We start from the raw sequence: 62,346 nt of genomic DNA, 5'->3' as shown, positions 1-62,346 counted from the left end.
TTGGTTGTGTGTAGCGTAGTGTTACCCTAGGGGTGTGATTACTCTATGGCAACCACACCCACCTGTCATGCTTTATTTCTTAACTAATAAATCACTACAAATGATGTGATCTGCTCAGCCATATATCTCAGAGCTCTCCTTGCACACACAAACAGCCCCCTCCAGTGAAGCCAGTGCAGAAAAGTGATGTTCTCTGAATCGATATTTCCCGTCTTGCCCTTTGTGATAAAATTTCTAAAACAGGAGTGTGTTTTAGGCCCTGTCTTCTATCAGGGCATTCAAAAGAGGCACTGACTCCTTCTTTCCACTTGAGATCTTATCAGGTGAGACAACGCCTTCCATCCCAACACCTCAGAGAAGAGCCCAGTCTGGTATTTGGTGGACTCCTACTAGATTTAAACAGGCGCTTTTCCTTGGAATTCTGGTTATTTGTGATCCCAGGGTGACCGGGAGCAGGATTTTTTATCAGGACTTTGCTGGACCAGCACACGTGCTTTTAAAGGTCTTTCAGCATAATCAGTGTCACTCCCATTGCGCTTCTATTCCTCCAGCCTCTCTCTGACCACGTTCCATCTTCCTCAGCGATGCATTCATTTGCTTTAGCTCCACCTAGTCTAATTGACAGGGTCTATTGTTGCTGCCTACAACTTTTGTTCCTCTGGTCTTTATCCCCCGAAATAGGAATGCCATGCCCATCTTTTCTTTCTTTTTTTAAATACGTCTTGGGCTGGTTCCACACAGGGCAGCATTCTACATAAAAGGCAATGATAAGCCCAGGACATAGAAACTTACACATCCCAGAAGTCCTACTGGAGCCGGACACCAACTAGAAAAAAGGGTTCCCCATCGGAGTCCTGGCAAAGGTCAATAAAACACATCTATGAACATGCAGAGTAGAGTGATCTTGTTGGATTTTGCGAAGGGAAAAAAGAACATATTTAAGTAAGGCCCTAACTGTTGCTTTGGACTTCCTGGTGGCTTAGATGGTGAAGAATCTGCCTGAAATGCAGGAGACCCAGGTTTGATCCCTGGGTTGGGAAAATCCCCTGGAGAAGAGAATGGCTTTAGCCACTTGAGATAAATTTTGAGAACTTGAACCAAATCTGGAGGAGGAACTATATTGGGGAAGGGGATTCTGCCTCCAATGTCAACCCTGAAAGGAAGCAATGATCCTCCCCAGGTGAGTGGCCAGGATATCTCAATGATTTCCCTCTTACTATCCAGAATTGTCTTGGCAGTTCTGACCTGGGCTTCCAGTCCCAACCTCTAGGCCATGGTTCTCATCCCATAGCCCATGAGATGCAGTGCTTATTGCATTCGGGCTTGAGGGGTGAGGAGAAGACTCAGTGAATGGTCACTGGAAGGTAATGAAAAGGGACCTTCGTATTTAAAGATTATATAGAGAATCTCCGCTTCTGAAGATGACTTGATATTAGTGAAACATGTCATTTTCTCATTGGTAAGTTTGGAGCTGAGGAATATCCATTAATTTGACCAGTAAAGTGTGTGAGTTAATGGATTCTACTGTGCTGTGCTTAGTCATGTCTGACTCTTTGCAACTTCAGGGACTGTAGCCCACCAGGCTCCTCTGTCCATGGGGATTCTCCAGGCAAGAATACTGCAGTGGGTTGCCATACCCTTCTCCAGAGGGTCTTCCCAACCCAGGGATCGAACCCAGGTCTCCCGCATTGCAGGTGGATTCTTTACCGTCTGAGCCACCAGTGAAGCCCAAGGAAACTGGAGTGGGTAGCCTTTCCCTTCTCCAGGGGACCTTCTTGACCCAGAAATTGAACTGGGGTCACCTGCATTGCAGGCAGATTCTTTACCAGCTGAGCTATGAGGGAAGCCCCCATGGATTCTACTAGACATTCTAGTTTAGACTTATGTTTTATTCTACACCCTTTTAAGTACAAAAAGGTGGGGGAATTCCCTGGCTGTCCAGTGGTTAGGGTTCCACACTGTCACAGCCAAAGTCCTGGGTTCAATCCCTGTTCAGGAAATTAAGACCCAACCAGCTGTGCTGCACGGCACCCCCCCCGAAAAAGCGCAAAATATTAATATTTTCTCAGCATCAGAGCACATATCTCTGTGCAATAGTGATTATCACCAAGGACGTCTTATCTGAGAGCTGCCTATCATGACAATTAGTTTTGTTGCTCAGCTTCCACAGAGAGGCAGTTCAGTCAAGCAGTGCTCCATGGGTCAGTTCTTCTTTTGTGTTCACCCTAGGAGGGTGCTTCATGCTGGCCTGCTTCCACCGTGTCTGAAGAAGTGAGCCAGTGTAATATGCACAGGGATCCCTCTCTAGTTTGACTTCTCCTCAAGTAGCTTGTCTCCTACACTCTACATTTTCCCAACAGTCCATCTCTTTGACTGTCTTCCGTGTTTTAAAGTCTAGTTTTTTGGTGACTGGTGCCCGGTGGTAACTGCAGACTCACTTCTGGAGACTGATGATATTTCCACGTGGCAGCAGAAAGAGCACCGATCCTGGAGACGGAGGGCTCGGCTTTGAGCTCCAGCCTCACGCATCCTCACCGTGGGCAGAGAAGAGAAAGAAATCTGGGCAATATTCTGATTTCATTAGGCCGGTTTGGAATCTGAACCCCAGTACTTTTTACAACTCACTTGGGCGTTCTTACGTGTGTCAAAGATTAAAAGACCCTGCTTGCACCTTAAACTTACACGATGTTATATGTCAATTACACCTAAATAAAGATGGGGGGTGGAGAGGGGAGAACCTCGGCTCCGTACTGAGGCATTGACGGCGCACTTGGGAGTCCGGGAGACGACAAGGCCGGGACCCCAAGGCTGGGAGAGCCAGTCCTGGGGCGTCTGACGTGGGCTCTTACTTTGTTATATTCTTTAAGGAAAACATATCCTCCTTACGATACTGCTCGTGTTCATCATGAATAGTGCCTAGGAGCATGCTCTAGAAGCAGAGAAGACATACCTGAGCTCAAGCCCAGGTTCTAACATGGCAGCTCTGTGACCTTGGACACGTCCCTTTTTTCTCTTGGACCTCACTTTTTCAAAATCTGGCAATGTGGAAGATGCCAGTCTCCAGGGCACAAGTTGGTTGGAAGACCAAACTAGAATAAGTACACCTGCCAATTATCATGTGCTTGCTCTGATGCTCAGGCAACATCCAACGGCTTCACGTGAATACCTCATTTGACTTGCAAAATTTCATCTGAGGAAGGTCTTCTGGGGAGACAGTGCGCTGAAAAGGTGCTTTGTAATTGGGAAGGCTTTATGAATGCATGAGATGCCCACGCTTTACATGGTAGAAAGACAGGTAGATCTAGTTTGACTTTATTTCTTCTTTATGTCTTAAATTATTTGCCCTTTATAGTCTTCCAGAACTCTCTGACATATATATTATCCGAGGCTACATAACTGAAAAGCAAAGATGCTAGAATTCACATTTGACTCTTTTAACACTGAGATCATTGATCTTTCTACTCTACTCAACCAGTTCCTGGTTAATTGAAAGTATAGCACATTTGAACCCAACTGTTAGTTCTCTGATACACAAAGTGTGATCCATGGACTTACAGCATCAGCTTCATCAAATTCTAAAAAAAAGCTCAAAGTTTTAAATGTTTAGCTTCATTATGTCACTTACTATAGTCTCTGTATTCTGGCAGCGGGGCAAGTTTCTTCTAGGCCTAAATATCAATTCTGGGCATGTGAAGTATGACCACTGATTTGGATGTGAAGTCCTTCAGGTTTGCCAAAATGTGCACTAGTAATCCTTATGTATGTACTTGCTGAGAAGCTTACAGCTGTTCTCCTATCAGTCAGCTCAGGCACTCAATCATGTCTGACTCTTTGCAACCCCATGAACCGCAGCACACCAAGCCTCCCTGTGCATCACCAACCCCCAGAGTTTACTCAAACTCATGTCCATCAAGTCAGTGATGCCATCCAACCATTTCATCCTCTGTCATCCCCTTCTCCTCCTGCCCCCAATCCCTCCCAGCATCAGGGTCTTTTCAAATGAGTCAACTCTTCGCATCAGGTGGCCAAAGTATTGGAGTTTCAGCTTCAGCATCAGTCCTTCCAGTGAACACCCAAGACTGATCTCCTTGAGGATGGACTGGTTGGATTTCCTTGCAGTCCAAGGGACTCTCAAGCGTCTTCTCCAACACCACAGTTCAAAAGCATCAATTCTTCGGCACTCAGCTTTCTTTATAGTCCAACTCTCACATCCATACATGACTATTGGAAAAACCATAGCCTTGAGCAGACGAACCTTTGTTGGCAAAGCAATGTCTCTGCTTTTTAATATGCTATCTAGGTTGGTCATGACTTTCCTTCCAAGGAGTAAGCGTCTTTTAATTTCATGGCTGCAATCACCATCTGCAGTGATTTTGGAGCCCAAGAAAATGAAGTCAGCCACTGTTTCCACTGTTTCTCTATCTACTTGCCATGAAGTGATGGGACCGGATGCCATGATCTTAGTTTTCTGAATGCTGAGCTTTAAGCCAACTTTTTCAACTTTCTCTCCTTCTGTAGGCGCTGTATTTCTTACCACATTGGAGAGAAAGCAGGAGACGTAAGACACTCTCTGATGAGCATTATATACTGTGTGCTGCGCTGCGCTTAGTCACCCAGTCCTGTCTGAGTCTTTGCAACCCTGTGGACTGTGGCCCTCGAGGCTCCTCTGTCCACGGGGATTCTCCAGGCAAGAATACTGGAGTGGGTTGCCATGCCCTCTTCCAGAGGTTCTTCCTGACCCAGGGATCGAACCCAGGTCTCTGGCATTGCAGGCAGATTCTTTACCATCTGAGCCACCAGGGAAGCCCAGGAAAACTGGAGTGGGGAGCCTATCCCTTCTTCAGGGGATCTTCTCCACCCAGGAATCAAACCGGGGTTTCCTGCATTGAAGGCGAATTCTTTACCAGCTGAGCTACCAGGGGAGTCCCAGAATATAATATCACTAGTACTTGAAGTATACTTGTCCCACTAATCGTCACTGGTTCTCTTGCATTTAAATCCTGTTCTGTACAGTGAATTCTGCTTTGGTCCATTTCACTCCATAGGGTATGCTAGATTTGAGACTGGATTGCAGATTAGTACCTCCTCTTGCTTTCTTGTCTCTTGATCGGCCATTTACCAGAGGGTTACAACAATGATCAATTCTGCTATGTGACTGTAGGTCTAGTAAAAGATTTATTGAAACTGAAAGATGTGCTAACTTGAGGTGTGCTTTTTTTTTTTAATTACAGATTTTATTGTCCCTCTCTTTGGTTTTAATGAGTGGACTGCCCCCTGCTGGACAAGAACTGTCAGCGCACATGAAATCTAGTGCTTCTGCTGTTTACGATCTGAACTATTTTCTTCCGTGCGTAGGTCAGCCTCTCAGCTGTGTCCCGGTCTTTGCGACCCCGTGGGCTGTATCCCACCGGGCTCCTCTGTCCCTGGAATTTTCCAGGCAAGAATACTGGAGTGGGTTGCCATTTCCTATTTCAGGGGGTCTTCCAAATCCAGGATCGAATTCGCCTCTGTGGTGTTTCCTGCATTGCCAGGCAGATTCTTTACCCCGATCTGGGCAGTCTGAACTACTTTCCTTCAGGTGGTATGAAATTATATTTACATGAACAGTAAGAACTAAATCCATAATGTATGAAACTCAGTAATGTACAGAACTCTAAGATTTCCCCAGGTATTTTTTTAAAAATGTTTATTTATTTGTTTATTCATTTGACTGCCTCAAGTCTTAGTTGTGGTATGTGGGACCTACTTCCCTGACCAGGGATTGAACCCTGGCCCCTTGCACTGGGAGCACGGAATCTTAGCTACTGGACCACCAGGGAAGTCACCTCCCCACGTATTTTTGAAATGGCCTCAGGAAGCACAAGGACAGGATTTTCTTAATCTCTGTGCAGTAAATTTCCATTTTCCTGGAGTGATTGAGAACTTGTGAATTCTAATTAGTAGGTATTTCACTGTCAGTGATACAGCTTACATAGATTAATCATTTGCCAAAAAAAATTAGTTCACAGTATGTAATGGAATACACAGATTCCTAAATGTCAATTAATGTAGTAGTCGATAATAATACCTAATAATTGGGACTTCCCTGATAGCTCAGTTGGTAAAGAATCTGCCCGCAATGCGGGAGACCTGGGTTCGATCCCTGGGTTGGGATGATCCCCTGGAGAAGGGAATGGCTACCCATTCCAGTATTCTGGCCTGGAGAATTCCATGGGGTCACAAAAAGTCGGACTCGACTGAGCGACTTTCACTTTCACTTGTATACTTTATACTAAGTGCTTAAGGTATTTTAAAATTCTTTTAGTTTCCCCCTTTCCTATGACACAGGTATGGTGCTGTCCCTCTTGTGCAAGTGAGGAGACAGAGCCGCCACACAGCCAGGAAGTGACGGGGCTGGCACGTAAAGCCGGCCGTCCGGCCCTTAGCCCACTGCGGCACGGCCTCGCTGAAGACGAAGCCGCCGCAGTGTCGCAGGGTCTCTCCTGGGCGGGCCGCTCATCACGCCGAGTCAGCGCTGAGGACGTCGCAGGAGGTTAAAGTTCACTGTGGCTGACCTTTCCCCTCCCGCTTCCCGTACGTTCCACTAGGCTTCCCACTGACACTACGTACTAGGGTCTGCAATAAATATCCTTATCACGAGCTTATATTTCTCAAAGTCTTTTTGCAGAAGTTGCAGCCCTCAAACTATTTGTCATTCATCTCCTTTCCACGAAACCACGGTGGCTCCTACATAATCAAAATCTGTTTATGTGACCAATTCAAACTAACGCACTCTTCAGACACGCTAGAATCACACGTACCACACCCAGACTCAAACAGGGCCTAGCCAAGTGGGTAGGAGTGGGTTCATCCTCTCCGGGCAATTTCTCTTGCTCAAGTCGGATGAACCCACGTTTCCCCACATCGCATCTTAGAGGTGATTTTCTGACACCAGACTTCATGACGGTCATGACAAGATGTGTTGAAACTTGCTGAGCTCTGCAGTGAGACCTATCCGGCTCTAACACGCGGTGGCTTCACCCTCCCGAGGGCGCCCGTGGAGCGTGCCCTGCCCCGAAGCGCCCCTTTCCTGGGTGGCTTGTGTTATTCCTGTCAAAACACTGCTTGTTGTTTCAGACAGCTATGGACTTGCTTATCGACTCAGAGCTCGGCAGGCTGGGGCTGCGGCTCCCCAACTCTCCCACCCAACGGCTTCGTGCTTGGCCTTGATCTGCAAACGGGTTTGATGTCCCTTTTGGCAGCAAAGGCCGCTTCCTGTTCGGAGAACCAACAACATCTCCGGTTGCCCAGAAGCACGGCCTTAGCGTTTCCCAGGCCAGCCTGCTTCATCACGTTGCGGCTGACGCTCTGGGGCGGTTTCTCAGGATGCAACAGGCTTGGTGTGCTGGCTCGGTTGTGTCCGACTCTTTGCGACCCCATGGACTGCACTGCCCACCAGCCTCCTCTGTCCGTGGAATTTTCCCGGAAAGCATACTGGAGTGGCTTGTCATTTCCTCCTGTAAGGGATCTTCCTGACCCGAAGATCGAACTCGAGTCTCCTCCATCTCCTGCACTGGCAGGCAGATTCTTTTTTGTTTTTTCTCAGGCTGTTTCTTTACCGCTGAGCCGCCAATGATATGCTGGCTGTTGCGCATGCCCGGGAGAACGCCACAAACCAAGTCTGGCTTTATACGGCTGTTTTCCTGGGAATCAATCAGGCTCCTGGAAACCCCTCAGGATTCTGAATATAATCATACACTCCAAGGATATATTTGAAGATACAAGTAGGAGGAGGTGATCTCAGCAGCCTAAGCAGAATAACACGGTTTCAAAATACAGTCTAACATATCTAGTAACACAGGCACGTTATTTTGTCTCTAAATTAAATATGGATGGGGCCAGAAAACATTCTGCTTATCTCTGCTTTGAATAAAGTTCATTTTATAGGGTATTTGGTTGGGTTTTATTAATAGTAAATCTAGAAATGGCAAAACTGTGTGGTTTTTCAATACCACTATAAGATAATACATTTTATGCACATACAGAAATGAAATTCTTATCATCTCAAGCCCGAAGTATTGAGGTAATTACTATTGGCTTTAATTGTTTCCTTTTCTTCCCTTAAAAAAAAAAGTACATCTGCATTCATGCAGAAGCACATGCAGAGTTGAAATCAGACTGTCTGGGTGTTTGGGACACAAAAGGAACCTTTGAAAACTCTGGTTTGAGCACATGAGTGTCAAGGACCCCCACAACAGAACCAATCCGAAATGTGGTACAGTATTCCCATTCAGAGAGCATCAATGTGCCTCTTTAAGGGTTTTTCAGGATCCCAGGAAATTGTGATTACATGGCATTAGCTTTTCATTTTCTAAAGAATGGGTGAAAAGCATGAAAGTCCTCTTAACAATGTGAAGAAAAGTATTTTTGGTTCTGGTAAACTTCTGCTGTTCTCTGATAAAAAAAAAAACTACACAGAAATGCCTTTAGGATGCCACACAATCCTACATACAATTGTAGCTCAGTAGCGGGTGCTGGAGGGACCACCACCTCATCCAGCCTGAAAAAGACTCCCGAATGCCCATTGTTCTCCCCAAACAGTCACTTAGTCAAGGGTGGTATTCATTCTGGCGATATCATGAATTTATTTGTCTCTATTAGATGTTCTCATTTTTCCACGGATTGGTGGAAGAAAATAAATCCAAGTAAGTCACTGTAGGTTTTGGTAGCAATTTACTTCATCTGGTTGATTCTACTTGCTACATAGAGGAGGAAATTATTCAATACTCCATTACGTGTACAAATTGTGGAAATAGTATTGACTTGGCTACATTATATACGTACTAGTGGTATTTACTGAATATCAACCAAAGAAACACCAAGAATAGGTTCAGATCATCAGGGGATTCTAAGCATATTTATAGGAACCCAAAGATTCCTTCAAGATCTTGGTAAGAAACGAATGTTGAAATCCTAGAATATCTTAGGGCAATATAAGGATTGGGGCTGGACTTCCCAGGTGGTACAGTGGTAAAGAACCTGCCTGCCAATGCAGGAAATGGAAGAGATTTTTGAGGTTAATCCCTGGGTGGGGAAGATCCCCTGGAGGAGGAAATGGCAACTCACTCCAGTATTCTTGCCTGGAAAATTCCATAGACAGAGGAGCCTGGCAGGCTATAGTCCATAGGGTTGCAAAGAGTCAGACAGGACTGAGTGTGTGCGCGCACACACACATACACACACAGACAGACACACACGCAAATGCACACACACACACACACATACACACACACCGACACACACACAGACGCACGCACACACACACATACACACATACACACACACACAAATACACACACATAACACACATACACATACAGACACAGAGACACACATGCACACACAAATACACACACGCACACACATACACATACACACACACACATACACGTACACACACATACAGACACACAGACACACACATGCACACACACGCACACAGACACACACATACACACACACACACAAATACATACACACACAGACACACACACAAATACATACACACAGACACACACATGCGTGCGCATACACACATGCACATACACACTCACACACACACATACACACAAGTACATACACACATGCACATACACACTCATACACACACAAACACACACATACACACATGCACACAAGTACATACACACATACACACACATATACACACATGCACATACACACACAAATACACACACTCATACACACACAAACACACACACATACACACACAAGTTCATACACACATATACACACATACACACATGCATATACACACACATAGATTGGGGCTACCACCATCACACCATTATCAATGTAATGTATTGTCAGATCACCAAATGATAGTCTTATCAGAGAACTCAAAGTCTCTAAACTCATGCTTTTTGAATTTTAACATGTGTAACAATTGCTTAGATGGTTCCTTATTAAAGATTCAGATTCACAGGCCCCTTGCAAAGATCATGATTCATTATGTAAGGTGTGGAGCCCAGGAGTCAGCATTCAAATAACATCCCAGATGATTCCGATGCAGTGACCTATGGTGGGCTCAAAGAAACAGAACTCAACCCTTTTACTCCACCTCTAATATTCACCTAATCTGTTGTCCCCGCCTGTCCAAATGCTGGTGCTCATCTTGTGCTTGTCTCGGTTTGGATAAATCATTATTTCCTTTCCACACAGTAGTAAATGGCCCCTGCATCATCACCTTGTGGGGGAAGCTACAGAAATATTTACCTTATGGAGAAACTACCCCAGCCACTCATCTCTTGAACAAAGTCAAGTTAGAATGGGCTTGCCTAGGTCTGGACATCTGTTTCTTTTTCGATATTTCTTTACATGTTTTTATATATTTATTTGGCTGCACCGGGTCTTACTTGTGGCATGTGGGATCTTTAGTTGCATCATGCAAGCTCTCAGTTGCAGCAGATGAGATCTAATACCATGACCAGGGACCAAACGCTTACCCACTGCTTTGGGAACATGGAGTCTTAGCCCCTGGACCACCAGGGAAGTCCCTATTTTTCGATATTGAAGAAAAAGTTATATGCCTTTTTCCCTGCCTCCTCACCCATGTTGTATACCCTTGCTGCTGAAAGTGTGATCCATGGACCAGCAGCAACTGGGAGTTCATTAGAAATGCAGCATCTCAGGCCTCACCCACACCTCCTGAGTCAGACTCTGCACTTGATCAAGATCCTGGGTGATCCCTGTGCGTGTGAAAGATGTGTATGATCAACAGCTTTTTTCAGAAAAGAATAAATGGGTGAGTATGGGTTTCTTGACAGCACAATTAAACATGCCCTAGGTAATATCTCATCACAATAGGATCAAGAAGTTCTGTGGGCTAGGTGGACAACTTTTGTCCTTCCAAGATCACCTGTTTAACCTAACCCTTCAACTTTAAAAAAAATATTTGTTTATTCATTTATTTATTTGGCTGCCTGGAGTCTTAGTTGTGGCACGTGGGACCTTCTTTGCGGTCACGCAGACCTTTCATTGTGGCCTGAGGACTCTCGAGTTGCACTGTGCCAGCTCTGGGGCTTCAGCAGTTGCAGCCCGTGGGCTTAGCTGCCCCTCAGCATGTGGGATCTTAGTTCCTAGGGATCCAACCCTGTGTCCCCTGCTTTGGAAGGTGGATTCTTAACCAGTGGATCCCCAGGGAAGTCCCAGCACCCCCCAGCTTTTTCACCCTTGAAGCCTGAGACAGTCCTATGACCTGGATTGCTTCAGGATTCTCACTGCTGGGACAAGATTTTACTGCATGTGCCACCCCCCAAAATCCCTCTAGATGCCCAATCTCTCTTCAGCAGACTTGACCAGGCTCTCTTGCAAGCTGGGCTCTGGGAAAGAGTCTGGAAAGAGTGCAAAAGAGAACCAGGAAGGCCTCTACCTTCTAGAAGTAGTGGTGATTTAGTTGCTAAGTCGTGTCCAATTCTTTGCGACCCCATGGACTGTAGCCCACAAGGTTCCTCTGTCCATGGGATGTTCCAGGCAAGAAAACTGGAGTGGATTGCCATTTCCTTCTCCGAGGGATCTTCCCCACCCAGGGATTGAACCTGGGTCTCCTACATTGCAGGCAGATTCTTTATCAACTGAGCCACCAAGGAAGGCCTCTAGAAGACTGTGATAATAATAGCTAATAGTAATACCAGGACGGGGACTTCCCTGGGAGTCCAGTGGTTAAGATTCCATGCTTTCACTGCCAGTGGTGGGGGCGGGGGGAGGTGATCCCTGGTCGGGGAACTAAGATCCTACAAGCATCACAGTGCAACCAAAAAATAAATATATTAAATAAGGTGCAGAGCGTTCCAGTCCCTGTTGTCGGCTCCTCACAAGTGTTAGCACAGCCCCATGAGGTATGTGAGAAGTCACTTGCTAAACGTGGCACACCCAGGGAGGGCCAGAGGACCGGCTGCCGAGCCTGTGTGGGGGCCCACAGGAGGGCAAGGCAGCAAAACTGAGGGGTGATGGCCAGGGAAGAAGGGGCAGGCTGAGCTCCACAAAGCCACCTCTTCATAATGAAATCGACAGTGGCCCAGACTCATTAAAGTGTGAAGCAGACATAGCATCAGCCTCCAAGCTCCCACCCTACGTCCCCTTGACTCCTGCACTAATTCCTCCTCAAAGGAGCTTCTGGAGTCTCTACTGAAGGGTGGGTGCGTTTCCAAACCACGACCCTGCAAGGTGGGTAAGCGCCCTGGAAGGGAAGCAGAGTCCTGTGGGAAAGTAACTATTCACGTCCTACTATTCATGCGGGAACATTACGACGAGAGAGTAGTAATTCCTGTGAGGGATCAGGCTGCAATGGAACTCCTTTGCAAATTACATTCCTAGGCTTCCTGGAGGAAGCGGCATTTGAGTTAGACCTCGTTGGTCATGTAGTCTTCCCTGGTGATTCCGATGGTCAAGTGTCTGCCTGAAATGCAAGAGACCTGGGTTCAATCCCTGGGTCAGAAAGATCCCCTGGAGAAGGACTTGGCAGCCCACTCCAGTATTCTTGCATGGAGAATCCCATGGACGGAGGAGCTTGGTGGGCTACAGTCCATGGGGTCACAAAGAGTTGGACACGACTGAGCTACTTTCAGTTTCACACGTGAGTCATGCAGGCTAAGCGGCAGAAGGCCTTCCAGCTCAGATCACCGCGTGGGATGGGACAACTCTAAGGACTCTCTTAGGAGTGAGCTGTGTTTACCTGCTCGGAGGGGCGGGTGAGGGGAGCCGTGGGAAGGGTCTCCCTCTCCTGGAGCCCATTCTGAGCTCGCATGCTTGTTCCTCAGGGCCTGGTGACTCCATCTTCAGTTTCGCCAGAAAGGGAGGGATTTGCTATTGCATCAGAACCCCCTTCCTCGGTGAGAGAGAGGCTTCTCCTACCTTTTGAGGCACAGTCTACCCAGGAACCTGAAAATATCCGTTGCTCGCTTCCCTTGCAGCTCAGGCCAGGCCTTCAGCGGTGTTCCTGTCCAAAAAAAAAAAGTGCTGGAAGATGCAGACTCTGAGGAAAACCCTGCAGAAGAGTGGGAGCAGAGTTAGCAGATAAACGCGGTGTGAAGGGCTGTCTGTGGTTTTAGCCCAAGCGTTTCATGTTCTGCTCCAGGTATGGAGGTGGTTCAAGTTATCTTGTAGTATTTGGACCCAGCACGGCATCGGTGGTGGCTTCTTGGGGCCAATCCAGAGCACGACCTGGGGCGTTGTTCCAGCTGTGTAGTCTCTAGGCTAAGTTCTTCAACTGAACTGTTCAATATCCTTTAATATGTTCCTTTTCTTCTTAAAACAGCTGGATTTGAATCTTCTTGCCTGAAACCAAGAATCAGGACACTTACGGGGTGCTGGAGAGTGGAGGGCGTGCCTGCAAGAATTTCAGAATGGATTCCTTGCTTTTATGGAAAGACCAAATGGTTTTTGCATAGGTAATTGCAAATTCAGTTATTGTCTTGATTTCCTGAGCTATTTGACAATTGTCTTTGGACCTGATTCTGCAGATTGTGGGGAGCGATGACTGAAGTTGGGAGCCAATCAGCAGAGCTGTGAAAGGACTTGCAAGAAAAATGAGGTCCTTGTGCTGCGCTCCGTCGCTCCGTCGTGTCCAGTGTTTGCGGCCCCAGGGACTGCAGCCCGCCAGGCTCCTCTGTCCGTGGGGATTCTCCAGGCAAGAGTACTGGAGTGGGCTGCCATGCCCTCCTCCGGGATATCCTTGTGAGAAGGACTCAAATCCAGTGTTTTTTTCCCCAGTAGGCCTTTCGTGGAACTGTCAAAAGTAGACAAAGGGCCCATACCCTTTTGTTCTGTTATTAGAAAATTGATTATTCAATCTGTATTCATATAGTCCTTTTTTGCACTCCGAAAGTTATCTCCTCTACATTAGTAGAATGGCATAGAATGTTGTGAACAAGAGAGGCCCAAAACAAAAGTGTTCACATTTGCTGCAAGTGGAAAGAACTTCTGTGTGGCAAAAAAGAACTGTCAAGAACAGCTGTGGGGATTACCCTGGTGCCCAATGGTTAAGATTCCATATGAGCGTCCACTGCAGGAGGCAGAGGTTCAATCCCTGGTCAGGGAACTAAGATCCCTCATACTGTGAGGCCAAAAAAATAAAAATCAAATTACAAAAGAAAAGAACAACCTTGGCTGTTTCTTTTAAGCTAAGCTGCCAACAAAACTGCACTATTGATAAATACCACTCTGTTATTGTCACAATGATCCCAGAAGGAGTAGACTTTAAAATATGACCTTAAATTTATAAATGTGTTGAAACCATCAAATTTACTTTCTCACATGATGCAATACATTATTTCGGTTGCATAGGTCTTCAAGCAATTTGGTAGAGCATATCATGGAACAATATACCTTTTTTTTTTTGTCTGCTCTACTAAAATGGTAGCTCCATGAAAAGAGGGTCTTCAATTGCTCGTGTCCTCAGAACATAATAGGTGCTGGGTCAAACTTGTTTAGCAGAAAGATTATACTGCCTTGGAGTTGGTGAAGAACAGAGCATGTGTGTGTATTGTACACTGTTGATTTGAAGAAGGAATTCATAGGGCCCGGACTCCATCTCAGGCCTGTCCGTGCTGGTCGTGCTCGGCTGCCTCTCCAGTGGACTCTGAACTCTCTGCTTAGTGCCTGTGGGAACGATAATAGAAGGATAAGACCCCCTCCAGACAGGGGAATCTTGAAGATCACATCCAGGTTACTCATTGCCTAAGAGGAAGCATACCATAATCACCCCTGTCTCCGGACAGGTCATAAACTCTTTCCGTATCTATCAGGATGTAATCATACGCTTATCAATTATTAACTGGTTAGAATGTAACTGCGGGCTTATTGATTATTGACTGTTTGAACACATAACACGTACACATGGGGTAGGTGGTGGGTTTGGACACGTACACATGGGGTAGGTGGTGGGTTTGGACACGTACGCATGGGGTATAAAAGATTTTCACAAATGTTGGACGGGGTCCTTGGCTAAGAGGAGACTCTGCCTTGGGCCCGCCGGCGTAATAAACTGCACTCCACTATCTGCATTGTCCTTCTGAGTGAGTTTGTTTCCCGGAAAGCGTGGCTATAACATTTGGTGCATTGGCCGGGAAACTCCTCACTTTGAGGAGACAGGTCTCATTTGAGGCCACCCCGAGGCTTTGTGGCTTGAATCTCCTAGAGGGGGGAAGGCGCCTCGCCCCTCTGGAAGAATTCAGCCTTTCAAAGCCCGGTTTCTTCGCTTTGGCAGGTAGTGGACGGCAGCAGGGGAACTGAGCGCTCAGGTGAGGAGGAGCCCACCCGGCAGGGTGGAAGAGGGGGCCTGATCACCCCCCTGGGAGGGACTAGAAGGAGCGGGGACCCACAGGAGCCTGGGATAGGCAGGCGGCGATTGCTTGGTACACAGGTCGACGAGCGTGCTAGGGTTTAGGAAGGAAATTTGTGAAGGACATTTAGGAGGTGTGTCCACGCCATCTCGGGGAAAATTATTACCAAGCAATCGCCAGGGGATTTTTAGGATAAGAAACTGGTCCTTGTATGCTCGTATTCTGCCCTCTCCTAGGAGGTGTCCCGTCTGCTATGAAATTCTTGACCCCCTCGGAATTATTAGGCTAAAAGGAGGGGGAAACAGAAGTGAGTATGAATTGGCTTTTCCGGAGATGGCCTGGGACATGAGATATTTAACCCATCTGTGTTTTCATCCGCACCTGATCAAGCCCACCAAGGCAAAATGGACTTTAAGGGAGAAACAGTCTCAGACCATGTGATGTTCTGGTTCAGCTGTACTGACCAGCAGGTGAAGACACGCTGATCCCCCTTCTCCCTCTGGGGTCTGGCAGGTAAGGCTCTTCTCACCCCAATTAGGAAGGAGGCAAAATGGCAATTTAAGTGTCACTGAGTAAAAATAGCAGAAACATAGAGTACTGAGAACTTTGTAGACAGAACGAAAAAGAAAAGTACAAGAAGGTCTGAGAAGGTAAGCAAGATGGGGAAAAGTGAATCTAAGGCAACTGTATTAGAGTGCATGATTAAAAATTTAAAGAAGGGATTAGGAGGAGACTATGGGGTGAAGATGAAGCCTAACTGCCTCCACGTACTCTGTGAGGTCGGATGGCCCCCTGTGGGAGCAGGATGGCCACCAGAGAACACCGTGAACTTAAAAATAGTGGAAGCAATCCACACAGTAGTCACAGGAGAGGCAGGACACCTGGATCAATATCCATCTATTGACTCATGGCTAGGGTTAGCTTGAGACCCTCCTACTTGGACAAGGTTCTGTATCCAAAAGGGAAAGGGAAAAATATTAAGGGCACAAAAATTGACTGATGATAAAAAAGAAAATTCTACAGGATTTGGACGGGGATGACCTGACCCCTCCCCCATGCTGGATAATGACACGCCTGCCTCCCAGTGCTTCACCAGGACCAGAGGCCGCCTTAATGCCCGATCCAGGGCCAGGTGAAGTTTCTGCAACAGCCGCTGCTCCTCCGCCAGCTTTCCCGGAGTTCGTAGAGCCCCCGTTTGGGCAAGCTCCGATCCTGGTGACAGAAGCCTCTGGCCAACACTTCCAGGATCCGGCTCCACCCGAACCGCCCAAGCTATACCCACCTCTCCCGGTGAGTACTGACAAGAAGGGGAGGGAGACGTTGGAATTAAGCAGAGACTGCGCTCTGCCAGAGAGCTGGAGGGAACGAAAAAAAACAGACAAGAGACTTATAGTGCAAGCTGCTGCTCTGGGAAAGCCTATCTCCGGCCCTCCAGAAAACCTCATCTGCCCCAGGGACAGGACAGTCCTTCAGCCGGTCCCAAGGGAGGCCCTGGGCCCGTTACAGCCAAACCAGTGTGCCTGGCGCCAAGCTTTTGGCCACTAAAAGAATAAATGCCCTAAGGCAAAAAAAAAAAAGAGAAAGCTCCCGCAGTTGTGGGGCTTGCTGACCTAGAAATTAACTAGGGCTGCCAGGGCTCAGAGATATCAGGTCCCTGAGAGCCCATGGTAACCGTAAAAGTGGGGGACCAAAACATTGACTTCGTGGTGGATACAGGAGAACTGTCGGTAGTAACAAAACCTGTGGCACCTCTGTCCACAAAGACTACCGCTGTAACTGGGGTATCTGGAGAAGAGATGACTAAATCGTTTTGCCAGCCCACAAAATGTCAGATGGGGGGCGGGGCACCAAGTGATTCATGAATTCCTCTACATTCCTGAGTGCCCAGTACCCCTGTTGGGAAGAGACTTGCTCTCCAAACTAAGAGCACAAGTGACTTTCTCCCCTGAGGAGAGGCCCACCTTCTGGACGGACTCTACGACTTATTTGCCCTCTCTCTCAGTGCCAACCCAAGATGAGTGGAGGTTGCATGAGCCTCCGAAGGCCGAACCGGGTGGGCCAGAAGAGCATGAGGGAGTTAACTCAATTATTCCCTGAGGTCTGGGTGGAAGACAACCCCCACCTCCCCCCAGGCTGGCTAAACATCACGCCCCAGTGATAATGAAACTCAAACCAGGCACCATCCCGGTTAGAGGGCGCCGGTACCCGCTATGGATGGAGGCCTGAACCGGCATATTGCCCCACATCAATAGATTGAAACAAGCAGGCATTCTAGTAGAGTGCCAGTCGGCTTGGAATACGCCAATCCTGCCAGTCAACAGGGAAGGAGGACAGGACTGTAGGCCTGTACAAGATCTCAGGCTAGTCAACCAGGCTACTGTGACTTTACACCCCACTGTTCCAAACCCCTATACCTTGCTTAGCCTCCTCCCGCCGAGTACTAAAGTTTACACTTGCCTAGATCTCAAGGATGCCTTCTGCATACGCCTCGCCCCAGCGTCACAGCCCATCTTTGCCTTTAAATGGGACGATCCAGTGGGGAGCACCAAACAACAGCTCATCTGGACTCCCCCACAAGGGTTTAAAAACTTCCCAGCCATCTTTGGGGAAGCCCTGGCTTCTGATCTGGACTCATTCCATCCAAAAGAGTATGGATGTCAGCTCCTACAATAGGGGGATGACCTGCTGCTGGCTGCCTGAGACCAAGGAAAAATGCTGGAAAGGGACAAATGCACTGCTCCACCTGTTGATGAAAGCAGGTTACCGGGTGTCGAAGAAGAAGGCACAATCTACAAAGAGGAGGTAAGGTATCTGGGGTTTGTTTTAAAGAAGGGCTCAAGGTTCCAGACCCTAATTGGGTCCTATATACTGATGGCACTCGCCTGATACAACAGGGACAACAGCTCTCGGATATTCCAAAGCGGAAGGGGCCATCAAGACTGAAAAGAGAGGGTGGGAATTGCCAAGTGGCAAATTATTGGTACCGGAGGAGCTGGCACACACTCTGGTAAGCCAGACACACCAAGCGACCCACCTAGGCCGTGCTGCCTGCTCACAGGTTAATGCTGCCTCTTGGATATTCAGACAAAAACCTCCGGGTATTCAACTGAAAGGCACACTGCCCCTTGAACACCTGGGAGTGGACTTCACTGAAATGAAACCTCACCAACACTACCATTACCTGCTGGTCATGGGATGTGCATTCTTGAGATGGGTAAAAGCTTTTCCTACCTGGACTGAAAGAGAATCAGAAGTATCCCGGTGCCTGATTAGGGAAATGGTTCCCAGATTTGGATTTCCTACCAGCATTGGATCGGGCAATGGCCCGGCTTTTGTAGCTGATTTAGTATAACAAGTAAGCAAAACTTTAAACTGCACACTGCATATAGGCCCAGAGTTCTGAAATGGTGAAATAAACCAACTGGACACTTAAAGAGACTCTCCAAGTAGATCAGAGAGACTGACTGCTCCTGAGTAGACTTGCTTCCAATGGCTCTGCTCAGACTCAGGATGACCCCACAGTCCCAAGGCTATTCTCCGCACGAAATTGTGTATGGGAGGCCTCCTCCCATAATAAAACAGGTGTCAACAAATTTGCCTCAGGTAAGGGGGGATAAGATTTCACAGCAGATAAAACTGGGTAAGGTAATAAATCGGGTAACTAAGTTTGTACAAAAAAGGGTGCCGTTCCCCCTTGGGGAACAGATTCATGAGTTTACACTTGGTGACCAAGTATGGGTAAGATTAAAAACATGATTTGCTAGCCCTTTGGTAAAAGGGCCCTTATGTTATTCTAACTACCCCTACTGCAGTTAAAGTTACAGGTATTGTCCCTTGATCCATCACACCAGAGCGAAGAAGGCATACCACGATGACCCGGAGGACGCCAAGTGGACCACCCAAAAGGACCCCACCGACCCACGGGAAACCAAGATCATTCTGAAGAGGAAGAAGAGAACGAGATCCCGGATGAGCCCTCTACAAGATAGAGCTGGGTAAACGACTCCTGCTGCTCGGCCTCATCAACGCAATTCTAAACCTGACCAGTGTTCCTGCACAGGACAACGTCTTCATCTCGTGGGCACATTCTTACGCGAACTTCCACAACTCCTCCAACTGTTGGGTATGTGGGGCCATGCCCCTGTCAGTAATGGACGGACTCCCCTGGTGGGTATCGCCACTCCGTTATAGAGACTTTATACCACTGTGTTCCTTCTTAGAGCAACAAAAAAGAACTTTTTTCTCTCTCAACAATCATAACCTTTCTTTGCTCTCCTGGTGTAAAAAGAAGCCATCAATGGGCCAGGGACATAGGGTTACATTTAACATGAACACCAGCCTTACGGAAGTAACAAAGACTTATACCTCATATATAAAAAATAAAAAGAAAAAGGGTTCTCTTACAAAAGGGAGACAGGCCTCCCGGTACCTTGAGCAATACTACCAGGTCTGAGATAAATATTTCTAGATGACTCCTGAAAAAGGACAGTTGATTACCCCTGCTACTATTTGCTGGAAACAAATAGATTTAGAGACCACCCCCTAGACCCAAAAAAATTAAAATATATGGGTTATTTGCCCCCTGAACAATGTAAACAAATCTTAAAAGTTACCTATCACCCCAATCAGTCTGTTCAGTGGCCCGGTTCTGACTGGAAATATAATCCTGGAATCCGCTGGGTAGCCCGCAATGAGACCCAGTGGCTCTGTGGGCTTAACTTATGGCCATGGTTACCAGTTGGCTGGGTGGGGCGTTGCACATTAGGATTTGCTTTCGCCCATGGCAGTATCAAGCCTGGCCTACACCAGCCTCCAGTAAACCTGCCTTATCTGCATGCAAGATGGACACGATCTGTGTTCCAATGGTATGACTATCTAGCTGCCTTGTTTGTACCCTCTGTAGGGACAACGGATATCATGGTTAAGGTAGAGGCCTTAACTAATTTCACTAAACAGGCCCTCTTAGACAGTACAAAAGCCATTCAAGCTTTGAACGAAGAACAAATTCAGATGAGGAAGGCAGTTATTCAAAATAAGATGGCATTAGACATACTCACAGCAGCCCAAGGAGGGACTTGCGCCATAATTAAAATCGAATGTTGTGTGTACATCCCTGACCTGTCTGGAAATGTATCTACTGCCTTGGAGGATATGCAAAATCAAGTGAAAGCCATGTCTAATGAAAATATTCCCTTTTGGACTTCAGTTCTCCCCTGGGTAAAGGGAGACTGGTGGAAACCATTGTGACTGTTGTTACAGTACTCTTGATCACACTGCTCTGTGGGCCCTGCTTCCCACAATGCCTTGTGGATTTTGTAACCCAGAGGTTGATAGCATTCTCTCATGTGGGTGACAGGAGGGCTAAGGTACAATATATCTCAATGAGTGATGCTCCTTATGGAAACTAAGAGCATCAAGAGCGGGGAATGAAGAAGGAATTCATAGGGCCCGGACTCCATCTCAGGCCTGTCCGCGCTGGTCGTGCTCGGCTGCCTCTCCAGTGGACTCTGAACTCTCTGCTTAGTGCCTGTGGGAACGATAATAGAAGGATGAGACCCCCTCCAGACAGGGGAATCTTGAAGATCACATCCAGGCTACTCATTGCCTAAGAGGAAGCATACCGTAATCACCCCTGTCTCCGGACAGGTCATAAACTCTTTCCGTATCTATCAGGATGTAATCATAGGCTTATCGATTATTAACTGGTTGGAATGTAACTGCGGGCTTATTGATTATTGACTGTTTGAACACATAACACATACACATGGGGTAGGTGGTGGGTTTGGACACGTACACATGGGGTAGGTGGTGGGTTTGGACACGTACGCATGGGGTATAAAAGATTTTCACAAATGTTGGACGGGGTCCTTGGCTAAGAGGAGACTCTGCCTTGGGCCCGCCGGCGTAATAAACTGCACTTCACTATCTGCATTGTCCTTCTGAGTGAGTCTGTTTCCCAAAAAGCGTGGCTATAACAGATTATCCTGATTATATCTTTGCATCATACTCTTAACAGTAAGTATTTTTAGAAGGCAAAAATGTTACCCGATAGTCATTGCCCCCATCCATTTCCAGGCAAGTGAGTGCTAACCAGTAAGTCAGACCTTATTTAGCTATTTAGTCAGACCTTATTTAGGTCTTACTCATTCTGCATGTCACTTCTCCATTTGTCGGTGTTGTTGAGCTGCTCGATCATGTCCAACTCTTTGTGACCCCATAGACTGTAGCCCACCAGGCTTCTCTGTCAGTGGGATACACCAGGCAAGAATACTGGAGTGGGTTGCCGCTTCCTTCTTCAGGGGATCTTCTTGACCCAGGAATGGAACCCAAATCTCCTGCAAGTCTCCTGCATTGGAGGTGGATTCTTTACTGCTAAGTCACCAGGGCTTCCCACTTCTCCCTTCAGGACTCCTGTTTTCCACATTGAACAGAGAGGTTATTTACACACAAAAGAACTTGACTTGGGCATTCTCGGATTTTTTTCTATAAAAGTCCATAGAAGGTATGTTCTATTTTGTAATGTAATAGGATGTAAAGAAACATTCTACCTTCAAAAATGATTCGAGCAAAGTGTAAGTCTCTAGAAACCACTGTGAATCTCTGAGATTCTCCCTGCAATTGAAGCAAGCAGTACTTCAAAGTTAACTCTTAGACTTTTCAGCATGAATAGCTTCTATCTAAATTGGCAATTTACTTGTGAGTCTGCGATCCTCTACCTACTTTGCATAATTAATATTGTAAGCAATATTAATAGTGTTCTTTGATATTACAGTTGGAGATGAAAATTTCATTTTTAATGCATCCCACAAATAATTTGATAGTTGATTCTGTAAGTGTCATTTTTAATGTTCTTATAGCTCTTTTCCCAACAACTGCTCTGGCAATAAGCCACACTATACAGCAAATGCTTTATTTTCTTGGATTAAATAACACAACATAATTACCTTCATCTTTGTTTGATTTTTACTTGTTGTGACTCATTTTGCCAGCTCTGAGTTTTAAAAATAAACAGTAAACTTCTGATCACCATTTGTTTTTTCACTGTATTTAAAAACAAGCAAAATAAGGTAAATACAAACTTAAAATAAGAATATAAAGTGCTCTAGGTAGCTGATTACAACCCAATTCCAGAGGATAGACAACTGTATTAGTTTTATAAGGCTGCCATAACAAAGTATTACAAACTAGTATTACAAAGCTTAAAACAATGGAGATTCATTGTCTCCTTGCTCTGAAAGCTAGCAGTCTGAAACTAAAGCAGGGCCACGCTCCCTCTGAAACCTGCAGGAGAATTCTTCTTTGCCTCTTCCTAGTTTCTAGTGGTTTGTCAGATCGTTGGTGTTTCTTGTCTTAGATCCATCACCCCCATCTTCTGTCTTCACATGGCCGTCTTCTTAAAGGACACCAGTCATATTGAATTAGTATGATCTTATTTAACTGAAGTATGACCTCACTGAACTCATTACACCTGCACTGACCCTATTTCCATTCTGAAATACTAGGGATCAGGATATCAGTGAATCTTTTTTTGGCTGGTGAGAGAGCACAATTCAACCTATAACAATTGTTTTGTTATTAAAAATTGACAAATATTTGTATAGTACAATCAATGCCAGCTGCATCATTTTAAGTATTCCTTAGAAGAAACCTTCGGTCTAGCAATTTGGGACAAAAGCTTGAATGTGGTTCAGCGGCACCCCAAGAAGAGGCAATATCATGTCAGTCCAGATGGAGCAAGAAGAGTGAAGGTTTAGGCAGCCAGTGGGTCATTTTTCTCCTGTTTGTTCGTGACCCTGTCATCATCTGCAAATATTTGGAAGAAAGAAAAATGTGGTACATGTGGGTTTCCCAATTGCTATGGATGGAATTATGTCCCACCCAAAATCCACAAGTTGAAGCCCTAATTGAGCCCCCATGTGGTAGTATTTGGAGATGGGGCTTTGGGGAGGTAATTAGGTTTAGATGAGGTCTTGACACCTCCTCATCTCTTAGCTATGCTGACCTGTAGTAAAATTCCATTTCCAAGAATCAAACCACTAATCTCTAAATAATAGCACTTTCCTAGGAACATGGTTCTTTTTGGAAATGATACAAATACATGTCATGTTTTAGCTAATTCATACCAGAATATTTATAGTTACCAAAAAGAACCGAATTATCGAGGAAATGCATTCTTGCCTCCAAAGGGCACAAACTGCTACTTACCCCCAGAAATCATAATTCAAAAAATACTCTGAAACAGATCCAATTCATGTGTAGTGAATTTCCTTGTAGCTTCCTTATATTATTGTTTAGGCTTTGACGTGTTGTGTAGGGTAGAACACACCTGTTTGAGTCTTTTTTTTAAGGGGAGGGGTGGGCTTCCCCGGTGGCTCAGTGATAAAGGATCCAATTGGCAGAGCAGGAGATACGGGAGGACCCCACATGCCCAGGAGCAACTGGGACTGTGCACCCCTGGAACCTGAGCTCTGCCGCCTGAGAAGCGCAACGACTGAAGCTCCCCGCCTGGAGCCCAGCTCCACAGCGAGAGAGGCCACTGAAACGAGAAGCCCAAACACCAGAACCAGAGAAGAAGCCGGCGTAGCAACGAAGACTCAGTGCGGCCAAAAACGAGCAGATAAGAGAGCAGTCGGGAGTTCTGCGGCGCTCCAATGGTGAGGACTCCGCCCTTTCGCCTGACCTCACGGGTGCGGTCCTTGCTGGTGGAGCTCAGACCCCACGAGTCAGGGGGTGCAGCCAGAAGAGAAGACGTAAATCAAAGCTGAGACGAGATACCGCTTCATGTCCATTAGGTCATTAAAAACAACAGCAACGAAATAAACTACAAGTGTTGGCAAGGCTAGGGGGAAACTGGGACCCGTGTGCGTTGCTGGCAGGAAGGTACCTTCAAATGGTGCGGCCGCTATGGAAAGAGCATGATTGTTCCTCAAAAAGTTAAATGTATGTAAAGTAATGAGCCTCCAACGAATAAAAATAAATGGAAAAAAATATAAAAAATAAAAAATAAATAATTAATTTTAAAAAAAGTTAAACGTAGATTTACCACATATTCCAACAATTTAATTTCTGGGTGTACATCTGAAAGAATTAAAAGCAGGGACTCAAATAGATATTTGTACACCATTGTTCATGGTGGCCTCATTCACTGTAGCCCAAAGATTAACACAGCCCTAGTGTTTTTTGATGGGTGAATACCTACAATGTGATATATAAAGGGAGGGAGGGAATGGGGGTGAAAAAAATGTGATATATACATACAATGCAATAGATAGTCTTAAAAAGGATTGAAATTAAAAAAAAAAAAAAAGGAATGAAATTCTGATGCATACAACATGGATGAACCTTGACGCATTATACTAAATGAAATAAACCAGACACAAAAGGACAGATAGTGTGTGGTTTACTTTATTTTGTATTGATTTTTGTTGGAGTTTAGTCACTTTACAATGTTATGCTAGTTTCTGCTGCACATCAAAGGGAGTCATTTACACATATTCGTACATCCACTCTTTTTACGTTTCCCTTCCCATTGAGGTCCCCACAGAGCATTTGCGTAGAGCTCCTTGTGCTAATCGTGAGGTTCTCATTAGTTATCTGTTTAATGTAAGCACTGTATTTATGTCAATCCCGGTCTCCTAATTCATCCCACCTCCCTCCCCTTCTTAGTAACCATACGTATTTGTTTTCTACATCTGTGACTCTACTTTTGCTTTGCAAATAAGTTCGTCCGCACCATTTTCTAGATTCTACATGCAAGCAGTGTTTGTCTCTCTCTTACTTCGTTCTGTATGACAATGTCTCGGCCCAGCTGTGTTGCTGCAGATAGCATGATTTCATTCTTTTTTATGGCTAAGCAATAGTCAAAAGAAGATGTACCACATCTTCTTTATCCATTCCTTTGTCAATGGACATTTAGGTTGCCTCCGTGTCCTGGCTGTTGTAAACAGTGCTGCAATGAACATCAGAGTGTGTGCATCCTTTGAATTATGGTTTTCTCTGAATATATGCCCAGGAGTGGGATTGCTGGGTCATACAGTAGCTCTATTTTTAGCTTCTAGGTAATCTCTGTATTGTTCTCCACAGTGGCTGTATCAGTAGGATTCCTTTTATATAAGGTACATGTGTGTGCGCTCAAATGAGTCTGACTCTTTGTGACCCCGTGGACTGTAGCCCACCAAGCTCCTCTGTCCATAGGATTTTCCTGGCAAGAATACTGCAGTGGGGTGCCATTTCCTCCTTCAGGGGATCTTACCAGCCCGGGGATTGAACCCAGGTCTCCTGCATCTCCTCCTCTTAACTGCTGAGCCACCGGGGAAGCCCCATATGAGACACATAGAACAGTCAAAAGCATAGAGACAGAAAAAGGAATGATGGTTGCCAGTGGCTGAGAAGGGGGGATAAAGAGTTGTTTAGTAGGTGTTTAGAGTTTCAGTTTGGGAAGGTGAAGAATTTTTGGAGATGGATGGTGGTAATGGTTATACAACAATGTGAAATGTGTTTAATGCCACTGAAATGCATACTTTTAAATGGTAAATTTTATGTCATCTTTTTTAACACAAAAACATTTTTTTGTTAGGAAGAATCATGGAGACAGGAACTTGGATACAGTCTCTCTGACTCATACCCTTCACCCTCAGGGGGAGAGTTCACTTGAGCAAATCCTTAAAATCAAGGATTTTTCTGGTTCATGAAAATTTGCCAGATGAGGATCTGTTGCCTTTGTTAACCCAGGATATTCTTCTAGAGAGCTAACTTAAATCTTTACAAACCGTTTCCTTTATTTCTTCTTTCCTTTTCCTTCCTTTCAAAAAGTGTTACTGAGGACCTCTGCTGTGTAGGGCGCTGTTTGGGAGAGATCACCTAAACGACAGTTTAGGTAGCAAATACACAGACTCTGGGTTTCAATGCCAGTTTTACCACCCACCATCATTATCTAATGGGCACGTTACTATGGATACCTCAGTTCCCACCCCCTGGAGAAGGGAATGGCAATCCACTTCAGTATTCTTGCCTGGAAAATCCCATGGACATAGACTGTCAGACATGACTGAGCAACTAACACTTTCAGTTCCCACATCTGTAAAGTGGGCACAATAATGGTGCCCATTTCACAGGGTTTGTGCTGAATAACTTTTCTTTGTCCCCCCAGACCCACCCTCTACCCTCCTCTGCTCAGTTCCTGGACGTGGGAATCTGACTACAGGAACTGCATCAACGGTCACCCTCGCTCCCTAGCTTCAGTTTAGGTTTGAGCAATCCGAAACCCTGGTAGATCAGTGGGAGGTAGGAATGAGTTTTGTTTTTTTTTTTTTAATCCCTGGCTTTCTCCCTGTCGGATTGCTGCAGAATGGCTTCCTCTTAGACCAAAAGTTACAGCTGCTGCTAAGACAGTCTCTCCACATGGCTTTCTTTTCCTGAGCTTCCATAAACATTCCCTCCCTTTATAATGTCAAGCCCAGCAGTAGGAGTGGTCATGTTCATATTAACTAGCTGCCACAGAGGACATGAGTGCCAAGAAAGGGGCAGTGTCTTCTGAGGAACTCAGCACAGTGTTCTGACTCTTCATCATTAGCAGCCAGATCCCAGAGGGCACGGAATATACCATGACAAGTGGTTTGAAGATGACCCAGCCAGCTCTAGAATGGAAGCCACAAGAGGACAGGGCCCTCATCTCTTTAATTAATATTAACTATTCTCTCTCCAATGTCTGAAGTACCTAGTTACTGACCCTTCAGTATTTAATGAATAAATGAACGAATATTGTAAAAACAGCTCTGAATATAATAGAAGGGACTGGTGCTTAACACTGACTTCCATTTTATTTTTGTATTGTGTGTTCACTGCGTACATTTACAACCTGTTCTTACTAAGCTTATGGTCAGTGATCGCTATATGCCTATTGTTACACAATATGTGTAACAATGACACTGATGGCAAGGAGGAGAATTTCTTATTGTCTTGAAAACTGTAGATGAATCCGTGAACAAATAGTCTAGTGATTTGCATTGAGTTTTAAAGGTTTTTTTTAAAAGTTCTGTTGGAGAACTTTTTAAATAAAAAATCTAAATTTTATATTTTGAAAATGTTAACTACTGAATTTTGTTCTTCATAAACTTTTATTAATTATTTAATAATAAACAGTAATAAAAGAGTGATAGAAAGTGAATAAATATCTTTTCAGCCACCTAAACAGTCAAATTCCTATTACAGCTGTAAAGATAACAAATATACTAATAATACCTAAACTGTGGAATACCTAACTGGTGAAATACTATGTAGCCAATAAAACTTAAGTAACAATGACATGGACTGCTTATTGTATTATGAGAAAAGAGTAATATAAAAATTTTTTATATGGATGAATTTTACAATGTAAGAAAAAACTCCAACAAAAACTTAGGCATTAATGAAAGCCAGTGGTGGTCTAGATGGCTGTTCTGTGAATAACTTTTCCTCTTATTTTAAAAATTATTTTCCAAATTTTCTAATATAGTTACATACTATTTTCATAATGAAAAATATTAAAGCATAATAAGTCCATCATCTAACATAACAAATTATTTTCTTCACTAATGGAGAGATAATATGTAGATCATAAAGAAATAAGTACAAAAAATTATTCCTTTAGATTCTGATCAAAAGGATAAATACACTTAAATGCCATTTAAAACCCAAACTGATTTTTTCAGGTTTCTAACATGCATACAAATTCCATATTATTATCATTGTTTATTACTCATTTTTATTTTGCTAAAAATTTGTTATAATTAGACCACAGTTCCTCCGTGATAAGTATCAAATGCAAAGGATTCGGAGTGGTAATGTTAGCCTAAAACAATAAAACAGTCAGTTATTTCACCAGCAAAATGGGTTTATGCAGGAGCAGCGAAGAATTGTTACTGGGGACATGCAACTACAGTGAACCGCATGCAAGCCCTTTAAAACAAAGGAAGGGGAAACTCACAGAGAAGGAGAGGTTGGAGGGGCTGTCATAAACAAAAAGTCCACTGCGGGAGACTGGGAGTTGGAGGCACAGTGTCATCTCACGGCTGAGCTATTGCCAGGCGAGGAGAGTATCTTTCTTCCTCTGAATGATGGCGGCAGAGCAGCGTCACATTCTGCTGGAGATGGAAAGTACATCGCTTCCTACTGGGGCATCCTGTTGAGTGGAGTGTGTATGAGAGCTCCCCCTTCTGGACTCCTGATTCCATTTCAGTGACGTTTCCTTTTATTAATTTTCAGATGAATAAAGATACATTGAATTTACTGTCTTGTATTTTCCTTGTTCCTTCTAGACTACTGGAAATTTTGATCTATTAAGATGCTGTGTTTCAATAGGTAGGGTAAAACTTGAGCAACTTACCATGTCAAGGTGAGTTTAGGAGCTTGAGGTGAAAGAAAATAGAGCTAGGGTAATTGCAGAACAGAGAACTCCCCAACATCTTGTGAAGAGTAATGGATATTTTACTCTCCTATGTAGAAATGTTTAAAATTTTCATCTAGTCTTGCCCAAAACATTATTTGTGGCTCAATGACTAGAGGTAGGGTGGTTAGCTAATTATCAGTTTTCTCTTTAAGATGTAGATTGTAAAACTTCTGGGATCCAGCTAGGGTAATGAGTAGATAATCTGAAACAATTCTCTTGAATTGACTGTGATACAAATATGATTTTCAAATGTAGGGGTAAGTAACCTGACCTTTGACTTTGAACTAATACAGTCCCAGCCGGGTCCATCTCCTGCCCGTGATGAAATTTATAAATGACAGAAGAAAGTAGTAGATATCCTCATTTTCTAAAGCCCTAGAACACATCTTGAGTGTATGTATGATCAGACCACCCACAATGGCTCTCCTCTTGCTTTCGATACATCCCAGGCTTGACCAGTGCCTGCTTCACCTACACCCTGCTCACCTGACTGACCTCCCTACATACTTGCCTCAGGCCCCAGCAAAGGATTCTTCTAAGTTTAGCTACCAAGCTAGCATATCAAAGGGACGGTGAAGGGTGTTCCTCTTTGCTAGTTTCCCTGGTAACCGATGAACCAAGCTAAGCCAAGCTAAGCTAAGTCGCTTCAGTCGTGTCCGACCCTGTGCGACCCCATAGACGGCAGCCCACCAGGCTCCCCCGTCCCTGGGATTCTCCAGGCAAGAACACTGGAGTGGGTTGCCGTTCCCTTCTCCAATGCATGAAAGAGAAAAGTGAAAGGGAAGCCACTCAGTCGTGTCCTACTCTTAGCGACCCCATGGACTGCAGCCCACCAGGCTTCTCCATCCATGGGATTTTCCAGGCAAGAGTACTGGAGTGGGGTGCCATTGCCTTCTCCGACCGATGAACCAACCTAATGTCAACTCCCACCGTGACAGGGATCAGCCCCACCCCACAACCCCCCACCCCCTGCCCATCGTCGGTGGTGGGGGTCTTGCTCCAGGACCTCGTTTCCAACAGGTAAAATCCCCCTATCCGTTAAACCATTGACGTCTCTGTCGCTGACTCCTGGCTACTCCTCAGTCATGAAGCTGGGCAAGTGCAGGGCTTGGAAGCCTGAGGGGGTGCAGCCCGGCAGTATGTAAGACGCAGGAGGAAGGGGGCAGAGCACAACCGTAAAAGAATAACAGCCCAAGGACACAGCACAAACTGATTGGAACTGAATAGGTCCAAGATGGTAGACCTTGAGCCTCAGTAAACTCTTTGTTACACATTAGCAAGCCACACCCACAGGTGCCATGACAGCTTCAAGGCTGACCTTGAAGTTCAAAAAGTGGGCGGTGACCCAATTCCTGGAAATCCCCGCCCCTTCCCCAAAATAGCTGGAATTCTCCTCCCACCTATTAGGCTATGGAATTACCCACCCTTGTAAGAGCTGTCAACCCCACGCCCTGGGGCCGCTCTCATCTTCTGAGATGGCCCACATTCTATCTGTGAAGGGTGTTTCTCTCTAAGTAAATGTCCGTCCTATCTGTCACGTTGTCTCTCCCTGAATTCTTTCTGCAGTGAGATATGAAGAACCTAGTCTCATTAAGTCCTGAGACCAGGTGTGTGATTTTAGTTAAAAGAACGTGGGTTCAAGTCCCAGTGTGGGTTTTGGATGGATTGGAGTCCCATTGAGCTGCATGGTTTCATATATAGGTGGCTGTTCAGTCACTCAGTTGTGTCTGACTCTTTATGACCCCACGGACTGCAGCACGCCAGGCCTCTGTGTCCATCACCAACTCCTGGAGCTCACTCAAACTCATGTCCATCGAGCCAGTGATGCCATCCAACCATCTCATCCTCTGTCGTCCCCTTCTCCTCCTGCCTTCAGTCTCTCCCAGCATCAGAGTCTTTTCTAAGGAGTCAGTTCTTCGCATCAGGTGGCCAAGGTGTTGGCGCTTCAGCTTCAGCATCAGTCCTTCCAATGCATATTCAGAACTGATTTCCTTTAGGATAGACTGGTTTGGTCTCCTTGTAGTCCAGGGGATTCTCAAGAGTCTTCTCCAACACTACAGTTCAAAAGCATCAATTCTTCGGTGCTCAGCTTTCTTTATGGTCCGACTCTCACATCCATACATGACTACTGAAAAAACCATAGCTTTGACAATACGGACCTTTATCAGCATGTAGAGAAGACAATTTCATCTCCACTAGGCAAAATATTTACGTGTTTGAGGGTGTGAAAGGTATAATATTATGCTTTCCTCCCCCTACCTCCAAGATGTCCACAGAGCCACAGATGTCCTTAGAACATGTAGATAGGTACAGTGGTGAAGTGGAATTAAGTCTGCAGACAGAATTAAGATTGCTAACCAGCTGATTTTAGTACAGAGAGAGTATCCTGGATTATCCAAGTAGGCCCAATGTAATCACAAGGGTTCTTAAAAGTGGAAGAGGGTAAGCAAAACAGAAAGAAAGTGAAAGTAGCTCAATAATGTCCGACTCTTTGTGACCCCATGGTCTATACAGTCCATGGAATTCTCTAGGCCAGAATACTGGAGGGAATAGCCTTGGGGGCACTGTTAACCACATAAAGATGCTCAGAAAAACTGCAACATTGCTTGCTGGCTTTGAAGGTGGGAAAAAGAAGATCAAGAAGCCAAAAATAGAGTGGGCTTTAAAAGCTAGGAAAATCAAGGAAATAAATTTCCCCCTACAGCCTCCAGAAGGGAATAAAGCCCTACAGATATCTTCATTTTAGCCCAGGGAAACCTATGTGGGATTTCTCTAGAACTGTATGACTGCAAATTTGCAAAGTTTAAGGAGCCATAGCAGTGGAAATTTCTTAAAGCAACAACAGAAAACTAAAAAATAAGTATTGCTGATTGCATTACTTATCAACTATCTACAATTTACAGAGCTTAAAAATAGCTTAGTCAAAGATGAAGACAGGCACATACACACACACACACACAAATTAAGACCTGATACTCACACTATAGCTGCAGAGCTTATGGAACTACTTTGGGGCAGCAAATAAAAGTGGGAATATATTCCTAATGAGATAAATGACTCAGCACTTAGCAACTGCAAAAATGCCCTATGCAACCACAGGATCATTAATCACTGATGGCAGCAGAAATGAGCAAATTGATGACTTGATGGTTCAGTAGACTCCCCCTTGAAAACTGGGGAGAGCCAAATCATCAATAATTCTGGAATCAATTCTTGCTCCATCAGCCAATTTCTAGCCAAAAGGAGTAATGGCCTCTTGGTGGCCAACTGCTTCAGCTACAGAGTTTGTGTTACAGCAGAATTTTCTTTTTCTCAATTAAAGTAAGCTGGGTAACACTTAGGACTTGACCCTCATCCCATGGAAAATTCTTATCAAGTAGAAACTGATTGAAAGGGATTTGGAAAAAAAAAAAAAAAATATATATATATATATATATATATATATGTACATAAAGCATCAGCTAAAAAAATTATGATTGAAGCAGAATTATATTGTTTTTGCTTTCTTGGCATCCATACCTCATTCCTTTCATAGCAACACACTTAGTGTTTCAGATGAGGCTGATTCCACACATATTCCTCTTACCACTCCATTTGAACACGTGTGGGTGAATGACCCAAGCCTGGCCAATTGGCTTAAGAATTTACGGGACCAGACTTGACCCATTGAGAATCAAGTTTGGACCATTATGTAAAAGTACCAGGCAAGAAGCACTTTCTATGGGCTGGTCTTGCTAACCTGGTGGAATATGATTAGGAGTTAAGGAAGGATCAGTTCGGCAAAGAAGTCAGCTCAGAGGGAAGCAGAAACCAGAACACAGACTCCTTTGATATCATTTGTACTCCTATCATGCCTGTTACAAGATCATTTACCTCTGGTCTCTTCAGTGTAGCCATTTTGTCTCTTTTCCCCTTGAAACCTGTTTGGGTTTAATTTCTGTTACTTGCAATCAAGACAGTCCTGACTAAGAAAACCATGTAGATATGGGAAGTTAACTCACTACTGAGGTACATTGAAAATGTTAACAGTGTATTTGAGCAAGAGTCAATTATAATCACTACCAAACCAGAATTAGTAGTAGTTCCACTGACAGGAGTTAGGGGAAAGGCTATTATAGAGAAAAGAAAAGGCAGAAGCAAAGCAATAAAGCTATTTTGTTGGCTATAGCTTAAATATTTGCTTTATCTGGAAAAGCTCAGTTGGCTGTTTGCAATTGGTTGTCCTTAGGTTTTGATTTCTTAACCTTGAGGTATTAATAGGCTTAGGTTTTGGTTTACTTAGTAGGTTAATAAGGTATTAGAACCACCTTGGTCTCATGGCCTTCTTATTTAATTAACATTATGAAACAGACTAATCAAAGAAGAAAGTAAATGACTACACTAGGGAAAAAAGGGCTTCCCTGATAGCTCAGCTGGTTAAGAATCCACGTGCAATGCAGGAGATCCCAATTTGATTCCTGAGTCGGGAAGTTCCCCTGGAGAAGGGATAGGCTACCCACTCCAGTTTTCTTGGGTTTCCCTGCTGGCTCAGACAGTAAAGAATCCGCCTGCAATGCGGGAGACCTGGATTCGATCCCTGGGTCGGGAAGATCCCCTGGAGGAAGGCATGGCAACCCACTCCAGCATTCTTGCCTGGAGAATCCCATGGACAGAGGAGTCTGGCTGGCTACCATCCATGGGGTCGCAGAGTCAGACACAACCCAGGGATTAAACACAGCATAGCACTATAGGGGAAAAGACAATCTCCAATGGTTAGAAAACAAAACCAGGACTTCCCTGTGATCCTCCAATCAAGAATCCACCTGCCAATGCAGGGGACTTGGGTTCGATTCTTAGTGTGGGAAGATGCCACGTGCTGGGGGCAATGCAGCCCCGTGTCGTGAGTACTGAGCCCGTGCACTCTGGCGACCATGTACCTCGGGCAGAGAAAGCCTGTGCAGCCACGAAGAACCAGAGAGCCAAAAAAAAAAAAAAAAAATTAATTAAAAAAAAAAACAAAGGGGGTTAAATATCATTCATACATTAAACATAACACAAATCATAAAACTATTCACAATAGCTTTATTTTCAGTTTTCTTCCCACAGAGGAAAAATGATAGATGTCATGGCATTCAATAGTTAACACTAACCACAAAAGCTCTTACACAAAACAAATGTCTTGACAAAGTGGCTTCAACTTCTCCCATTACAACCTCAGTACATTTTATGCTGTCCCTGAAGTTCCTGAAACACTCTTCTGGGATCCACGTCAGCATCTATACCTTGTGTGAAGTCTGGGAGAATGACACAGAAATGGAGAAAATACACTCTGCCTTTCAGAGGCTTATGCTCTAGGGACGGGCAACAAAAAGAAAACCTACTGTCACTAAAAGTGAGTGGCATTTGTGAGAAAGGCAGTTACCCCCTTATTTTTATGTATTGAAAACACTTTTGTTCTTCTTTGAAATCTTTCAAGAACCTCCCTTGTAGGCCTACATCTGCAGTCCTTTTTAGTCTATTTTTAGCACATCTGAGAATGTAGAAGAAGCAAAGAGATTGAAATCAAAATAGCTCAGTTCTCAGAATAATATGACTAAGTTGATTCAGTCAAGAAAACAAAGTCAACCTATAGAAAGAGTGTTGATGGGGAATATCATCTTTCACAAATCAACAAGATTTGTATAGCAACCTGGTGTGTGCCCCCTTTTCATTTATCTTAAGTGAGCAGCTTCACAGACCCGAGCCTGGCAGTCTCTAGGTTTGTGGGACAGCCTGTTTCTCCATCTGTGCCCCATGTATTCACTTAATATTTTGATTCAGCTTTAAAAGGGAGTAGAAAACTTCCAACTCATAACAAAGGACTACTTATCAAAACATAATTTTAACATTTACACATGTATTTTCAAAATTCAAACAATAAATAATAATGGATATTAATAAAAACAATAGAGTCCAAAATGCAGTACTTAGATACAGTCTCAAAAATGACAGAATGATCTGTTTGTTTCCAAGGCAAACCATTCAATATCACAGTAATCCAAGCCTATGCCCCGACCAGTAATGCTGAAGAAGCTGAAGTTGAACGGGTTTATGAAGAGCTACAAGACCTTCTAGAACTAACACCGAAAGAGATGTCCACTCCATTATAGGGGAGTGGAATGCAAAAGTAGGAAGTCAAGAGATACCTGGAGTAACAGGCAAATTTGGCCTTGGAGTACAAAGCAAAGCAGGTCAAAGACTAACAGAGTTTTGCCAAGAGAACTCACTGGTCACAGCAAACACCCTCTTCCAACAACACAAAAGAAAACTCTACACATGGATATCACCAGATGGTCAATACTGAAATCAGATTGATTATATTCTTTGTAGCCAAAGATGGAGAAGCTCTATACAGTCAGCGAAAACAAGATGGGGAGCTGACTGTGGTTCAGATCATGAACACCTTATTGCCAAACTCAGACTTAAATTTGAGAAAGTAGGGGAAACTACTAGACCATTTAGGTATAACCTAAATCAAATTCTTTATGATTATACAGTGAAAGTGACAAATAGGTTCAGGGGGTTAGATCTGATAGAGTGCCTGATGAACTATGGATGGAGGTTTGTGACATTGTACAGGAGGTAGTGGTCAAGACCATCGACAAGAAAAAGAAATGAAAAAGGCAAAATGGTTGTCTGAGGAGGCCTTACAGATAGCTGAGAAAAGAAGAGAAGCTACAGGCAAAGGAGAAAAGGGAAAGTTTACCCATTTGAATGCAGAGTTCCAAAGAATAGCAAAGAGAGAAAAGAAAGCCCTCCTCAGTGATCAATGCAATGAAATAGAGGAAAACAACAGAATGGGAAAGACTGGAGATCTCTTCCAAAAAATGAGACACACCAAGGGAACATTTCATGCAAAGATGGGCACAATAAAGGACAAAAATGGTATGGACCTAACAGAAGCAGAATATATTAAGAAGAGGCGGCAAGAATACACAGAACTGTACAAAAAAGATCTTCATGACCCAGATAACCTAGAGCCAGACATCCTGGAATGCAAAGTCAAGTGGGCCTAGGGCGCATCACTACGAATAAAACTAGTGGAGGTGATGGAATTCCAGTTGGGCTATTTCAAATCCTAAAAGATGATGAGTGAAAGTGCTGCACTCAATATGCCAACTAATTTGGAAAACTCAGCAGTGGCCACAGGACTGGAAAAGGTCAGTTTTCATTCCAATCCCAAAGAAAGGCAATGCCAAAGATGTTATTGTTCAAACTACTGCACAATTGCACCCATCTCACACGTTAGTAAAGTAATGCTCAAAATTCTCCAAGCCAGGCTTCAGCAATACGTGAACCGAGAAACTTCCAGATGTTCAAGCTGGATTTAGAAAAGGCAGAGGAATCAGAGATCAAATTGCCAACATCCGTTGGATCATCGAAAAAGCAAGAGCGTTCCAGAAAAACATCTACTTTTGCTTTACTGACTACACCAAAGCCTTTGACTGTGTGGATCACAACAAGCTGTGGAAAATTCTTAAAGAGATGGGAATACCAGACCACCTGACCTGCCTCCTGAGAAATCTGTATGCAGGTCAGGAAGCAACAGATAGAACTGGACATGGAACAACATACTGGTTCCAAATCAGGAAAGGAGTATGTCAAGGCTGTATATTGTCACCCTGCTTATTTAACTTACATGCAGAGTACATCATGAGAAATGCCAAGCTGGATGAAGCACAAGCCAGAATCAAGATTGCCAGGACAAATATCAATAACCTCAGATATGCAGATGACACCATCCCTATGGCAGAAAGTGAAGAACTAAAGAGCCTCTTGATGAAAGTGAAAGAGGAGAGTAAAAAAGTTGGCTTAAAGCTCAACATTCAGAAAACTAAGATCATGGCATCTGGTCCCATCACTTCATGGCAAATAGATGGGGAAACAATGGAAACAGTGAGAGACTATTTTGGGGGGGCCCAAAATCACTGCAGATAGTGATTTCAGCCATGAAAGTAAAAGACGCTTACTCCTTGGAAGGAAAGTTATGACCAACCTAGACAGCATATTAAAAAACAGAGACATTACTTTACCAATAAGGTCCGTCTAGGCAAGGCTTTGGTTTTTCCAATAGTCATATATGGATGTGAGAGTCGGACCATAAAGAAAGCTGAGCACCAAAGAATTGATGCTTTTGAACTGTGGTGTTGGAGAAGACTCTTGAGAGTCCCTTGGACTGCAAGGAGATCCAACCAGTCCATTTTAAAGGAAATCAGTCCTGAATATTCATTGGAAGGACTGATGCTGAAACTCCAGTACTTTGGCCACCTGATTTGAAGATCTGACTCATTGGAAAATACCCTGATGCTGGGAAAGATTGAAGGCCAGAGGAGAAGGAGGCGACAGAGGATGAGAAGGTTGGATGGCATCACTGACGCAATGGACATGAGTTTGAGTAGGCTCCGGGAGTTGATGATGGACAGGGAAGCCTGGCATGCTGCAATCCATGGGGTCGCAAAGAGTCGGACACTACTGAGCAACTGAACTGAATTGACAAATAATAAAAGACAACACAATAGAAAGAGAGGCAAAAAAAAGAGAAGACTCCTGAATGGCCAATAAAGTTGTGAAAAGATGCTCAACCTCATGGCTACTTATGAAAATGCAAATGATATGTAATGCAAAAAAGACAATGATATGCCATTTCACACATATAAGCTCAGTGAGAATTGAAAATAACAAGTGCTGCCAGAGATTAAGAATTTTCTCATATACTAAGTACAGCCACCTGGGGGAGTAAATTTGCAACTATTTTAATGTGCAAGGTTGAAGAAACCCTATGGCTTACCCATTCCAAGTCAAATATTTACTCTAGATACATGCTCAAAACTATTCACTGTAGAAATGATTTTAAAAGTGAAAAACTAAATGTTCATCATTAAGATTAATTTTGGCAATTCAAAAATAAAAAAGTACTATAAGATATAGTACTTATCACTAGAATAAATAAACTGAGCCTAGGTATACTAACGTGGACATAGCTTAAACCCTGAAAAAAGGAGGTTCCAAGAGGATTCATGAAGTCTGGTACCATCTATTAAAAATGCTAAAGCTGTACTGTATATTGTTTATTCTCCATGTACCTAGGTAATAAGTATGTATGTAATAAAATAATAAAAACATGAACAGAAAGAATACAGCAGTAACTTCCATGAAGAGGTAGCTCTGGGTAACTGGGATAATGGGATGGGGATGATTTACAACTGTATATGTATTGCTTTATAAAGAAGAAAATATATAAAGTAAATATGGCAAGAGATTAACTTCTGTGACACATGGACTCCCGGGAGTAAAGAAAAGGTTTTCTGAAAGATCTGCTGGCACTGATCATTTTAATGAAATTGACCAAACCATAAACTCCACTGCAGGTGGTGCCAGTTTCATCCCTGGTCAGAAAACTAAGATCTGGCATGCCACCAGGTGTGACCAAAAAAAAAGTTTAAAATTAAATAAACAGTAAATCATAAATAAGTGCACAAGGCTATTCACCAAAATTCCTCCACCTTCTTCTACTTCCCATTTTCTCAAGTTTCCTTTCTCAAATGTAAGACCTTTGATAAGGATATAAAAGTTATCTCTCTGAGAACACGTCACACTAGTTCTTTGCCAACCTCTTTTTCTTTCTGTAAGAAAGGCACCTTACTCAATCTTCTGAGTCTTAGTAGCTGTCAAATTTTCTAGGGCACTGAACAAAGAGACAATTTAAAATACCAGGCTAGAGTTTAGGAAAAAATTTGACTCAATAACCATGTAAACAACTCCTTTTGCAATCTCAGTGACTTTTGTATGGGAGGAAAAAAGTTTTCCCCTAACCCTCCTTAGTTTCACTGGCTGCGGTCCTGTAAACTAGATGGACAAAAAGAGTAACAAGAGAAAATCAAAGTTTATTAACCTGGAAAGTTTCTAACGTGCATGATTCATGCACGTGGGAGTAACTCAAAGTGGGTGGTTAAAACTCTGGCATATGCAGCATCTTAACAGAAAGTGACAAGACAAAGGAAAAGGACTTTTGGGTTTCTAGAGTGGCAAATTGTGGGAAGGCAGCTATATAGAGGAACCAGTGGAAAATGAGGGCTGGTTAGTAAAGTCTGTTACATAGATTGCTTTGGTGCCATGTCTGTGCTGATGCCGGTAACTTTTGTTCTTCGTGGTAGAGAGAGGAGGAGGCAGAACTTCACAAATTTATGTTCTGTTTTTAGGCAAATGGAGGGGAGAAGAGATTCTCAATTGCTGCTTCTCAATTGCCTTCAGCCTAAAATAACCCTTATGCCAAAGTGACATGTCCTGCTGCTGTTGGCTTTCAATTGTTTATTTTCAATATCCCTGGAAAAACAAACTGAGTTGTCAGTTGACTGAATATTATATATAATACCTGATAATAAATTACCATACGATTTTGGGCATACTAAAACTCAGAAGGCATTACATTGCTATAACAAAATTCCTTTTATTTTCTTCCAAGCTTTTTAATGTGGAAAATTTTAACGCAGATGAAATCAGAGAATAATACAATACTCTTCCATCTTTACTGAGCAATTATTAACATTTTGCTGCATTTGCTTTTGTTCTATCTGTCCATCTATTTTTTTTTTTTTGCTGACACTTTTGAATATAAGTTGCAGACATTCTGAAACTTTACCTCTAAATCACATATCCCTCAAAAAAATTAACAACAGTCACATAATGTCATCTAATATTCACTCTGTAATCGAGTGTCCAAACTTTATAATTGTCCCCAAGTTTCTTTTATTGCTCTCTCCCAACCCAGAACCTAGACAATCAAACCATGCCCTTGGCTGTTATGACTTTGCATGTGTGTATGCTTGAGTGTGCTCAGTCGTATCTGACTCTTCGTGACCCTGTGGACTGTAGCCCCCCGGGATCCTCTGTCCATGGAATTTTCCAGGCAGGAATACTGGAGTGGGTTGCCATTTCCTGCTCCAGGGCATCTTCCCCACCCAGGGATCGAACCTGTGTCTCTTGCATCTCTTGCATTGGCAGGCAGATTCTTTACCACCAGAGCCACCTGGGAAGCCCTACTATGACTTTGTACATGCTTTTAATTTGGAATGGTTCTTTCACCTTTTGTAATGATACTTATTTTCTGAAGGATCCTGGCCAGTTATTTTGTAGAAATCAAAACTGCATTTTGATTTTTGTCTCATGCTGTTGTTTAAGTTGTTACTCTGTCTCGTTACATTTTCTGTAGCCTGGAAGTTAGGTCTAGATGGGCTGGATTGAATTTTGAGTAAATAATCTGCCAAGAATTTCTTTAGAGAATATTGTAAATATTATGTCACATCAGGAGACAGTGTCAGGATAACCCAGTATATTTATGGTGCTAAATTTGATCTCTTGATTAAGGCTCAATTGGCATTTCTCTCCATGGAAAAGATTCATTTTTTTAAACTACAAATCTCTGGAGTGATACTTTAGAATTGTGTCAATATTGTGCCATCAACATTTCTCTCAATGGTTTTAGCATTCACTGATGGGTCTTTCTATTATTAGTGGACATTAGTCCATTAGTGGACTAATTCCACATTAGTATTATTTTATGGCCATTTTTAATGTTTTTATTTTTAATTGAATATTTTTTTTATAATCATAAATACAGGGATTTCCCTGACAGTCCGGTGGTTAAGAATCTGTGCTTTCACTGCAGGGGGGGGTCCCAGTTTGATCCCTGGTCAGAAAACTAAGATCCCACATCTCACCGGGTGGGGCCAAAAAAACCAATAATGTTTAAAAATAGATAAATAAATTATAAATACAGTGTATAAGGCCATTCACTGAAAGTCCTCTACCTTCTTCTACTTTCCATGTTCTCATGTTTCCTTTCTGAAATGTAAGACCTTTGATAAGAATATAAAATTATCAGGTTATAATACAAAAGAGAATCAAATAAATTCTCCAATAGAATAGGAATATATTGGGACTTCCCTGGCTGTCCAGTGGTTAGGACTCTGAGCTTTCACTACCACCGACATGGATTTGATCCCTGGTCAGGGAACTAAGGGCTTCCCAGTTGGTTATAGTAGTAAAGAATCTGCCTGCGAATGCAGGAGACACAAGAGACGTAGGTTTGATCCCTGAGTTGGGAAGATCCCCTACAGTAGGAAATGGCAAGCTACTCCAGTATTCTCGCCTGGAGAATCCCATGTACAGAGGAGCCTGGAGGGCCACACTCCAAAGGGCAGCAGAGAGTTGGACACAACTGGAGCAGCAGGCCTGGCAAGGCAGGGAACGAAGATTCCGCAAGCCAGGAAAAAAAAAAAGGAGTCATGCTTTTCAAGTGTGGTACCAGCCTACTGTGTATCTCTAGTCAGCTTCCTCCTTCCAAAACCCTCAGGTTTTTATTCTCAGTCTCCAGATCTTCCAAGTCTTCCTTCTCTACAGCTCTTCTCTAGGTCTTGGAAGATGACCTTCCCTCTCCAGCCTACTCAAACCTAGTTAGCCACCAATCTTGAATAGCCTCTTCAAGTCATCTTTCCTTTTCTCTTCCCCTGCAACACTGCTTTGGTTCAGAAACCCATCACTTTTCCCCTTGTATATGCAATGGCCTCCCTATAAAGCCCCTGGATTTTGTGTGTGTGTGTGTGTGTGTGTGTGTGTGTGTGTGTTTATGTCTTTGGCTGTGCTGGGTCTTATTTGAGGCATGCAGGATCATTATTTGTGGCATAAGAACCATTAACTGTGGCCTGTGGGATCTAGCTCTCCTACCAGGGATTGAACCCAGGCCTCCTGCACTTGAAGCTCAGAGTCTTGCCCACTGGACCACCAGGGAAGTCCGCAAGTCCCTGGTGTTTTAAAATGTTTATTTATTGATTTATTTTTGGCTGTGCTGAGTCTTCATCGCTGCTGGCGGTATGGGCTTTCTCTAGTTGCGGTGAGCAGGGCCTAGTCTGTGGCCGCGATTCACGTGCTTCTCACTGCAGTGGCTTCCCTTGTTGAGCACGGGTTTTAGGGCAGGAGGGCTTCCGTAGTTGCTGCGCTCCGGCTCAGGGGTTGCAGGGCACAGGCTTAGCTGCCCACTTGCTCCTGGGATCTTCTCAGGCCAGGGATCAAACCTGCGTCCCCTGCATTGCAAGAAGGACTCTTGACCACTGGACCACCAGGGAAGCCTGCCCCCGGTGGGCTTATGGGTTTGCCCCCTCTGATCATCCCCTTATCCTGTTTCCAGAGTGATCTTTGTGGTTATACTGAACTGACAGTTGCTTCATGCACGTTCTGTTGCTGTCTGCATTCCCCTTCCCCATTTAACTTTGCGCCAGAATTAGGTTTTCTGGGAACGCTTCCGGGACCCCTCTGATTCCGACCTCCGCCTCTGCACGCATTACAGAAAGCACTGGGCTATGACTGCCGATTCTCCTCTCTCTCCCGCAGCCTGTGTCATAACCATCTTTGAAATATTCCTTGCCAAGTTCGGAGCCTGTCACATAGCAGCTCTCATTTAAGTGCTTGTTGAACTAACTCATTTTAGAGGTAGCATCAAAGAGCTTCGTGGGCTTCTGAAAGAAAACGGCAAAGAAAACATTTCCGAGGCTTCTGTGTCAGGGAGTAGAGAGCCTTTGCGGTTTGGCCACGGATAGAGTGGACCAGCTGTGACTGGACGATGAGAGAAAAGCTGCTTCGGCTGCCCGGCTTCTTAGCTTACAGAGCAATGGGCGCGCACGAAACGGGAAGGCAAAGCAAGAAAAACGACACTTCCCGTCATGCCTCGGGGCACCGCGCCGCTGTCCCTCCTGCGTCACCGCCTCTTCCCCACGGAAGCAAAGCGAGCACTTCCGGGTTCGGCAATAACCTGGAGCCGGTGGCGTTGGGTCGGTCCTGCTGGGCCCTGTTCCGAAGCTCCGCCTTCGTCTCGGTCTTTCTAGAAACCCAGCTTTGCTCTTGGCCTGTGCCAAGCGGCTATTGCCCGGCCGTTGCGGCTGCCCTTGGGACAGTCCGCTGCACTGAAGCGGCGAGAGCTTTGCTCTGTGGAGGTTCGGGAGCTCGCGCAGAGAACAGGGAAGCCGGTTCCCGGAGTTGCGGCCCCGGCGCTGACCTTCCTTCTTTTTTCCCTCCCCGAGTGCAGCGTCTCAGACGCTAGTGTGAGCGCCCCCATGGCGGATACGGCCCCCAACGGCCCCCAAGGGGCGGGCGCAGTGGTAAGTGAACGGACAGGATCGTTTGGCTTGATTTGCAAGTTAGGAACGAGCTGGGAGTGTTGGAAGTTGGGTCCCGGGCGTTCCACCGGCTCATTGCTTTCGGGACTGGGATTAGTGACTCGGGTGGGGGGTGGGGAGAGAGTCGATCGTGAGCTAAGACGTTAGACGGAGCTAAAGTTTCCCTTTCGGCAACGACAACAGGCGGGCCTCCAGCAGTGGCCCTCACCTGTATGCCCACCTGCATGCCGAGGACAGAGGAGCGGGCCTTCTCGTCTCTTCCCACCCGTCGGTCTCTGTCCTAGGTCCCACTGTTGAAGATGCGACCTGAGATTGTGCTGTGACACACGCCTCATTCCGCACATGCGTGCTGGCAGAGAGCACGTCTGCCCCTTTTTAAGCAAAAGAAAGAGCGGTTTTTTCTCTTTTCCCCCTTCGTCATTTTACGAAGAGAAATATTAAGCTTATGTAAACTTTTATTCCTAGGATGCATATCAGCTGCTTACTGTCTTTTTTTTTTTTTTTGTACCAGAAGCATAATTGTACTTAAACACTAGGCATGTGAATTCAGCGAATCACTTTTTTGAAAAAAATTTGCAGCATCTCTTCTCTCTGCACACCTTTTTATTTTGCTGAACCATTTCAGAGTTACGTGCGTCATTATAATTAGTACTTTTGTACTAATGTACATAATGTACCATAATGTAGTACTTATGTAGAATATTTTTGTGTAGCCCACAATGCAGTTAATTCAAAAATTTTTGTAGTTCATTTTGCAAATTTAACGTTGCTACTTGTTACCACCTAATGTACAATTCATATTCAAATTTCCTCAATTGTCCTTTAAATTGCTTCCTTATCCAAACTCAGTCAAAAGCTTGCAATGTGTTTACTGGCCTTTGGTCCCTTTTAGTCTGGAATAATTCCCTTGTTCTTCTCTTACCATTTTTGTCTTACCAGAGTCCAGACCTGTTATTTTGCAGAATGCTCCTTAAATTGGAATTGTCTAATTTTTTGTCTCCCCCGCTCCCCCCACTAGATTCAGGTTAAATGCTTGGTAGAAATAGTAAATAAAAGAGATTTCATTCTTCTCAGGGCATTTCATATATATATCAGGAAGCATTTTATGTTGATTTATCCCATCACTGGAGTTTGGTCATTTGGCTTTGGTGGTGTCCACCAGATTTCTGTATTGTAAGGATAACTTACTCTCTTTGTGAATAAAAAGTATTCTGTGTCATGATACTTTAAGATTATGTGAATAATTTTTCACCTCAATATGTTTTTCACCCAAAGATTCATTGATATTTTTTGCCTGAATTATTTGTCATAGTCAGTTCACTCTTAAAATGTAAACCAATACATTTTCTTAGATCTTTTTTTTAACTGTGTAGTAAAAAATGCACATGCATAATGTTCTAAAATTAAATTTCAGACAATTGCTTAGAGTCTGAATATTTGTAGAGAAACTGAGCACTGTAAGCTGGATTCATCTTTTCACTTGACTTACTGGTGAACATTTAAATTTACAAGAGTAACATGTAGTAGGTTTGGATAGAATAAACCCAGAGGCATGTATCTGAAATTACCTGCATACTCTTAGAAAGCCTGCAATAAAATTAAAAACATCCTTGAATTTTAAAATACACTTGCATTTTTTCCCCAAAGTTTTTTATATCTTCTTTCGAAAGAGAATTAAAGTTAGATTGCTTCCAGCAGTGTTTGAGACTCCAGGTTAAAACCTATTAGGTTTGAAATCCTTTTTGTGTAAACATTGTTTCTAAAACATTAAATAGAATACAAAATAGCAGAATCCATCACACATAGTAAAAGTAAGTGTTGTTTTTGTGAAATTTTTATTTTATATACTCACATGTTTATGTTGGGTCTTGATGTAAAAATTGTTTATGTAGATTCTATCAAAAAATGTAAAAGCCACTTGAGAATTTGACTATGAAATACAGTTTGAGAAAATCAATTTTAAGTTACTGAATTTGTGTGATGGACACATCTTTTAGCAAAATGCAGCAAAAGAAAAGAAAGAATGAAGAAAAAGTGGAGAAGAAAGTGATATGTGGATGGTTAATCTCGGGCCACAGAAATCAGTGAAAGACTTGTCAGGGAGCTTTCAGAAGGAAGAAACTCACTGATGAAGAAACAATTGCGCTGAGAGTTATGCCTAGAAAAACAGTTGCTACAGGAGCGTTGAGACATTTTGAATAGGAATAACATTGCAAAATAGTCATCCTTGAGAACATAATTTGCAAGTTTCATTTACCTACAGTATTTTTCCTTTTAAATTCAGCAATTCATGATGGCCAACAAACTGGACACAGCGATGTGGCTTTCTCGCTTGTTCACAGTTTACTGCTCGGCTCTGTTCGTTCTGCCTCTGCTTGGGTGCGTATTACGGTGTTTCTGCCGTTGGTAGTCACCTGTTCAGTCATTTTTTTCTGGAATACCTTGTTAAACAGCCAGGGGTTTGATAAATAATAAAACAGATGTCTCACCCTTAAAGGCACTAATATTCTAGTAATAGTACCAACAGGAGGTATATTTTATGTGCTTTGTGAAAAGTAACACCACATTGAAAATCTGAGAGAAAATGAATGTGGGGATGAGGTCATGTTTTTTCGCTGTTTTGAGTGTTTAAGAGGAAGAGTGGCTGCTTTAGAAAATGCAGTAGGATATTGCGCATCAGTTATACTTCAGTAGAAATGGATGTTCAGTTGGGTATATGTATACAATGATGCTTCTAAAAAGCTTCAGATGAGTCACATACTTTTTTTTTCTATTAAGTAATAGATTTAGCTATTAGGTGTTGTGCAATTATGATGCAATTCACAAAGGAGGAAGAGATATGGTAGCTGTTTACATCTCCTGATGATCTCTCCTCTGTAATTCACAGGTTGCATGAAGCAGCGAGCTTTTACCAGCGTGCTCTGCTGGCGAATGCTCTCACTAGCGCCCTGAGGCTGCACCAGAGACTGCCGCACTTCCAGTTAAGCAGAGCGTTCCTGGCCCAGGCTTTGTTGGAGGACAGCTGCCACTACCTGTTGTATTCACTCATCTTTGTCAATTCCTACCCTGTTACAAGTATCCTTTTTTACCGTTTTGATACTGAAATTGCCTACTGAATGTAGGGAGATCACTTTTGATTATTTTTTGCTACTGGAAGGATTCAGCAGTGAGGGTGTCCCATGAAGCCTGGGTTGGTTGGTTTGTTGGCACTTCATTTGAAAGAAGATACGTTAAGTGTAAGAGTTTCTGACTCTAAAATGTCAAGTCCAAATTTTGAAAAGGTGATTGGGAATTTTAAACTTTTTATATTTGATCTTATAAACTTCTCTGTTAGCAATGGATATTGCAAAATTCAGATTCAAAGCAACAAGCCCATGGAGGACTTATTTTAATATGTAAGTTTCTTTCATTTAATTCACACCTTCTTTGGGAAGATGCCAGATGTCTTGCTTTAAGAAAAGATAAGCTAGAAACAAAAGGGAATTAATCAAGAAATAACTTATATTTAAGCCGAGAATGAGATAATTAATAAAGTAAAAAGAAATTAGTATTTGCTTTGAATAGCCTGTAGTGCAGGAGATGCTGGTTCGATTCCTGGGTTGGAAAGATCCTCTGGAGAAGGGATAGGCTACCCACTGCAGTATTCTTGGGCTACCCTGATGGCCCAGATGGTAAAGAATTAGCCTGCAATGCAGGGGACCTGAGTTTGATCCCTTGATTGGGAAGATCCCCTGGAGGATGACATAGCAACCCACTCCAGTATTCTTGCCTGGAGAATCCCCGTGGACAGAGGAGCCTAGCAGGCTCCAGTCCATGGGGTCAAAGAGAGTCAGACACAACTGAGCCACTCAGCGCAGCACAAAGTAGAAAATAAGGACAGACTCTGGATTTTTGGAATTTGTATGTTTATACATTTCAGAAATGTGTTGTGGGGATAATAGGTATATTTTAAAATGGAGGGGAAGAGATTCTGCAGTTTGATGTTTGGGAAGCAATAGGTTTAACATCGTCAAACAGTTTTTACTGTGGGACCTTTGATATGGTAATGTGCATTGTGAGGCTAAGAGTTAATCATTTTAATTGGTTGTCCACCCCCCTACCCAGCTCCCCTTGAATCATCCCTCAGGAAAATATTCTGTGAAGTGCTGCTCTTAAATGTTCTTGAATATTTATGATAAAACTGTACATAATGGAAAGCAAATAAAATATATCTCTAACACAAGTCTTAAAGAAAAGAGAATGGAAGGAAAATTTTTTTGAGCACCTATTTGCCAATGTATGTGAACTTGACGTATTTAATCCTTGCAACATTCTAAAGAAAACTATTATGAGCATTGTATTATTGATAAGTATACTGAGGCTCAAGGAGTTTAAAATAACCCGCCTGATACCACATTGGCAAGTGAATAGTAATGTAGGTAAAACTCACTAGATAATCCTTGTACTGCAGCCATAAGCACATTTGTTGACATATCATTGGATTGACCTGCTTTTATCAGTCACATTCATTGAGTTTCTTTACAATCAGCAATATTAAAATTCTTTCTTTTCTGAGATATAATGGAAAATTATTTAGAGATTCTTGTTTCTGCCTTTAGTAGCTTAAAGTTTCTTTGAAGAGAAGAATAGAAATGGTAGAAACTGTGTTTTCTAGATATTAATGTAGAGCAAATTGAACACATCAATTATGACCTCTGGGACAGTTTTACTGAGTGAATCTTGAGATGCTGTCAAATGACTCCTGACAATGAGGACAACCTCTCTGCCTTTTCTGTCCAGTTATTTGCTATGCCTTCTCTAGGGAATGTTGAAGATTAAGGATTTAATGTTCTTTAAATTCTTACTAGGAGGGGAGTATGTAGTGGGAATAACATAAGCTATTAATTGGCAAGAAATACTAATCTCTGATTCCTAAAGTAGTTAGATATTAACATTAGTAAAAGTGAGCCCAAAGTCATGTTGTGATCTTTGCTCTTAAAAAGGTGATATATTGTCCTTTTCCTGTTACATACTCTTTGTCCCTTGGAGAAGGCAATGGCACCCCACTCCAGTACTTTTGCCTGGAAAATCCCATGGGCGGAGGAGCCTGGTAGGCTGCAGTCTGTGGGGTCATGAAGAGTCTGACACGACTAAGCGACTTCACTTTCACTTTTCACTTTCATGCATTGGAGAAGGAAATGGCAACCCACTCCAGTGTTCTTGCCTGGAGAATCCCAGGGACGGGGGAGCCTGGTGGGCTGCCATCTATGGGGTCGCAGAGTTGGACACGACTGAAGCGACTTAGCAGCAGCAGCAGCTTTGTCCATTGAATTTTCTAAATAGTTTAACAATGAATGCTAAGATGATGAGTCTCTTATCAAGGATTTCTGAACTATAGAATGTTAGAGATAGGACTTATTAGAAACCCCTAGCTTTGATCACTGCAAATTCATACAACAGAAGACGGAACTTGGCCTAGGGAAATGAAGTTAGTGTCAGAGCCAAGAATGAGACCCAGATATCTTGACTCTGAATTTAGGATTCTGTTAAAAGTGTAAAGCTATTTTTATATATGTATGGTCTCTTCTCAGGAAATTGACATTTTATTTAATTCTTAAAAGTGACAGGGAAGATTTGGTCAGGATATTAATCGGAGAACTTTTATGTTAGTTAGAATTCTCACAGCACTCGGCTGTGGGCCAGTGTTTTACTTGCCAGTGGGAACCTAGGAACCTTTGGGTCCTAGATGATGAGTTACAGTTATAATGAATTTAATACTCAGATTGTGTCGTAGTGGTCATCAGTTCCCTCACACCAAGCTTCCAGTTGGTGTAGAAAAATATCATGGACTATTTTTTAGAAATTACTACTGTTTTGAGGACAAGTGTTTTTGCCATTCATGATTAACAGTCTATGTCATTTCATGGAAATAACTTGGACAAGTGGGGGTTTTTTGTTATCAACCTAGCAGAAGTTGGGATAAATAGAGTATTTTGAGCAATTTCCATTTTTTAAAAAAGCTAAAAGAAAATTGTATATAATAGCTATCACAAAAAGCCAAATAATGAAACTTAAAATAACGATTCTTTGCTCATGTCTGTAATTAAAACTGATGAGATTCTCAATTGAGTATATATATAAACCAGATATACAATGTCTTTTATTTGCTCAGACTGAGAATACCTTAACCATGAAAGCTTGACTTTATAGTCAAGCTTTTATAAGCTTGATTGAACAGTATCTCAAAATAATGAAGTCCTTGTAGGAAAAAATGAATTAAAGATCTATAGTTGAGGAAAATTTGGGAACTACTTTTTAAACCATTACGCTATATTAAGTTGATGAAAGCAGTACAAAGACTGTGTTGGTACTTGATGGCTAAGGTATTCTGTCCAGAATGACTATTGTGGGGTTAAAAGCCATATTACTTATCACTTTGAGGTAGCCTAGATTTTAGTTTAATTTAGCAAATGTTCACAATATTTTATATACTAGAAATAGGTGAAAAAACTTTTTCACTATTCATAAGAACTATGGGTTTAAAAAAAATGACTTTCTTTACAGATTTAAAAAAAAACTTCCGTTTATAAAGTATCAGTAAAACAGAAGCTGTCACTGAACTCATTTTAGCAGATGCCATTTCAGATCTGTATACTTGAACATAATACATACCCTATTGTGCAAAGTACTTGATGAATTTGTAATGTTTTCCTTAATTATTTTCTTCAGTGAGTATTTTCCCAGTCTTGTTATTTTCTTTGCTTCATGCTGCCACGTACACAAAAAAGATCCTTGATGTAAGTAAAACATTTTTGGCCTTGCCTTTTGACTCCCGGATTTACATGTAGTTGACACAAATTTGAGTTCTAAGACATTTGGGCATGTGTCTCAGAAAGTTCCTATGTTCCTTACAGACTTGCTCTGAATTAGTGATTTGAAAATTTTGGAATTTTTTATTGTTTCAATAAAATAGTACGTTTTGTCTTAATGGATTGTATCTAAAATCACTGCCCAGTTCCTGGAGGAGTTTCTGAAGTTTGAAATATATTTGATAAGTTGTCGGAAGTCTCTTGTTCTGTCAGTGATTTTAACATACTAGATGAGTAGAGTGTACTGAATTTCTTTACACTGATGTTCAAAACTACTGCTTTTCTAAAACATTTTCTTATTCCTGAGTCGGAACGTTTAGCCTAATAACTTCCATGTGCCAGGCAGATTGACTGCATGTACACTCAAGTTTAAATTAAAATACCCAGAAATTTGCATTGTGTTGGCCTTTTTCTTTATTTCCATAGTTCTTGGGTTACAGCAGTAATTGAACTTTGTGATTTCTATCTTTAATTAACTAAGGATCTCTGATACTTTATATTTCTGCATAGCCAGATTTTGTTATGGTTGAGAGAAATCACCACCACTTTTAGTGGAATAATCTAATCTTTCTTAAGGAAAATAAAGCATCAGTGAATGAAAAGGGCTTTTTTTAAAGTTCTCTATTTAATTCTTCAAAGATAGAAAATACATTAAAGCAGGAAAATATGTTAACTTTTGTCCCTAAATGTATAGTTTGTAAATTTTTATATCATCATTTTCGAATAATTGTCTTTTGGTTGTTATTGCATGTTAGATATGCCATTTATCTAAGGAAAGAAAATAATTGAGTGATCAAAAAATGCTTTCATGACTTCTAATACTTGTTTTCTTATGTTTTAAGGCAAAGGGTTCAAATAGTTTACCCCTGCTGAGATCTCTCTTGGATAAATTAAGCGCTAATCAACAGAATATTCTGAAATTCATTGCATGTAATGAAATATTCTTGATGCCTGCTACAGTTTTTATGCTTTTCAGGTAAGAATAAAGATACATTTGTTTTATTTAGGAGGCTGGTGTCTTAGTGAGTATAATAAATGTATCAACTCAAATGTTATGCTGCCTAAGTCTGTTGAAGTCAGTCCTGCCGTGTAGAGCTGGGTGAACCTCAGCGGCCACCTTCTCACCTGATGGTCGAGAACTGCCACGCCCGTGCTGCTGCTGTAGCTGCCTGGAGTAAACCCAGGAGCTTGTCGTCGGTCTTGTTCCTTATGAGTTATTTAACATTTTGAAAATTATTTTCCAAGTAACTACTTTTGAAAGAGTCTTAGGCTAATTTAATCCACTGTAACGTCACTGAGGTTATTTTTCCCACACTGGAGAAAAACCTGAAGAGTTAAGGTCTGGTATCGATAGTTGCCTGTTGCCCCCTCCTTATTTTGTCTGTTAGTTATGAGAATGCATAAGTAAGGAAAACCTTCATTTTTAAACTAGAACATTAAGATAGTATTGACCTCACTCTCTGTATTCCTGAATTTAAGTTATAAAACTACATTTCCCTCTTGAGGGCGAGGCTGATTTATGTTGTACGGCAGAAACTTAACGCAGCGTGGTTAAGCCGTTATGCTCCAATTAAAAACAAATTAAAAAAATGTAAAAATATGTAAAGGAAAATAGCTAAATAAAAGTACATTTTTCCCAGATTATTGCTTTTTCAATTTTCAGTTTCTCAGGTAATAGGACATGACAGATAAAAAACTAAAATTTCATTTGACTATGAATGCTAGTTGTAATTCTGTCCTCTCCTCCTCAGAGCTAAGGAATTTGATCCGTGTACATACATGTAGTTATCTTAAAGTGCTTACACAGAGGGGGGGAAATGTATGTTGTTATTTGACGGGTGTATTTACGGGCTTTGCTTAGTTTTTTTTATACATCACAAGCGTCAGTCGTGTGCATCTTGCTTTGTTCACTTGTACAGTACGTTTTTGTGAGCTGTTTATTTTGACATTCACAGTTCTGGTTTGTTTTGTTTAATGGCTGTAGAGTATTCCATCATATTATTATGCTACATTTTATTACCCATTGCCCTGTTGATGGTCACTTGTTTTCAGATTTTTACTTTCCCAAATGTTGCTGCAGTAAACATTTTTTTACTTGTCTGCTTATACTTTTGTGTGAATCTATATATACTTGAGTCTAAGTTGGGTACATTTTATATTTAATAGACCATGTACCAAATTGCCCTCTAATAGATCGGTATTACCTGTTTTCCATAATCTCATTAGTTTGTAACAAACATTTTTGTCTATGAAATATTTCATTTTAATGTTCATTGCCTTGATTAACTAGTGAGGTTTTTATATACCAGCAGTTACTCCTTTCCTTAGCAGTGTTTCTTAAAGCTGGTAAGAGAACTTTCTAGATTTCCTCATAAATGCATCTGTACCATTGTTGTAAATAATACTTTCCTCTGAAAATTCCAGTATCACCACATGTTGTTAAGCTGTGGGGTTCCAAACTAGATAATATAATCTAAATAGGCTCCTAGAATGGCACAATGGAAAAACTTCTTACTGAGTGTCAGGGAGCTGGATTCTGGTTGATTTGACCATTAACTAGGCCTTCTGGGCCTTGGTTTTCTACATTTGAAAAACTAATAGTAGTTGAAATTAGTAACTGCCAAAAATCCTTCCAATTGTAACATTCAATGAATGTTAAGTATGGAATTTGATGCAACTGTATTTGTCTATTATTCAACTCTGGAATTTTCACCCTAGAAGTTAGTACATCTTTTTTGTGATCCTCATCATACACTTAAACATTTTAATTGGTGAAGGGAACTTTTTGCCCTCTTACTTTCTTGCTCATTTTTCTGTGTTTTTGGGTCACCTGGTCTTGGGTGTCCCCAGGTTCTGTGATTTGTTTTATGTACCTGAGTGAAAGTTAAAATGTCGCTACCAAAACTAACTCTACTTGTGGAGATAATTGGTGTCTATTCAGGTTAATAAACAGAACAGTTTGTTCTCCTTTCAAGTAAGCTGAAGAGAGTTATTATGAAATGCTGAGATGCCAAGCTCACTTAAACAAAAAACGTCATTATTGGAACTGTAGAGAATTTTTTGTTGGCATACCAAGTTTTTCCTATATTGGTATATTAAGTCAGTTGTGGTACTTAGTCCTTTATTTAAACACTTACAATGTACAAATTGATTTTAATTTTTAAGATTACTGTAAAGGAAATGAGAATTTACCAAAATATTTAAATAGAAGAATCATGTTGTTATTTTAAAAAAGTAAAACTAAGTAATAAAGTATTATTCAATTTCCTAACAAGAGAAGCTATTAAGGGTTCAAGTATGTCACTTTAATATAACACATTATAAAATTAAACATTTCAAGTCATTATTCCTTAAATGCTACCTTTCATGGTAGAAGCACAGTCTAATATTAGAAGGCCTTGTTATTAAGTTAAATTTGTAGCAATAGTGCATAAAACTGTGTATTTAGAAGTGAACAGTTCATGAGTTTATCCAACACATGTGGTCTGTGAGTTAGTTTATCTTACATAATACACACGCATGTGCAAAGACAGATAAAAGGATGATCATTTTGGGTTTGTTCATTAGTAGAGAGCTTGTTAGTACATGCATAAAATGGAATATTTCAGGTTGTAAACAGAATAAGATAATTTGTGTGTTGTGGTAGAGGATGGTCGCTAAGAAACAATAAATTTTAAATTGGTTGAGAACTGTAGGTAGGGTTTTCCCCATGGATCCTCTCCCCCCTGCCCCTGCCCCCGAGTCCCCGCCCCAGCCCTCCCGGTCCTCACCAGCGCTGAGCTGGGTCTCTGAGCTGAGCGGAGAGCTCCCGCCCGCCGTCTGTCTACACCTGCTGGTGTGCGTGTCAGCGCTGCACTCAGCTTGCTCCATCCTCTTCTCCCCGCCTGTGTTCACACGTCCATTCTCTGCCTTCTCCACTCCTGCCCTGCGAGCAGGTCCATCAGTCCCATTGTTCTAGATTCCGTATGTGTGCGTCAATATGTGATCCTTATTTTTCTCTTTCTGACTTATTCCCTCTGTATGACAAACTCTAGGTACATCCACAGGGTTCCTCATCTTTAAAATAGGAATGATAATATCACTTCCTTCCTAGAGTTAACTGGGTTCAGTGCATTACAGAGTAAGCACTGCGTGTTAGCCATTATATACACTTATTTATGTAAATTTCTTGAAGGATATATTAGAGACTCTGCTATAATAACTTTGAGGAAGGAACTAACTTGGAGATGGAAAATTTGTGTTTCATTGAATATTCTTTTCTCCTTAATGTGTTCTGTAATGCCTCTGTTTTTCAATTTACAGAGTTAAAGTTTTATCACATGATTTATTGGAGAAAGTAGATATATTTAGTTATAAATTTATAATCATGTAAATTTTTATTATGAAAGTAATACAGTTGGGGGGCAGGGAGGCTAAAAAGGAGGATTGCCTGGAGTCTGGTGGTTAGGACCCGGTGCTTCTACTGCAGGGGGCTTGGATTTGATCCCTGCTCAGGGAACTAAGATCCCCAAGCTATGTGGCTCTGCCAGGGGTGAGTGGGGAGGCTAAAAAAATTTAACCTAAAAATCAAACCACATTTAGCATCTTGATGCATTTGTTGTTCTCCAGATTTTTAAAATACAGTTGTAATAATATGTATAGCTTTATATCCTGCTTTCTTCAGAGTTCCTGTATAGTTTTCAGTAGTCAAGATTTTAAGTAATTGCATACTGAATCCATCAAATATACATATCATTTACTTAGCCCTGCTACCCAGCTGGGCTTCCCTGGTGGTCCAGATGGTGAAGAATCTGCCTGCAATGCAGGAGACCCAGGTTCAGTCCTTGGCTGGAGAAGAGCCCCTGGAGAAGGCTGCCCACTCCAGCATTCTTGCCTGGAGACCGTCAGTTTATTGCCGTGTTTTATTTGTGGTGGTTCTAGTGAACGTCTTAAGATAGTTTTTCCTAGGAAAGGATTCCAGACTTAGAATTTCATGAACATGTATATGACTCTTGGGGTATTATGATTGTGATTTTAACCAAGAAAAATAAATAGTATAGGCTATGTTTAGCCTATACTCAAATTTACTAGTGAGCCTATATGGTTTTATTAATTTTCTTATTTGTTTATACCAAATAAACTACTTTTCATTTTAAATATTTTATAAAAAGTTTTAAAACTTGATTACCAATTGTTAGTGGCAGTTTTTGAAGCATTTATATAACATTCTCTGATTTATTTAGTAGCTTTAAAAAATTTAACAATACCTACATGAATAACTTGAACTTAGATATGATAGATATTATTATGATCATTTGATGAATGTAAACACATACATTGTCCAGTTAAGTTGCCTTTAAATTTTGAGTATACATATGAATCGATAATGTGTATTTATTTCCCTTGTATTTGTTTATTTCAGTGGTCAAGGAAGTTTGTTCCAGCCTTTTATATACTATAGATTCCTTACTCTGCGATACTCCTCTCGAAGAAATCCATATTGTCGGTAAGCTTGTGATTAGTTTAAATCTGTTTTATTTATTAATAGTATTGTGAAATATACCATTTGTAATTTTTAAGACTTGTTTAACTTTTATGTTAGAATTTAGAAGCAAGCAATGTTTTTGCGAATCTAAGTTCTAGGATTGATGAGGAGGTGCTTGCTTTTCAGCCATTAAGACCAAAGTTTTCTTGACCACATCTAAAGCAGTGCTAAAGCGTAAGGAATTTAAAACTGGGGGACAAAAGTCTCCCTCTCCTGGTGCTGTCCTAGTTGAGGAAATACATCACAAATAAGAAAGGAAACAAGTGCAGGATGTGGTATTCACACGTTAACCTGTGATGAATTGTCATGGTTATTCTATCAGTACTGTAGTCCACAAGAGGGGAGAGATCCTTGAGCCAGAAGAGAGAAGAGCCCAGGAAAGTTTCACAAAGTATTTTAATTTGTTCTGGAAGGACTAAAGACTTCCAGTAGACAGTGAGAATAAGGAACAGCGATTTAGGTAGAAGAGTAGGAGCACGACTTCAGAGGCCGGAAGATGAAAACAGTTCAAGGGGCGCTTGTGTAGACTTGTCTGACCGCAAGGGGAATTCTGAGTGGTAAGTGGTTAGAGCAGAGATTTAAAAGGCATATTGGAACCGTATCGTAAACTGCTTGAGCCTCAGGGTAAGAAGTTTGGAACTTAGTAGTTTTTAGATGTAAGGAGTGATGGTGGGCTACCATCGTGGGGTCACGGAGTCTGACACGACTCAGCAGCTGAATGACAGCAACATTTATAGAGCGTCTTCTGTGTTGCCTCCTTGGAACTTCACTGTGACTCCAGTAAGTACATATTCCCATCTTTCGGATGAGGAAAGCTCTCAGAGGCAGTATGTTCTTTTAAGGAAATGGTAGGAAGGATTGCTCATTATTTTAGATAACTTTCACATTCTTGCTCTCTTTTTTTAGACCTAGTTAAATTTGCCTAAGTCAGATGTGAAGATTATGTGACTCTACCGTGAAGGAAATACAAATCATCCCTAATCTCAGTCCTTAGAGAGCCATTTATTAAATCATGAATATTTTCCCTAAAAAAGGACACAGGTGTTGATTTGGGGAATTTTAATTCTGTATGTTGCCTGAAGTACATCTTGATTATTACTTCTTCAGATTCTTTAGTGGGAAAGTCCTTTATCAGCATTTACTCTTGAATCACATTGCTTTTTCATTGAGTTTCTGAAAGAAAAACTATTTTATGTTGCAGGACCTTGTTTAATGAACTGAGGATTGTTGTTGAACACCTTATAATGAAGCCTGCTTGCCCACTCTTTGTGAGAAGACTCTGTCTCCAGAGCATCGCCTTTATAAGCAGACTGGCACCAACAGTTGCATAGTGTGACGTCTAGCTAAGTTACATATAATACAAATAAGCATTGTTAGCTGCTGGTACTTCTGCTAGGGATGGTTAATTCCAGGTGTAAAACTGACCTCAATGCAATTTACATAATTTACATAAATGCATCTCAAAAGTAATCATTTTCCTGGCATGTTAAATCAAGCCTTTCGAACACTTGCTGAGAAACTTTATTGTGATGTGTTGTTAATAGTTAAGGAAGTTTGGATCTTGTGATAAATGTATCAAGAATTCTTTAGATGCTCCTGTGCCTTTATCATGAAGTACATTTGTCTGGTAAAAATAGCTCTAAAAGTTCGTTTTCATCTAATTGGTAACCTGAATTTACATCTGGCATGAGTTCATTATGGTAATATTAACATGTAAATTCAGTATACTTTGAGACAGTATTCTTTTGCCATTCAGTAATTTTGGTTGATGGTGTAGCAAAAACACGTCCCTCCTCCTGTGTTTAATTTCAAAGTGCTTTTATGTAGATTTTGTACTGCTTCATTAGGACACATTTATTTTGGATTTCTTTATGTATCTTATACTATGACCTTCCAAAATTTTATTTTCATATTTACTTCTACTTGGTGGTTTTTTTTTTTCTTAAAGGCCCAACTGAAAGGTCGTTAACCAGCTAGGTAAATACTTGGGGTCACCGGAGCCTTTTACATCAGGGAGCAGTAGTCATAAGTTTTCCTCTCAGAGACGGGTTGAGTAACATTTCTCAGATAGTAAATCCTCCTTTCAGGATTGTGGGTGCAATTACTTAGATCAGATTCTTGACTGCCAGTTTTCTCCGTTTCTTAGGCTTGAATTTTCATAGACAGTTGCACCAGTTCAGGTGCCCTTTGAAAGGAATGTCAGTGAAGATTGAGCTATGACTGAACTTTGTATCTATTCTGAAATAATAATGAAGATCATACATACTTACCCATCAAATTTCATTTAAAAGATTAAATAGGAAGGTTTATAGGTAAGGTTATTGATTGGGAATGGGGCCAGAGGAGTTGTGGGGGAAATAGTGTGCATTTCAGTCTTGTAATGCCTGGATAAATTTAGAGAAATTGGATGTATTATGCAACTGGGATTTGAGTTGTTTAACATGTGAAACACGTTTGTTGAGCTTCCATCAACTCCTTTTAAAATTCATTCTGACCTTTATTTATTATTGCATGATTGGAAATGTTTAAAACATTGCAAAATGTTAATGCAGAGTAATGTAATGGTTTTTGTAACCAGTTTTCTTCTATGTGCATGTAATTTGGATTTCTCAAATATACTCAGTGACTTAGCAGTAACATCAGTTTTCTTTTTATGCAACTTTTGATCTATAGAAATGTGATACCTACTTGATAGCTCAACTGTAACCAGCTATTTTTGTAATTTTGTAATATTATCTACAAAATTAGAGAAGCCTCATAATACACAGTCGATTGTTGGGGGGCACTCTCATTATCACTATGTATGTAATCTGATGGTTTTAAAAACTAAATTTTCTAGAGCAATAAAGTAACTTTAATGTTAAGTAAACAATATATTATTTCTAATGATGTTTTTAAAAATTTGAATTATATCAAGAAATTATGGCAGCTGAAGGCATATTTATATTTTAAGTTACTAAGTTTCTTTGTTTTCTACAATTTTTTTTTTATCTTGAGATAATTTTAGATTTGTAGAGAAGTTGTAAAAAATAGTAGAGTTTCTGTATATCCTTTACTCATCTTCCCCTTGTATTAACAGATTCCATAACTATACAAGATTTATCAGAACTAAGAAATTAACCCTGGGACAATACTATTAACTACTAAGATGTGGAACTTACATTTTACCAGTTTTTCCATTTATTGATTTTCTTTTTGTGTGTTCTCTTTTAACCATGATTGTTTCTTTTAATGATATGTTAAGTGTGCCTCTGTTTTTATTTTTTCTTCTTTATTTTGAAAATTATTATTGATCAAAAAGATTTTCCTAAAGGAAATAATTTAGGTGGGTTTTAACAAAAAGAATTTAACATTAATACTATTAAAATTTAAAACTCTGTGCTTCAGAAGTTGAGGCTTTTATCATATAATGGGATTATACTTCTGATATATTTTTTAAAGAAAAGTTTGGTTTATAAATAAGCTTCCCTGGTGTCTCAGAGGGTAATGAATCTGCCTGCAGTGCAGGAGACCCAAGTTCAGTCCCTGGGTCTGGAAGATACCCTGGAGAAGGAAATGGCAACCCACTCCATTGTTCTTGCCTGGAATATTTCATGGACAGAAGGGCCTGGTGGGCTACAGTCCATGAGTCTGCAAAGAGTGGGACACAACTGAGCAACTAACACTTTCACTTTCCTTTCACTAAACTCATGGAAAAGTAAGTCCTACAATTTGAACATCACCAGATGTTTAGTTTGTGTGAACTTGTAGTTAGGAATTTTGCAGTATGAATATGCACAGTCAGCTCATTTGACATCTGAAAGTACAGTGTAACTTTATCAGGTTAAAATTAAGGAAATACAGGAACTTCCTGGTGATCCAGTGGTTAAGACTCCACCTTTCCAATGCAGAGTGTGCGAGTTCAAGCCCCGGTCAGGGAACTATGATCTCACATGCCGCGAGGTCAAAAAAATAAAATTGTATGTCTTGGATGTCATTTACACAATGCAAAATGTTTAACAAAAAAGGAAATTATTATAATAGAGTATATAGAATGAGTGTACTAGGAAAAGTTACAGCTGCATAGCTGAATTTATTTTTATGTGTTTAAAAAAAGTTGGTTTAACATCTGGAATATCTGATTGTTAGGGGGTTGTATCGTGCTGCTGTCCTAGCCCTTTTAAATATTGAACCTTGGACAGGTGTAGGCCTCATACAGAATCTACTTTATTCTAACAAAGATTCTGTGTTCCTTTTGTATGCTTGATTCCTCATGAATTTTAAATATTTAACATCAGTCCAAAGAGAAATTTCTTAAATAAAGTTTTGAGATCAGAATGAATGAAACTTAATTTTGAGGGATGTGGTAAAGATCCTTATGTAATGCTAACGAATGTGTTTTAATTAACATAGGTCTGAAGCTCCTCGCCACCCACTACCCAAAGCCCTTTTTGATCTGCTAGCTTAATGCTGTCACCCAAATTGAGGCTGATTTTTATTCTGTGATGAAGACCTCAAGGGAGAAAGTAACCAGTTATGCTGATGAGCAGTAGGTGGCACTCTTTCTTCAAGTAGTCCCCAGCTGTTTCTCATGCCATGTTGGAAGGTTAAATGCCACTAAATCCTGAGTCAGCCATAAAACATTATAATAAGGACCTGAATTCCATGCTTCTCTTTAATATGTAATTATTCAGCATTCAGTAAATATTTAGTAGGCATTTACTCTTGAGTACATTTTTAAATACAAAAATGTTCAAAAGCTGGAATAAGCCCCCTGTTAATACCCGCTTCCCAGGTAAATAGCATAGGCCGCAGTTGATCATGGGCTCGCTGCTGTTTTTGTTTCCCTAAGTGCCTAAGTTACCTAAACACGTCAGTTATAAAGTTGTTCTTTCACCTTCATTTTCAGGTATATAGGAAATGGTACTTAATGTTTTTCACGGTCATTTCTTAGTAAACAAGGTACACCCAGTTCCACCTCTTAAAATTAAGACTTCACAGTGATACAAAAGCATGTCAATAATTTTGGATATTAGGAATGCTGCCTAGATTTGTAAATTCAGTTTGAGTTACAGAGACAGCTAATTTCATTTAACACCTCACTGGAATTTCTCTAGAATTAAGAGAATTCTGAGAGGCTATACGATAGCATAGTTCAATGGATTTAGTGTATACCAAAGGCATATATGTTTTGTAAATCCAGGAGTTATTTCCAGAAATTATTTTAATGAGCAGTCCTCTTCTAGTATTCTGGGTGGAAAGTTGTAATTGGATCTGGTATTAAGGATAGGAAAGAAGCTGCTCAATGTTTGGGAAGTTTCCTGGTGGTAGTTGTTCTGTGACGTGTATCTTCTAAGCTGGTATTCAGGAGGGTACTTAGAAGGAACACATCTCTGTGTGAGGGATTAATTCTAGAGTAGTCTTTCTGCTCTTAGGGAGTGCACATAGGAAAACCGACCTGCATTGAATATGTGTTGATGTGACCAGAGATAAAGTACAGTATTTTTTTGGTCTATAACAGTTTCTTTTTCTTAGAAAATGATAGAAAAAAAATTGTTGCTAGATATCTTTGCTGGAATCTAAAAATTAGCTTATATTCCAGGAGAAGGAAAGGCCCAAGAATCATTTTACTTTTTCCATCATAGTTTTCTGAAGCTACTTTTTTTAAATACATGTATATGCTCAGTACATTTGAACTAACTTTTTTTTCCCTTGGTTCATAACAGTTTAAATTCCAAACTTTGACTATTTTCTTTTGTAATTTTAAGATAAACGCTTTTGACATGGATTTTTGCTTACGTTTTTATTTGTAAGTTGAGACCAAATGGTCAAAGTCTTAGGCAGGCAACATTTGTGATATGTATATATTGGAACAAATGTAAAAGGGCCACAAAGATTAGAGAGTCATAGAAAATTGCTTGATTATAATAAATGCATTGCTTCTGGTGCTCTATATAATGGGATATATTGAACTAAATTTGTATATACAGTATGTCAGCATTTCTTAGTAACTTCTCTTGAATCCATTTTTAATATCTAATATTATACAGGTTGGGGAGTTACATACTCTTCAGGCCAATACTATCCAGATTATATAAATTTATAAAATAAATTGAAAAATTCATCATTACTGTGTATTCAAGACCGAAGCACATAAATGCTAATGTAGGGCTCAGAGGGGAAATATACTGCTCCTGAATATTTGAGAAAATGTGAAGTCCTTTCAAGAAAATCTAATAAACATAATAATCATAGCCTGCTGACACTAAGGAAAAAGGACCTCATTCACTCTTTATTTTATGCAGTGATTTAGTGGTCCCTACTGATTTCCAAATTGGATCACTGTAGTAAATTATCTATGCTGGTACCTGTGAAAGTAAGCCCTGGGATCCATATTTGTTTTGTGTTCTGCTTAAATCAGCAAGAATGATAAATTTGATGGTGTGAAATTGGAAGTGTCAAGGGCTTTCTCTGGTGATTGAGCAAAATAATGTCTCCACTTATAATTTATTGTGACCCTTTTCCACTGTATGTGCTTTGTGTATCTCATATTTATTTCAATACAAATTAAATTGTTGTTCCTTCATCTGTATTGTTATATCTAAGATTTTATTGATGTAAAAATCAAATTGTGTAATAAAAAAATCTCTCTGGATTTAAGCTGATTTGAAAATGTTATGTTGCAAAAAAACATTTACAATTAGAATTTAGTTTTCTATTGTGCTTCATGGCCTTGTTGTTAGAATAACATGAATGTGAACTCTTCTGTTTTCTTCAGCTCATCACAAATAAGAAGACTGGTATAATTTTGTGATCTAGTATGAAACTGAAAAAAAAAAATGTGGCCTAGGGTGAGACTGGAAAAAAAAGAAAAATTATATCTCTTAAGCTATTGGCTTGCTCCCTCCCCTGTACTTTTTTATCTAGTGAAATTTATAGGCTAATGGATGAGTTATTTGAGTTATTTGTAACCCTAAAATGATTCACAATTTACAATATATTCAGAGTCATAAGTCAACACAGGATAACATAGAAGAATATA

The 62,346-nt window shown here is 41.6% G+C and overlaps 1 protein-coding gene across 1 annotated transcript; it reads left to right on the top strand.

Moving 5' to 3' along the window:
- The first annotated feature begins 42,565 nt into the window (after positions 1–42,565).
- On the top strand, positions 42,566–61,964 carry TMEM33 (transmembrane protein 33). The gene is made up of 7 exons (XM_043438450.1): positions 42,566–42,935; positions 45,238–45,332; positions 45,841–46,028; positions 49,662–49,729; positions 50,644–50,777; positions 55,203–55,286; positions 56,527–61,964. Exons 1-7 carry the CDS (start codon positions 42,891–42,893, stop codon positions 56,654–56,656), a joined length of 744 nt encoding a protein of 247 aa, XP_043294385.1. The 5' UTR covers positions 42,566–42,890; the 3' UTR covers positions 56,657–61,964.
- Positions 61,965–62,346: the final 382 nt, after the last annotated feature.

This window comes from Cervus canadensis, chromosome 19 (genome assembly GCF_019320065.1).
Source record: "Cervus canadensis isolate Bull #8, Minnesota chromosome 19, ASM1932006v1, whole genome shotgun sequence".
Classification (NCBI taxonomy): domain Eukaryota; kingdom Metazoa; phylum Chordata; class Mammalia; order Artiodactyla; family Cervidae; genus Cervus; species Cervus canadensis.
This window is presented reverse-complemented; position numbering and strand designations above follow the sequence as displayed.

What these genes read in the sequence shown, in the direction of transcription:
- TMEM33 (XM_043438450.1), top strand. Translation starts at nt 42,891, where the DNA reads ATGGCGGATACGGCCCCCAACGGCCCCCAAGGGGCGGGCGCAGTG. An exon ending in ACACAAAAAAGATCCTTGAT is followed by an intron (nt 49,730 to 50,643) that starts GTAAGTAAAACA and finishes TTATGTTTTAAG; the next exon opens with GCAAAGGGTTCAAATAGTTT. An exon ending in CGAAGAAATCCATATTGTCG is followed by an intron (nt 55,287 to 56,526) that starts GTAAGCTTGTGA and finishes TTTATGTTGCAG; the next exon opens with GACCTTGTTTAATGAACTGA.